Genomic DNA, 72,089 nt, shown 5'->3' with positions numbered 1-72,089 from the left:
TCCAGAGGAGAATATTAAACAGAGTCCAAACGTAATAAAACCTCCGGAAAGATTTTTTTTCTGGAACAGAAGATACGCAGGGAACTTGAGAACCAAGGCAAAGGGCTCCGGGGGAGGCCTCAAGCCCCCTAGCCGCGGCCCCCAGCAGGCTTGTGGGCCCTTCATGGCTCCTTTGCCCTACCTCTTCCGCCTATAAATTCCCTAAAAAACTGAAACCACGGGAGAGAGCCACGAAAATACTTCCGCCGCCGCAAGCTTCTGTCTACGCAAGATCCCATCTGGGGCACGTTCTGGTGCCCTGCCGGAGGGGGGATTCAGACATGGAGGGCTTCTTCATCAACACCATTGCCTCTCCAATAATGTGTGAGTAGTTCACCACAGACCTTCGGGTCCATAGCTAGTAGCTAGATGGCTTCTTATCTCTCTTGGATCTTCAATACAAAGTTCTCCATGATCTTCATGGAGATCTATCAGATGTAATCCTCTTTTGCGGTGTGTTTGTCTAGATCCGATGAATTGTGGATTTATGATCAGATTATCTATGAATCTTATTTGAGTTTCCTCTGATCTCTTATATGCATGATTTCATACCCTTGTAATTCTCTTCAAGTTGTGGGTTTCGTTTGGCCAACTTGATCTACAATTCTCGCAATGGGAGAAGTGCTTGGTTTTGGGTTCATACCGTGCGGTGACCTCACCCAGTGACAGAAGGGGTAGCGAGGCATGCGTCGTGTTGTTGCCATCAAGGGTAAAATGATGGGGGCCATATCTATTGTATGAATTTATCCCTCTACATCATGTCATCTTGCTTAAGGCGTTACTCTATTTGTTATGAACACAATACACTACATGCATGCTCGATAGCGGTCGATGTGTGGAGTAATAGTAGTAGATGCAGAAAGTATCGGTCTACTTGTCTCGGACGTGATGCCTATATGTATGATCATTGCCTTAGATATCGTAATGACTTTGCGCGGTTCTATCAATTGCTCGACAGTAATTCGTTCACCCACCGTAATATTTGCTATCATGACATAAGCCTCTAGTGAACACTATGGCCCCCAGGTCTACTTCACATCATACTTTCAGCTCTACACTTTTACTTTGTTGCACTTTCCGCCTTCAGATCTCACCTTGCAATCAATCGTGAAGGGATTGACAACCCCTCTGTAGCGTTGGGTGCAAGTTTGTTGTTTTTGCGCAGGTACTTTGGAGACTTGCCTTGATACTCCTACTGGATTGATACCTTGGTTCTCAAACTAAGGGAAATACTTACTGCTAGTGTGTTGCATCACCTTTTCCTCTTCAAGGGAAAAACTAACGCAAGCTCAAGAGGTAGCAGCCCCTTGCAGGTATTGATGTCGCTCTTCCTCGCGAGGCTTGGCCCCTCGCGAGGGACTTGTTGATGAAGTGGGTCCCCCTGGGCCGCAGGCAGGCAGGTCTGGGTACCCCCATTCCCAGAACGCCGACACAAGCTACTCACTTGAGAACCCCCATTGTTAGTAAGACAATCTATCCTAAAATAGAAAAACATATCAAGGGCAAACCTATACCTTGCACCTAGTCCACTTGAGCTAGATGATGATGATCTTGACTTCCTCAAGATGAACCACCTCTCTTAATTGCGTTCGCTTGAGGAAGACTAGTAAATTGCTCCCCCATACTCCACTATGGGTGAGCCTCTCTTCAACACATCTTCACAAGTCCATTGCCACCACGATGGACGACAAGCTTAAAGCATTATATCTTTGTGATGCTCCACGTGAACTTGCATACCGCAATCTTGACAACGATCACCCCTTGATGTCATCCTTCATGGGTTGAATGAGATCTTCCTCTTGACGCAAGCCCATGGAAAAACACCTAACCCCACATAGAACTCTCACGAAGACCATGGGTTAGTACACATAAGCATAATGGACAATGCTTACCATACCACGGGATCACTTGATCCCTCTCGGTACATCTTGTACACTTTGTGTGTTGATAGACTTGATTTACCCTTTGACTTAGCCTTGATCAACCTCGTGTCTTTATGACCATTATTTGGATAATACCTTGAATACCACCTTGGTCACAATATAAACTCCTTGAAACCAACAAATGGACTTCAAGAAGTGCTTATGGACAAATCCTTTGAATATAACTTAAGGCAGCCATTAGTCCATAGGGATTGTCATCAATTACCAAAACCACATATGGAGAAATATGCTCTAACACCCGGCCCAGTAAGGTGGATTACACCACGGGGTTATATCCCCAGCACTTGCCATCTTCCCGCCTTCGACCTTGATGTTAACTTCAGATGGATGATGGCGTCTCTCTTCAGAAGCGACCCACGTGTCGAGCTGTCGCCTGGGTCCACACGGCTCCCGCCACTCGTGGTGTCCCTAGGCGGCTCCCTCACCCTGCCACCAAGACCGATGGGGAGCGGGTGGCCTCCTCTGTCCACCCGTCGATGGACAGGCAGGAGCCTAGACGCTCCACCATTGCCTCCTCGCCCGCAAGTTGCAGCCCCTCGCCCCCGTTGTGCACGTCGCTCTTCTCATGGCGCAGGGGCTACCACGTTGTTGCCCCCAGGGACGATCGCGATGCCCGACTCAAGTGCATCATCGAGCTCGTCTCCACCGCATGCTCGTGTTGGAGGAGGCCCCATGCTCAACGCTGGCAGTTGCTCCTACCCACTCTCGTGGAAGCCCCAGCTCGCACTCGCGGATGCCCTATGCTCAGCGCTGGCGGTTGCTCCTACCCACTATCATGGAAGCCCCAGCTTGCGTTGGCCGATGCCCCACGCTCAACGCTGGCGGTGTACTTTGTTGAGGGCCCCCGGGCGTCACATCCTCAAACTGAGTATGCCTCAGGAGGGGATCATGCTCGTGATGTTCCATGTGCCTGTCACGTGAGTGGGGGTTGGGGATGATGCATGTTCTTGGGTCAGTCCCAGCAACGCTGCAAAATCCAATAGAGTGAGCTTTGGCTTGCGGGCATGCTCCTGTGTACTTCACCTCACTAGGTCCTTGGTGCTCTTACCTCCTCGTGCAACACCCACAGACAAGGCCCCAAGCGCGCCGTGCTATATTACTTGCAAAAAGTTCGCAGTTTCCCTCGTGCAGGATGTTGAAGGCCTCTGGAGCCCCTACTCAGGAGGCCTTGATAACCCACAAGTATAGGGGATCAGGACAGTCTTCACGTGTAGTATTTCACCCTAATTTATTGATTCAACACAAGGGGAGCCAACGAACATTTATAGGCCTTGGCAATTGAGTTGTCAATTCAACCGCACCTGGGATATCTCTGTGAAACAAAGGTTTAGTAGCATGGCAAATAGTAGTAGCAGTAACAGTAATATCAGCAACTTGGTAGCAGTAGTGATAGTGACAATAGCAATAGTAACTTAGCAAGGTTCAGTATATGTAAATCATAGGCACATGGCTAGAGCGACCGAGAACTATCTCCAATTCATCAATATAATGTAGGTATGTATTTCGTATATAGTCATACGTGCTTGCGATAACAACTTGCATGACATCTTTGTCCTACCCTCCCGTGCCAATGGGGTCCTATTGGAAACTAAGGGATATTAAGGCCTCCTTTTAATAGAGAACTAGAACAAAGCATTAACACATGATGAATACATGAACTCCTCAAATTATGTCAATCACTGGAAAGAATCCCAATTATTGTCACAATGGGGTATGCGGATCAGGACACGTAATAGGTGCATACTGCTACGGCAACAAAAGACCTTCCTTGGCAACGGTGCCAGGAATCCTTCTGCTACGGGCTACGCCTATAGGGACTTCCTTGGCAAATATGCAAAGGATTCCCCCGCGACCTTGGAGCCTTGTGTTGGTGTTCCCTTGAAGAGGAAAGGGTGATGTAACACAGCGGCGGTAAGTATTTCCCTCAGTTTGAGAACCAAGGTATCAGTCCAGTAGGAGGATCGCGTCAAGTCACAAGTACCTGCACAAACACAAAGATCTTGCACCAACGCTATGAAGGGGTTGTCAATCCCTTATAGATTGTTTGCAAAGTGAGAACTGAAAGCAAAAAGTAAACAAAGCGAAGTAAAAGTAAAAGTGGAGACGATAGTTGTGAATAGACCCGGGGGCCGTAGTGTTCACTAGTGGCTTCTCTCATGAAAGCAAGTAGACAGTGGGTGAACGAATTACTGTCGAGCAATTGATAGAACCGCGCAAAGTCATGATGTTATCTATGGCAATGATAATATCTATAGGCATCACGTCCAAAACAAGTAGACCAATACTTTCTGCATCTACTACTATTACTCCACACATCGACCGCTATCCAGCATGCATCTAGTGTATTGAGTTCATAAGAACAGAGTAACGCCTTAAGCAAGATGACATGATGTAGATGGACAATCTCAAATCTATGATGAAAGCCCATCTTGTTACCCTTGATGGCAATAACACAATGCGTGCCTTGCTGCCCCTTCTGTCACTGGGAAAGGTCACCGCACGGTATGAACCCAATACCAAGCACTTCTCCCATTGCAAGAATCGTAGATCTAGTTGGCCAAACAAAACCCAAGACTCTGAGACTTACAAGGATATAAAATCATGCATATAAGAAATCAGCAAAGACTCAAATATAAATCATAGATAATCTGATCACAAATCCACAATTCATCGGATCTCGACAAACACACCGCCAAAGAGGATTACATCGGATAGATCTCCATGAAGATCATGGAGAACTCTGTATTGAAGATCCAAGAGAGAGAAGAAGCCATCTAGCTACTAACTACAGACCCGTAGGTCTGAAGTAGACTACTCACGAGTCATTGGAGAGGCGATGATGTTGATGTAGAAGCCCTCCAGCTCCAAAGTCCCCTCCGGCACAGCACCGGGAAGGGTCTCCAGATGAGATCTCACGGAAACGGAAGCTTGCGGCGGCAGAAAAGTGGTTTCGTGGACGCCCTGATTTTTTTCTGGTATTTTAGGGAATATATAGGCGAAAGAGCTAGGGCAGGGGAGCACCAGGGAGGCCACAAGTCTGGTCGCCACAGGCCCCCCTGGCCGCGGCGTCACGGCTTGTGGGCCTCCTGCCTTGGCCCTCAAGTCCCCCGATCTTCTTCTGTTCCGGAAAAATTTATTTCGGGGATTTTATTCCGTTTGGATTCCGTTCCAAAATTAGATCTAAAAAGAGTCAAAAACACAGAAAAAACAGGAACTGGCACTTGGCACTGAATTAATAAGTTAGTCCCAAAAAAGATATAAAAGATATATAAAACATCCAAAGTTCACAAGATAACAGCATGAAACCATAAAAAATTATAGATACGTTTGAGACGTATTAAGCATCCCCAAGCTTAACTCCTGCTCGTCCTCGAGTAGGGAAGTGATAAAGAATGAATTTTTGATGCTTTCATGCTACCTAGCATAGATGTCCTTTGTAACTCCTCTTATGTGACGTGAATGTTCAGATCCATTAGATTCAAAACAATAGTTTGCTATTGACGTGGAGACAATAATACTTCAACCAAACTAGCAAGGTAATCATGAACTTTCAAAATAACAAGACCAAAAGAAAGTTATCCCTACAAAATCATATAGTCTGGCTATGCTCTATCATCCTTGCACAACGAATTTAAATCATGCACAACCTCGGTATTGGCCAAGTAATTGTTTTCACACCTTTACTTTCTCAAACTTTTTCAACTCTCACGCAATACATGAGCGTGAGCCATGGTTTTAGCACTATAACTGGAATGGAGTGTGGTGGAGGTTGCAAGACAAACAAGGAGAAGATGGTCACATTGACTAGGCATATCAATGAGCTATGGAGATGCTCATCAATAGATATCAATGTGAATGAGTAGGGATTGCCATAAAAATGATGCACTAGAGCTAAGAGTAAGTGAAATCTCTTAAAGAAAACTAGTGGGCGTGCATCCAACTTGCTTGCTCACGAAGACCTAAGGCAATTTTGAGGAAGCCTATCATTGGAATATACAAGCCAAGTTAGATAATGAAAATTTCCCACTAGCTATATGGTGGTGACAAAACGAGAGACTCTCAATCATGAAGATCATGGTGCTTAATATGAAGCACAAGTGTGGAAAGGAGATAGTAGCATTGTCCCTTCTCTCTTTTTCTCTCATTTGTTTTGGTGGGCTGTTTGGCCTCTTTTTTTGGTGGGCATCTTTGGCCTCTTTTTGTAAATGATCTTCACTGGCCTCTTTTATTTACTCACATGGGACAATAATCCATCAATGATGATCATCACACTTACAACTCAAAACTTAGAGCAATGATGACTCTATAAGGAATGCCTTCGGTAGTGTACCGTGACAATGATCTAGCATGGCATAGACATCAATGGAAACATCATGCTAGCTATCTTATGATCATGCAATGGCAATGTAGAAGCTGTGGCACATGTCATGGCAGTAGTTGCATGGCAATATATCTCGGAATGGCTTTGAAAAAGCCATGGTAGGTAGGTATGGTGGCTGTTTTGAGGGAGGCTATATGGTGGGTTTTGTGCACCGACGAAAGTTGCACAGCACTAAAGAAGATAGTGATGGTGGAAGGTGAAAGTGCATCTAAACCATGAACTAAACGTTTTTCATGAAGAACTCATATACTTGTTGCAAAAGTTTTAGTAGTAATCGAAACAAAGCATTCAACGCATACTCCTAGGGGAAGGGTTGGTAGGTATAAACCATCGCGCGATCCCGACCGCCACACAAAGGATGACAATCAATAAACTAATCATGCTCAGACTTCATCACATAGCGGTTCACCATACGTGCATGCTAAGGGAATCACTAACTTCAACACAAGTATTTCTAGATCCACAACACCTTACTAGTATAACTTCAATATTACCACTACCACAACTCAAAACTAATTGAGATGAATCAAACTTCTCTAACTACTCAATGCACATGAAGGTGGAAGTTTTCATATCCCTTTGGATAACTACCCCTTTTGAGACTACTTTCATAGCATAAGCCAACTACCAAGCCACGCACTTCCATGCTCTAAAAGATAGAAGTGAAACACAAAGAGCAAAAACAACTAGCTCAAAAGATATAAGTGAAACACATGTGAGCTGAATTGTCTAACCAAAGGATATAAGTGAAGCTCGACAAAATCACGGTGAGTGCATGTCTCTCTCTCTAGGTGTGCAGCAAGGAAGATTGTGACACAACAAAAATAAAAGACTCCTACGATACAAGACGCTCCAAGCAAAACACATAACATGTGGTGAATAAAAATATAGCCCCAAGTAACGTTACCGATGGATTGAAGACGAAAGAGGGGATGCCTTCCGGGGGCATCCCCAAGCTTAGGCTTTTACGGCATCCTTGAATCAACTTGGGGTGCCTTGGGCATCCCCAAGCTTGAGATCTTGCCACTCTTTATCTCTTTGTCCATAAGAACTTCACCCAAAACTTGAAAACTTCACAACACGAAACTTAAACAGAAACTCGTGATATCATTAGTATAAGAAAGCAAATCACCACTTCCTTAGGTACTGTAGCAAGCTTAAATTCTACTTATGTTGATGTTGGGTTACAGTATTTTCAGTCTTCCATGGCTAATACCCCCCGATACGATCCATAGTTTCATCAAAATAAGCAACCAACTCAACAAAAACAGAATCTGTTAACAGCAGACCAGTCTGTAGCAATCTGTATACTTCGTATACTTCTTGTACTTCAAAACTTCTGAAAAATTATGAAAGTCTGAAGAATTTGCGTAGCAATCAGCCGCAAAAATAATCAACTCAAAAGCTCTTACAGAAAAAAATGAAAATTATTTTTGTGAGCAGAAAGTTTCTGTCTTTTCCAGCATGACCAAATGATCATCCCCAAGACTAATCATAACGGTTTCACTTGGCACAAACGCAAAAGAAACACAAAAAACACAATCATAACAGAATTATGAAAGTGTGGAAAACACAAAGCAGAAAGAAAAAAGATAGATTCGTTGGATTGCCTCCCAACAAGCGCTATTGTTTAACGCCCTTAGCTAGGCATTGATAACTCAATGATGCTCACACAAAAGACAAGAATTGAAGCAAAACGAGAGCATCATAAAGCATGTGAAAATCACATAGCAATCTCAACATAACGAGAGGTAATTTGGTAACATGAAAGTTTCTACCAAAATATTTTCCTCTCTCATAGCAATTACATGTGGGATCATAATCAAATTCAACAATATAGCTATCACAAAGGATATTCTTTTCATGATCCACGTGCATACAAAGTTGACGCTTTTCAAAAATAGTGGGATTATCATCAACTAAAGTCATGACTTATCCAAACCCACTTTCAATATTATTGCAAATATCATTGCAACAAGTAGTGGATATAGCAAAACTAGCATCCCCAAGCTTAGGGTTTTGCATATTTTTAGCATGATTGTCACTAATAGGATTTATAGTGAAACCATTGCAATCATGCTTTTCATTCAAGAGGTCCTCTGAATCACTTCATAAATTTCTTCATCGCGATTTTAAGATTAACGCATATCAATCAAAACTCCATAAAGATAGTCAAGTGCACTCAACTCACTAGCAATTGGATCAATATAATTGGATCGCTTAAAGAGATTAGCAAGTGGATGAGGATCCATATCACTAGATTTTCAGCAAGCGAAGATGCAAGCATATTGAAGGCACATAGCACACAAGCAAAGGAAAGGCAAGTGAAAGAAAAGGGCGAACAAAAATGCAAACGAAGAAGGCAAAAAAGGCAAAAGAAAACACCAAAGGAGAAAGGCAAATGAAAACGGCTAATGTGAAGTGGGGGAGAGGAAAACGAGAGGCAACTGGCAAAAAAGGTAAATGCAGGAGATGAGTTTGTGACACTTGGATAGATCTTGACTTGATCTCTCCCCGGCAACGACGCCGGAAATACTTCTGCTACGGCAACAAAAGACCTTCCCTGACAACGGCGCCAGGAATCCTTCTGCTATGGGCTACGCCTATAGGGACTTCCTTGGCAAATATGCAAAGGATTCCCCCGCGGCCTTGGAGCCTTGCGTTGGTGTTCCCTTGAAGAGGAAAGGGTGATGTAGCACAACGATGGTAAATATTTCCCTCAGTTTGAGAACCAAGGTATCAATCCAGTAGGAGGATCGCGTCAAGCCACAAGTACCTGCACAAACACAAAGAGCTTGCACCCAACGCTATGAAGGGGTTGTCAATCCCTTATAGATTGTTTGCAAAGTGAGAACTAAAAGCAAAAAGTAAACAAAGCAAAGTAAAAGTAAAAGTGGAGACGATAGTTGTGAATAGACTCGGGGGCCGTAGTGTTCACTAGTGCCTTCTCTCATGAAAGCAAGTAGACGGTGGGTGAACGAATTACTGTCGAGCAATTGATAGAACCGCGCAAAGTCATGACGTTATCTATGGCAATGATCATATCTATACGCATCTCGTCCAAAACAAATAGACCGATACTTTGTTCATCTACTGATATTACTCCACACGTCGACCGCTATCCAGCATGCATCGAGTGTATTGAGTTCATAAGAACAGAGTAATGCCTTAAGCAAGATGACATGATGTAGATGGACAATCTCAAATCTATGATGAAAGCCCATCTTGTTACCCTTGATGGAAACAACATGATGCGTGCCTTGCTGCCCCTTCTGTCACTAGGAAAGGTCACCGCACGGTATGAACCCAAAACCAAGCACTTCTCCCATTGCAAGAATCATAGATCTAGTTGGCCAAACAAAACCCAAGACTCGGAGAGACTTACAAGGATATCAAATCATGCATATAAGAAATCAGCAAAGACTCAAGTATAAATCATAGATAATCTGATCACAAATCCACAATTCATCAGATCTCGACAAACACACCGCCAAAGAGGATTACATCAGATATATATCCATGAAGATCATGGAGAACTTTGTATTGAAGATCCAAGAGAGAGAAGAAGCCATCTAGCTACTAACTACGGACGGTAGGTCTGAAGTAGACTACTCACGATTCATTGGAGAGGCGATGATGTTGATATAGAAGCCCTCCAGCTCCAAAGTCCCCTCCGGCAGGGCACAGGGAAGGGTCTCCAGATGAGATCTCGCGGAAACGGAAGATTGCGGCGGTGGAAAAGTGGTTTCGTGGACGCCCTGATTTTTTTCTGGGATTTTAGGGGATATATAGGCGAAAGAGCTAGGGCAGGGGAGCGCCAGGGAGGCCACAAGCATGGTCGCCGCAGGCCCTGCCTGGCCGCGGCGTCAGGGCTTGTGGGCTCCCTGTGGGCCTCCTGCCTTGGCCCTCAAGTTCCCGATCTTCTTCTGTTCTGGAAAAATTTATTTCGGGGATTTTATTCCGTTTGGACTCTGTTCCAAAATCAGATCTGAAAAGAGTCAAAAACACAGAAAAATAGGAACTGGCACTTGGCACTAAATTAATAAGTTAGTCCCAAAAAAGATATAAAAGGTATATAAAACATCCAAAGTTGACAAGATAACAGCATGAAACCATCAAAAATTATAGATACATTTGAGACGTATCTCATACAACTTGCTAGATAGGATCTAAACACTTTCCATATTCAAAGAGAACATAATAAGTTTAGGTCTGAAATCATGGCACCCACGCCCTAGTGACAAGCATTAAGCATGGCAAAGTCATAGCAACCACAATCTCATAACATAATGGATATGGGAGATCAAGCCCCATCAACTTAACTCGATTACATGATCAATCTCATCCAAAACATATCACCAACCAGGTATCCCACAAAGGAATTACTCACTCCTGGTGGTGAGCGCCGTGGAATTGTTGATGGAGAAGGATTGGTGATGACGATGGCGATGAACCCCCTCTTCAGAGCAAAAAACAGGCTCGAGATCAGCGATCCGGAGGAAGAAGAGGAGGCGGCGAAGGTTGTGTCTCGTAGATCGTGATGAAAACTTCTCTTTGATTTTTTTCGAATATGTGAATTTATAGGACTGGAAATAAGGTCATCGGAGGCTCATGGGCCCCATCACACAACAAGGACCACCCACAGGGTAGGCGCGCCCTCTTACCTCGTGGGCCACATGTAGCCCTCCTCCTCTGGTGGGTGTTTGCTCCAAAATTCATTATAAATCCCAGAAAAAATTCACAAAATGTTTCGTCCAATTTCGAGAACTTTTATTTCTGCACAAAAATAACACCAAGGCACTTCTACTAAAAATAACATGAGTTCGGGTTAGTTTCATTGAAATCATGAAAATTAGGGTTCAAAAACAAGAGCAAAAGTGTTTGAAAAGTAGATATGTTGGAAACGTATCAATTCTCCCAAGCTTAACTCATTACTCGTCCTCAAGCAATTCAGTTGATAAACTGAAAGTGATAAAGAAAACTTTCCCAAACTCTTTTGTTCTCGTTGACATTATGCTTAGCTAGTGTTCAGGTTTTCAACATAAATCATAAATATCCATATCCATGATAACAATTAAACATCACATTTACTCATGGCAATACATAACCAACTAGTAAGCAATAATAAGATATCTCACATGCGAACAATTTGTCAAAACAATCACGATATAATATGATGACGTGGTATTTCGCTAGCCGTTTCCGAGACCGCAAAACATAAATGCACAACACCTGTGAGATTCAACCTTTCAGGGTAGAAGAAGTCCAGTCAAGCTCATGTTCAACATTATCTTGACTCGGTGCATAAGAATGACAATAATGCTCTCTTATGTGGTGCTTTTAGTAAGAAGATGATGACTCATGAACAAGTTAAAGGTAAATAGAAAGGCCCTTTGCTGAGGGAAGCATTGATTTGCACAGATGCCAGAGCTCAAGTTTTATAACATAGTTGAAATTGTAATTTTGAGAGATGCACTTTTCCTGTCAACGTTACGACAAAGGTTTTCAATATCTTCCATGCTAAATTCGTTACTGGCGGTTCCCAAACAGAATTGTAAAGTTTACTCTTTTCCACCATCCATACACAAACCATGGCTAGCCGAATTCACGGGTGCCCTCCAACATATAAACTTTCCCAAGGAAGTTTGTTTAATTTAATTTTGATTATGCACGACTGGGCATCCTTTTTATGAACCTATTTCGTGCAATGATGGTGAAAAAATGATCGTCTTGAGAACAACTCACTTAGCATGTAAGATATTGACCACCCTGTCTTTACATGAGCGATACGAGTGCACAAAACAGTTGTTTCTTTCAATATTAGAGGTGACACATGAAAAAATACTTGGAACGGTAGGGTAATACCGCATATAGGTAGGTATGGTGGACTCATGTGGAACAACTTGATTTTAGGAATTCAGATGCACAAGCAGCATTCCCGCTTCGTACAGGTGAAGGCTAGCAATATATTGGGAAGCGACTAGCTAGAGAGAGAAAATGGTCATAAACATGCATTGTGAATAATTAATATTGTATATTAGCATGAGTAGGATATGAATGATCTAAATTTAAACATCATAAATGCTACATTGATTTTGAATAAACTACTTGTTTGCACATGGGCCAAGTCAAGTCGTTCAAATTACTCAAAGGGAAATACCATACTACCATACCACATCATAACTCTTTTAATGTATGTTGTCACACAAGATAAACCAATATCAACTCCTAGATATTTAAGCATGGCATGAGAAACTATAATCTCTAATTGTCATCATAAACATGTTTACTCATGATATACCAAGTCAAGATCGAACGAGCTAAACATATTTAAAAAAACAGAAAACAAGAAGAGTTCATACCAACTTCCTTTGCCACGGTCACTTCATCAAATATCATCATTATTGCCTTTCACTTGCACAACCAAATGATGTGATAATAATAATAGTGGAGGTGTTCCATGGACAATTTAGAATCTACAAGGTATTTGTCCAAAGGAGAAGACATGGTAATATCGACTCTCGATTAGACCATCATTAATGAATACGAGAGCCACTCAACATTTTCATCATGGACTTCTCCTTTCGACGACTCAAAGAAAAATAAAAGAAATTTAGAGAAACATACTGAAATTTTTGGACTTTTTGATTTTTTCTCTAAGAAAGCAAACAAGCAAAGGAAAAAAACAAAAATGAGAAAAACTATTTACACAAGAAAGCTCCCAACAAGTAAATGAAATGCTTTTGAGTTTTCTATTTATACTACAACAAATTAAACGGGAAAGAAAAATAGAATATAAACAAGAAATATTTTTGGGTTTTCTTAAGCTTTTGAAACACACAACAATAAAGCAGAAAAATAAAACTAACATGGATATACAATGAATAAGGATGAACACCGACAATTTATATGAAGTGTGTGAACGTGAATGTAATGTCGGTGAGAAATATATACTCCCTCGAACTTAGGATTTTCCCTAGCTTGGTGATCACCATCGTTGGTCTAGTTTGTAGTTGAAGTGGTAGCTCGGGGAGGCGTTCCCCGTCGCCTCCTCTGCCAAGCGAGCTATCTCCATTGCAGTGTTGTACTCTTGCACCTAGCTCTCAAGAACACAGTGTATCCGTTAATTCTGAAAATCAAAGAGAGGAGGCACAGGCAAAGTGACAGAAACATGATTATATTTATTAATAAGTTATACTTATATCCTATGACACTATCCATAATGAACTCATGATGGTGCATGGCTTCAAACTCTAAATATCTCTCATGTAGTCTAAATATCTCTCACGTAGCATAGGGTCATTTATTTAATGCACGGAAAACTCAAAAAATTGGATAATCATGGCATTTTATTTTTATTCAACTTGAAAATAACATAGAGAAAACTGATAATATAGAGAGTTGTGCCTACTAAATTCATCAATCACATGTCTTTCAAAAATGATCCATTAATAAGGTTGAACAAGTCATATTTTATAGCTATTTCTGATTGACATGAAACTGGATTTTTTCCGTATGACGCTAAGTTACCTCAATAGGGATTTGCGTATCCCCAACAATAAGAGTATAATATTTCTTCTTGGTAGTAGGAAGAGGAATTTTTAAACCTCCAATAGTGACTATAGTAGTTGGCTCAATGACATTAATATTATTATCCAAAATTTGCTTCTTCGAAAAATGCATGGTATGTTGTTTTCCATTGACATGAAAAGTGACGTTGATTTTGCTGCAATAAATAACAGCCCATGCAGTGTTTAAAAAGGTCTACCTTGGCCGATGGACATGTTGTCGCCCTCAGGCATATCAAGAATACCAAACTATGTCAAGATAGTAAAATTTGCAACCACAAAAGGAACATCCTCGCAAATTCCAATAGGTAAAGTGGTGGATTTATCAGCCATTTGTAAAGATATCTTAGTAGGTGTAAGCTTATTCAAATAAAGTCTCTTATAAAGAGAGAAAGGCATAACACTAACACCAGCTCCTAAATCACATAAAGCAGTTTTAACATAATTTCTTTTAATGGAGCAAGGTATTGTGGGTGTACCTGGATCTCCCAACTTTTTAGGCACCCCACCATCAAAAGAAAAAATTAGCAAGCATAGTAGTAATTTCAGTTTCAGGTGTTTTCCTTTTGTTGGTGAAAATACCTTTCATATATTTAGCATAAGGAGGCATTTTCAAAATATCAGTCAACCGAGTGCGCAAAAAGACACGCCTAATCATTTCAGCAAAGCGCTCAAAGTCTTCCTCGTCCTTGCTTTTAGAAGGCTTATGAGGGAATGGCATGGGGTTCTGAACCCATGGCTCTCTTTCTTTCCCATGCTTTCTAGCAACAAAGTCTTTCTTCTCATAATGTTTATTTTTTAGAAGGCCGGTTATCAAGATCTTCTGCAAGTTCCATCTCGACATCATTATCATTTTCTTTATTACTATCTGGTGGACCATCTACGTGAAGAACATCATTATCATTATGGTTATCGTCATCACTTGGTGGATGTTCACTATGAGATTGTGTCTCACCATCAGAAATAGAAACATCATTATGATTCTTAGTAGGTTTCCTATAACAGGTTCACTAGAAGCATGCAAAGTCCTATCGTTTTTCTTTTTCTTTTTCTTCTGAGTAGGACTAGGTGCATCATCGTTAATAATGTGAGAATCATGTTATATTCTTTTAGGATGACCTTTAGGAAAAAGAGATTCCCCAGTCATGCGACCTCCTCTAGTCATTACTCTAACAACATTATCATTCATCTCAGCAGGCAAATCATTTTGTGATTTAGCAACTTGGTCTATTTGGGTGTGAACTATAGAAGCCTATTTACCTAGACCCTTAACATCATCAGCAATTCTGAACATCAAGTCGCTCAAACGATCTATCATCATAGCATTACATCTTAACTGATCTTTGACATAATTATTAAAATGTAATTGCTTCAGTGTAATTATCAAATTCATCCATGCACTCACTAGGAGTCTTTTGAATAGGTTTCGATGGTGGTACGGAAAGTGTCCAATCATCGGTATTTTACAATACGCTATTCAATAGTTATTCAGCTTGCCCAACAATTCTTTCCCTGAAAAGATAACCAGCAACTATCTAGGACATCCCTAGAAGCATCGGTTAGTACATTATAAAATATATCAAGTATTTCATTTTTCTTAAGGGGGTGATGAGGCAGAGCTCCAAGTAACTAGAGAAGACTCCTCAAAGTTAAATGTTTCCTGTAAGGCAACTTGTTTCTTATGAGCAGGAAAGTAGTTTTTAGAAAACTAATAAAGCATATCCTCGAGACTACGCACACAACGAGGAGCCAGAGAAAGGAACCATTTTTTAGCCTCGCCTTTTAGCGAGAAAGGAAAAAAGCTTAAGGATGTTATAGTAGCGTATCTTTTCCTCATTAGTAAATAGAGCGACAATATCATTCAATTTAGTGGGATGTCCAACAATAGTTTTAGTTTCATAAACATGGAAAGGATCATATTCTACTATAGGAATCAACTCATGGTCTATAAATAATTCATAGTCCTTATCAGTAACAAATATGTGAGAAGTAGCAAATTTAGGATCACATTTCATTTTCTCCATCATAGATTTTTCTTCCACTTTGCATAGTAGTTTCTTCACATCATCCCTATTTCCACAAGCAAGAAAGTCCCTAGCTACTTCCCCATCCATAACATAACCTTCAGGTACATAAGGCAATTCATATTTATTAGGAGAGCAAGGTGTAGTAGGTGATTCAAGATCTTCATCACTTTCGGCATTTTCAAGTTCCTTAGCTTTAGGAATATGAGCATCAAGTAATTCATTCAGTGGCATATTTTGGTTTCATCGAATATAGCAGTAGTATCATCATTAATTTCAGAAGTAGCATCATCAAGTTCAAGCTACATATCAGAACAAATATCGTGTGGTGGTGTAACAAGTTGATTCAAAATAGTAGGTGAATCAAAAGCAGAGCTAGATGGTAGTTCATTTCCTCCTCTCGTATGAGAGGGGGTGATCTTGGTGCAAGTATCTTTTATATTCTTCATAGTAGCAATTGGATATCCTCAAGTTAGCACAATTAATATAGCTATGCTCCCCAACAACGACGCGAGAGAAAAAGCTCTTGATAACCCACAAATATAGGGGATCACGACAGTCTTCCCGGGTAGTATTTCACCCTAATTTATTGATTCGAGACAGCGGGAGCCAAAAAATATTTATAGGCCTTGAAAGTTGAATTGTCAATTCAACCGCACCTGGAATATCTCTCTATAGCAAAGGTTTAGTAGCATGGCAAATAGTAGTAGTAGTAACAGTAATGGCAGCAACTTGGTAGCAGTAGTGACAGTGACAACAACAATAATAACTTAGCAAGATTCAGTATATGTAAAGTGTAGGCACATGGTATAGCGATGGAAATATATGGATGATATCAATCATGTAACAATTACACACTAGAGAGACACAGAACTAGCTCCAATTCATCAATATAATCTAGGCATGTATTCCGTATATAGTCATATGTGCTTGCGATAAGAACTTGCATGAAATCTTTTGTCCTAACCTCCTGGGCAGCGGGGCCCTATTGGAAACTAAGGGATATTAAGGCCTCATGTTAATAGAGAACTAGAACAAAACATTAACACATGATGAATACATGAAATTCACAAATTACGACAATCACTCGAAAGAAACCGAATTATTGTCACCTTCGGGTATGCGGATCAAGACACGTAATATGTGCATACAACTTGCGAGATAGGATCTAAACACTTTTCATATTCAGAGAGAACATAATAAGTTTAAGGACGAAATCATGGCACTCAGGCCCTAGTGGAAAACATTAAGGATAGCAAAGTCATAGCAACATCAATGTGAGAACATAATGGATACTAGGGATCAAGCCTTATCAACTTAACTTGATTACATGATCAATCTCATCCAAACCGTATCACCGACCAGCGAGCCTACAAAGAAATTAATCACTCCCAGTGGTGAGCATCATGAAATTGTTGATGGAGAAGGGTTGGTGATGACGACAACGACGAGAATCCCCCTCTCCGGAGCCAAAAACAGGTTCTAGATCAGCCCTCCGCACGAAGAACAATAGGTGACGGCACCTCCGTCTCCACTACCATCTCCACTCCTGCTCTAGCCTTCCTTTGAGAAGAGCACAAGTAAATAAACATAAGAGGAACATTTTCCTTTCAAAACATATCAAGGAAAAAAATCACATACTACATTTAACTAAGTTCCAAGAAAAACAATTAAAGCAGTTGTATGTGGAGTAAAGGAATCCAACTCTAAGATCTAAAAACTAACTTAGCCTATCGTCTTGTGATGTAGTACTGAGCATTGAACATACTTATTTGGTAGGATGTCTCACCGAGTCGAAGGCATGTACAAGGAGGGCATCAGCGAGGCCCTGAAGGACATCACCGAGGGGCGTGCTCCATGCACGTGAGAGCATGGCGTAGGCGCGACCGAACGGCCGTGAGCATGGCGGGCTGGTCCTTGGTGGTGATGGGGGCCTCGCCCACCCAACGTCACCGCTGGAGATCTCGACCAAAATGCCCTTCTTCTTTAAGTTCGTCGTAAGTTCCATCTGATTAGTCCATTGGAAATGAAAGCAAACATTAGAAGGAAACTGTTGAGAAAAGTGGACAAAAGCATAAAATCTAAACCAAACACTAATGAATTATACTTTATATTTGACACCCGAACATATTTTGTTATAATTCATGTTCAAACACAAATACATACAAGACTGGTTGCAATCATACAAACCAACTCTCACAGGCGAAGGCTGGATGAATGACAAAACAATCCTAATTCAATTGACATAAGGATATCTTGAGTGATAAACATGTTAGCAATAATAAAGAGGAAAAAAGAGCAGGTCACCACTGTCAAGATTCCATGGGCACTTAATATCAACTATAACATGGTTAGTTGGTTACCATTCACTTGCAAGAAAACCCTGAGCAAGCATGTGATTAGCATCATGTGTCCTCGATCCGTCCCCAATAGCTCCTCCTGTACCCACATACCTACATATTACTGCATGCTCAAATTTACACCATTGTTCTAACATTAGTTAGGCATTGAACTATGATCTTTATGAACCCAAACTGAGTTGTGGGGTGATACGTCTCTATCGTATCTACTTTTCCAAACTCTTTTGCCCTTGTTTTGGACTCTAATTTGCATGATTTGAATGGAACTAACATGGACTCACGTTGTTTTCAGCAGAATTGCCTTGGTGTTGTTTTTGTGCAGAAATGAAAGTTCTCGGAACGTCCTGAAAATTTACGGAGAATATTTCTGGAAAATATGAAAAATACATGTGCAAAGATCCACCGGAGGGGATGGGCCAGTGGGCCACAAGCCCTATAGCCGCCACCCCCCTGGTGGCGGCTAGCAAGCTTGTGGGGCCCACGTGGCTCTGCCGCCCCCAAACTTAGCTCTATAAATTCACTTTCGTCCCAAAAAAATCAAGATAGAAGATTTCGTCGTGTTTGCGATGCGGAGGCGCCGCCACATCCTGTTCTTCATCTGGAGGGCAGATCTGGAGTCCGTTTTGGGCTCCGGAGAGGGGAAATAGTTGCCATCGTCATCATCAACCTTCTTCCCTCTCCAATTCCATAAAGCTCTTCATCACTCGTGAGTAATCTATTCGTAGGCTCGCTGGGCGGTGATAAGTAGGATGAGATCTATCATGTAATCGAGTTAGTTTTGACGGGGATTGATCCCTAGTATCCACTATGTTCTGAGATTGATGTTGCTACTACTTTTCCATGCTTAATGCTTGTCACTAGGGCCCGAGTGCCATGATTTCAGATCTGAAACTATTATGTTGTCACCAATATATGTGTATTTTAGATCCCATCTTGCAAGTTGTAGTTACCTACTATGTGTTATGACCCGGCAACCCCGGAGTGACAATAACCGGAACCACTCCCGGTGATGACCATAGTTTGAGGAGTTCATGTGTTCACCAAGTGCTAATGCGTTGGTTCGCTTCTTTATTAAAAGGAGAACCTTAATATCCCGTAGTTTCCTTTTGGACCCCGCTGCCACGGGAGGGATGGACAATAGATGTCATGCAAGTTCTTTTCCCTAAGCATGTATGACGACACACGGAATGCATGCCTACATCACATTGACGAATGGGAGCTATCCACATATCTCTCCGTGTTATAACTATTGCATGATGAATATCATCCAAACAAATCACCGACCCATTGCCTACGAGTTTGTCACACTGCTGTTGTAACTTGTTTTGCTCTGCTCCTGTTACTTGTTTTGCTCTGCTGCTGTTACTACTGTTGATGTTGCTCTTACTTGCTTGCTACTGCTGTCACTACTTCTGTTCCTTGCCACTGCTGCTACTCGTTACACTGCTTCTACCTGCTACAATACTGGTTCGCACGACGTTGACGGGAAAGAATATTTCCCGTCCACGGGCAACTTCTGGCGCCATTGTTACCATCGTTAGGAATAGTCTGTCGTCAACCGATCGTTTCTGACACTGTTGTTATCATACTACCTTGCTGTTGATACTTTGCTGGCAGATACTAATCTTTTAGGTGTGGTTGAATCTGACACATTCAGCTGCTAATACTTGAGAGTATCCTCTCACTTCCTGTCTGGCGAATCAACAAATTTGGGTTGAATACTCTACCCTCGAAAACTGCCTCGATCCCACGCGCTGGTGGGTCATTGCAAGACAATTTCTAATTGTTGAGCAATCGAGAATAGCATTTGTCTAGCCATTGCCAGGGATTTTCTAAACAGCATTTTTCTGGCGCCGTTGCCGGGGAGGCGATTGCTATATTCTCTGAGTCACTTGGGATTTATATCTTCTTATCACTATGAAGAATCTGAAGGATCCAAAAACCAAAGTATTGCCCTCAACTACGAGGGGAAGTAAGGAATTGTCATCTAGCTCTGCACTTGATTCACCTTCAGTTATGTGTAAGTTTGCGACATCACCTCCTGCTGGAAATCTTGATATGTCGCCTGTGCTTGATGATGCTTATGATGCTGCTATGCCTGATACTGCTAGAGATGCTATGTCTGATACTGCCTTGCCTGATGATGCTATACTTGATACTGCTAGAGATACTACTTTGCCTGATGTGCCACTAGGGGTGTTCCTTGATGCTCATATTTCTAGAGTTACTGCCAATGCTCGTGATGCTTCTGAAACTGCCGATACTATTGAGATAGAACCTGCTTTTGCTCCTGCTAGATCTAGCTCTCCTAGATATGAATTGCCTGATATACCTGTGGGTTACGTTATGGAGGGAGAGATAGCTGAGGATTTTCTTGCGTGTAAGGATGCCTATGACGCTGAGAAATTACTTCTCAAGTGGAAGGAAAAATCTCTGAAAGCTAGGATGAAATACGACCCGAAGTTTGCCACTTCACCTATCTTTATCACCGATAAGGGTTATGAATTCTCTGTCGACCCTGAGATAATCTCTCTAGTCGAATCTGATCCTTTCCACGGTTATGAGTCCGAGAAGGTCGTAGCCCATCTTACCAAACTACATGATATAGCCACCCTTTTCACGAGTGAGGAGAAGATCCGCCACTACTATATCCTTAAGTTGTTTCCTTTCTCCCTAAAGGATGACGCTAAATCCTGGTTCACTTCTCTTGCTCCTGGATGTGTGAGTAGTCTCGAGGATATGGTCTATTACTTATGTGATAAATATTTCCCTGCCCCCCATAAGACGCAAGTTGCCTTGCAGGAAATATACAACTTTGCTCAACTCAAAGAAGAGAGTCTCCCACAAGCTTGGGGGAGGCTCATCCAGCTACAGAATGCTTTGCCTGATCACCCTCTTAAGAAGAACGAGATACTTCATATCTTCTATAACGGACTTACCTATGCCTCTAGAGACCACCTAGATAGTTGTGCCGGTTGTGTTTTTAGGGAACGAACTATCGAACAAGCTGAGATCCTTCTGAATAACGTCTTGATCAACGATAATGCTAGGACTATTCCCGAACCACCTCCTAAGACAACTCCTAAGAAAAGAGGTATTCTATTCCTCAGTCCCGAAGATATGCAAGAAGCCAAGAAATCTATGCAAGAGAAAGGCATTCGATCTGAAGATGTCAAAAATCTACCTCCTATCGAAGAGATCCATGGTCTCGATAACCCGATACAAGTAGTAGAAGTGAATTCTCTGTGTAGGTTTGATGAGAGTGATATTCCTTTTGACAAACCTGCTAGCCTATGCTTTGATGAATTTGACAACTTTGTTGCCAAACAACAGAGTTTCAATGATTGTGTTAGCAGACATTTGGAACAAAGTACTCGTATGGTTAGCCATTTAAGTGCTTGTGTAAACAGAAATGTCAATGATCTGAAGCTTCTGAGTAAACATGCCTCTATGATTACTACTCAGGTAGAACAAGTACTTAAAACTCAGAATGACTTGCTCAATGAATTAAATGACAACTCTGTCAGAGTCATTACTAGAGGAGGCAAAATGACTCAGGAACCTTTGTATCCTGAAGGCCATCCTAAGAGAATTGATCAAGATTCTCAAGGAATTAATGCTAATACATCGAGTCATCCTAAGGAGAAGAAGAAGGATGATAGAAACCTACATGCCAGGTCACCAAATACTGTCACACCTGAAGAACCTAATGATATTTCTGCGTCTGATGCAGAAACACAATCTGGTGATGAACATGAACCTGGTGACAATATGGACAGCGATGTTCATAATAATGCTCAACCTAGCAATGATAAGGATGTGGAGATTGAACCTACGGTTAATCCTGATAACCCACAACCTAAGATATATGATAAGAATGACTTCACTGCTAGGAAGCATGGTAAAGAAAGGGAGCCATGGGTTCAGAGACCTATGCCCTTTCCTCCTAAGCCATCCAAGAAAAAGGATGATGAGGATTTTGAGCGCTTCGTTGAGATGATAAGACTCGTCTTTCTGCAGATGCGGTTAACTGATATGCTCAAAATGTTTCCATATGCCAAGTACATGAAAGATATCGTGACCAATAAACGGAAGATACCAGATCTTGAGATCTCCACCATGCTTGCCAATTACACTTTCAAAGGTGGAACTCCTAAGAAACTTGGTGATCCCAGAGTGCCCACTATACCTTGCTCCATTAAAGGAAACTACGTAAGAACTGCCTTAGGTGACCTCGAAGCCGTTGTTAGTGTTATGCCGCTCTCTCTTTATCGTAGACTTGAACTGGATAAGTTGACACCCACTGAAATTTCTCTGCAAATGGCCGACAAATCAACTCATTTCCCTATCGGCATTTGCGAGGATGTGCCTGTTGTGGTTGCTAACACCACTATCTTAACAGACTTTGTTATCTTGGATATTCCCGAGGACGATGCCATGGCTGTCATCCTCAGAAGACCCTTTTTAAACACGGCAGGGGCTGTTATAGATTGCAACAAAGGCAATGTCACTTTCCATGTCAACAGTAATGAGCATACAATGCACTTTCCGAAGAAAAGATATCAAGTACATTGCATCAATGCTATCGAAAATACTTCATCGATTCTTATTGGGAGCTTTGAATGCCCTATTCCTCGTGTCAAGATGAAGTATGATTTGCCTGTTGGGGAGATACATATCCCCATTGAGGTGACTTAGTGGCTATTTGACAATTCTCCATTTCCTCTTGTGATTCGAAAAGGTTTTGTCATGAGGATTTGATCAACCCCATTGACGGATTTCTTTCGATGGACATGAAATGGATGAATCAAAGAGTCACATACCTATGTTTTAAGCTTTCACTTTCTGTTGCTTAGAAGAAAAATGATAGATATAGTTTAGTTTTTCCTGTTTTCTGTTTTAGCGTCTGACGTCAGCTCTGCTTCCCCGGCAGTGGCGCTAGAAAAGTGCTGAGGACCAGCCATACCTTGTAGCAACTACTCCTACTAGTGCCTAGAGACCGTATCACACGCTAAAACTACTTGGAACCAGCTAAAATCAACATTTATAGCTCAAGAACAGGGTCACCAACGTAGGAAGAATTCGCGAAGGATAAAGCACTAGAGCAAAAACTAATTGGACCAATGGAGGAGTCACTTACCAAGGAGTAATTTCCCCAAAACAGTTCGGAGAATGGTGCTTTGAGCAAGGAGATCGAAAATCACAGCCAAATGAGCAAGAACACGGGTTTGAGCTCCGAAACAATTTTTTTTGGAGGTGGAAGAAGAGGCTGAGAGCTGGAATGAGTGGAGGGGGTGCCTGTGGGCTCCACAAGATTGCACCCCGCCACCAGGGGGTAGGTGGCGGTGGGGGGGGGGGGCTTGTGGCCCACTAGTCAGGCCCCCTGGCCAGCTCTCAGGCCCAGAAATTTTCAAAAATTCCAGAAAAAATCATACTAAATTTTCAGGACCATCGGAGAACTTTTATTTTCGAGGTATTTTTCTCCGGGACGCTAAAACAGAAAAAAGGAAAAACTAAACTAATTCTATCATTTTTCTTCTAAGCAACAGAAAATGAAGACTCAAAACAGAGGTATGTGACTCTTTGATTCATCTGCTTGATTGTCATCGAAAGAAATCCATCAATGGGATTGATCAAGTCCTTATGACAAAACCTTCTTGAATCGCAAGAGAGAACGGAGAATTTTAGAATAGCCACTAAGTCACCTCAATGGGGATATGTATCTCCCCAACAAGCAAATCATACTTCATCTTGACACGAGGAATAGGGCATTCAAAGCTCCCAATAAGAATCGATGAAGTCTTTTCGATAGCATTGATGCAATGTACTGGATATCGTTTCTTCGGAAAGTGCACTGTGTGCTCATTACCGTTGACGTGGAAAGTGACATTGCCTTTGTTGCAATCTATAACAGCCCCTGCAGTGTTTAAAAAGGGTCTTCCGAGGATGATAGCCATGGCATCGTCCTCAGGAATATCCAAGATAACAAAGTCTGTTACGATAGTGGTATTAGCAACCACAACAGGCACATCCTCGCAAATGCCGATAGGGAAAGCAATTGATTTGTCGGCCATTTGCAGAGAAATTTCAGTGGGTGTCAACTTATCCAACTCAAGTCTACGATAAAGAGAGAGCGGCATAACACTAACATCGGCTCCAAGGTCACATAAGGAAGTTCTTACGTAGTTTCCTTTAATGGAGCAAGGTATAGTAGGCACTCCGGGATCACCAAGTTTCTTACGAGTTCCACCTTTGAAAGTGTAGTTGGCAAGCATGTTGGAGATCTCAAGATCTGGTATCTTTTGTTTATTAGTCACGATATCTTTCATGTACTTGGCATACGGAGACATCTTGAGCGTATCAGTTAACCGCATCTGCAGAAAGACGGGTCTTATCATCTCAACGAAGCGCTCAAAATCCTCATCATCCTTTTTCTTGGATGGCTTAGGAGGAAAGGGCATAGGTCTCAGAACCCATGGCTCCCTTTCTTTACCATGCTTCCTAGCAGTGAAGTCATTCTTGTCGTATCTCTTAGGTTGTGGATTATCAGGATTAACCGTAGGTTCAATCTCCACATCCTCATCATGGCTAGGTTGAGCATTATTATGAACATCACTGTCCACATTGTCACCAGGTTCATGTTCATCACCTGATTGTGTTTCTGCATCAGACGCAGAAATACCATTAGGTTCTTCAGGTGTGATAGTATTTGGTGAACTGGCATGTAGGTTTCTATCATCCTTCTTCTTCTCCTTAGGATGACTAGGTGTATAAGCATTGATTCCTTGAGAATCTTGATCAATTCTCTTAGGATGACCTTCAGGATACAAAGGTTCCTGAGTCATTTTGCCTCCTCTAGTAATGACTCTCACGGAGTTGTCATTTAATTCATTGAGCATGTCATTCTGAGCTTTAAGTACTTGTTCTACCTGAGTAGTAATCATAGATGCATGTTTACTCACAAGCTTCAGAGCATTGACATTTCTGTCTACACAAGCACTTAAATGGCTAAGCATACGAGTACTTTGTTCCAAATGTCTGCTAACATAATCATTGAAACTCTGTTGTTTGGCAACATAGTTGTCAAATTCATCAAAGCATAGGCTAGCAGGTTTATCAAAAGGAATATCACTCTCGTCAAACCTACACAGAGAATTCACTTCTACTACCTATATCGGGTTATCGAGACCATGGATCTCTTCGATAGGTGGTAGATTTTTGACATCTTCTGATCTAATGCCTTTCTCTTGCATAGATTTCTTGGCTTCTTGCATATCTTCGGGACTGAGGAATAGAATACCTCTTTTCTTAGGAGTTGGCTTAGGAGGTGGTTCGGGAATAGTCCAAGCATTATCGTTGATCAAGAGGTTATTCAGTAGAGTCTCAGCTTGTTCTACAGTTCGTTCCCTAAAAACACAACCGGCACAACTATCTAGGTGGTCTCTAGAGGCATCGGTAAGTCCGTTATAGAGGATATCAAGTATCTCGTTCTTCTTAAGAGGGTGATCAGGCAAAGCATTATGTAGCTGGACGAGCCTCCCTCAAGCTTGTGCAAGACTCTCTTCTTGGAGTTGAGCAAAGTTGTATATTTCCTGCAAGGCAGCTTGCTTCTTATGGGCAGGGAAATATTTCTCACAGAAGTAATAGACCATCTCATGGGGACTACGCACACATCCAGGAGCAAGAGAGGTGAACCAGACTTTAGCGTCATCCTTTAGAGAGAAAGGAAACCGCTTAAGGATATAGTAGTGGCGGATCTTCTCCTCATTAGTGAAAAGGTTGGCTATTCCGGATAGTTTGGCAAGATGGGCTATGACTGTCTCGGACTCATAACTGTGAAAAGGATCAGATTTGACTAAAGATATTATCTCAGGGTCGACAGAGAATTCATAATCCTTATCGGTGACAAAGATAGGCGAAGTGGCAAACTTCGGGTCATTTTTGATCCTAGCTTCCCGAGATTTTTCCTTCCACTTGAGATGTAATTTCTCAGCATCATAGGCATCCTTACACTTAAGAAAATCCTCAGCAATCTCTCCCTCCATAACGTAACCCTCAGGTATATCAGGAAATTCATATCTAGGAGAGCTAGGTCTAACAGGAGCAAAAGCAGGTTCTATCTCAATAGCATCGGCGGTATCAGAAGCATCACGAGCATTGGTAGTAACCCTAGCAATATGAGCATCAAGGAACACTCCTAGTGGAACATCAGGCAAAGGAGTATCTCTAGCAGTATCAAGCATAGCATCATCAGGCAAAGCAGTATCAAGCATAGCATCTCTAGAAGTATCAGGCATAGTATCAAGCATAGCATCTCTAGCACTATCAGGCATAGTATCAAGCATAGTATCATCAGGCATAGTATCAAGCATAGCATCTCTAGCAGTAGTATCACAAGCAGCATCAAGCACAGGTGACATATCAAGATTTCTAGCACGAGGTGATGTCGCAAACTTACTCATAACTGAAGGTGAATCAAGTGCACAGCTAGATGGCAATTCCTTACCTCCCCTCGTAGTTGAGGGCAAGACTTTGGTCTTCGGATCCTTCAGATTCTTCATAGTGATCAGCAGATATAAATCCCAAGTGACTCAGAGAATATAGCAATACCTCCCCAGCAACGGCGCTAGAAAAATGCTGACGTCAGTTGTGCTTCCCCGACAATGGCGCCAGAAAAGTGTTGATCCTGCAATCTCTAGTGTTAGCTAGACGAATGCTTATGACAACGAACCTTCTCCTGCAACGGCACCAGAAGAATGCTGCTAGCACTCCCCGGCAATGGAAATAGAAGAATGTTGTTGATGGCCCACAAGCGCGTGGGTTCGCAGCAGTTTTCGAGGGTAGAGTATTCGACCCAAATTTGTAGATCGCCTAAAGGAGGTGAGAGAATACTCTCGAGTATTAGCAGCTGAATTTGTCGGATTCAACCACACCTGAAAGATTAGTATCTGCAAGCACAGTAGTAACAACAAAGTAGTATGATAACAACGGTGTCAGAAACGATCTGTTGACGGCAGACTATTCCTAACAATTGTATCAATGGCGCCTCCATTGCCGCGTTGACGGAAGTTGTCAATTCCCGTCAACGGTCAGCAAATCAACAGTGTAGCAGGTAGCAGCAGTGTAACGAGCAATAGCAGTGGCAAGGAACATCAGTAGTGACAGCAGTAGCAAGTAGCAACAGTAGCAAGCGATAGTAGTAACAGCAGAGCAAGACAAGTAGAAGCAGTAGCAATAGTAGTAGCAGCAGAGCAAGACAAGTAACAGCAGTAGCAACAGTAGTAGCAGCAGAGCAAGACAAGTAACAGCAGTAGCAACAGTAGTAGCAGCAGAGCAAGACAAGTAACAACAGTAGCAACAGTAGGACAAACTCGTAGGCAATGGGTCGGTGATTTGTTTGGATGATATTCATCATGCAACAGCTATAACACGGAGAGATAAGTGTCTAGCTCCCGTTCGTCAATGTGATGTAGGCATGCATTCCGTGTGTCTTCATACGTGCTTAGGGAAAAGAACTTGCATGACATCTATTGTCCATCCCTCCCATGGCAGCGGGGTCCAAAAGGAAACTACGGGATATTAAGGTTCTCCTTTTAATAAAGAACCGGACCAACGCATTAGCACTTGGTGAACACATGAACTCCTCAAACTATGGTCATCACCGGGAGTGGTTCCGGTTATTGTCACTCTGGGGTTGCTGGATCATAACACATAGTAGGTAACTACAACTTGCAAGATCGGATCTAAAACACACATATATTGGTGACAACATAATAATTTCAGATCTAAAATCATGGCACTCGGGCCCTAGTGACAAGCATTAAGCATGGCAAAGTAGTAGCAACATCAATCTCAGAACATAGTGGATACTAGGGATCAATCCCCATCAAAACTAACTCGATTACATGATAGATCTCATCCTACTCATCACCGCCCAGCGAGCCTACAAATAGATTACTCACGAACGACGAAGAGCTTCATGGAATTGGAGAGGGAAGAAGGTTGATGATGACGATGGCGACGATTTCCCCTCTCCGGAGCCCAAGACGGACTCCAGATCTGCCCTCCAGATGAAGAACAGGTGGTGGCGGCGCCTCCGTATCGAAAACGCGACGAAAACTTCTATTTTTATTTTTCTGGGACGAAAGGCAACTTATAGAGCTGGAGTTGGGGGCGGCAGGTGCCTGTGGGCCCCACAAGCCTGCCCACCGCCACCAGGGGGTGGTGGCGGCGCAGGGGCTTGTGGCCCACTGGCCCACCCCGTGAGGTGGAACTTGGCGCATATATTTTTGATATTTTCCAAAACTCCTCCCCGTAAATTTTCAGGACGTTTGGAGAACTTTGATTTCTGCACAAAAATAACACCAAGGCAATTTTGCTGAAAACAGCGTCGGTCCAGGTTAGTTCCATTCAAATCATGCAAATTATACTCCAAAACAAGGGCAAAAGAGTTTGGAAAAGTAGATACGTTGGAGACATATCAGCGTCTCGGAGAAAAATACCCCGAAAATAAAAGTTCTTCGATGGTCCTGAAAATCTAGTATGATTTTTTCTGGAATATTTGAAAAATACTGGGACTGAGAGCTGGCCTGGGGGCCACGCCAGTGGGCCACAAGCCCTACAGCCGCCGCCCCCTGGTGGCGGCTAGCAAGCTTGTGGGGGCCACAGGGACCCCCTCCACTCATTCCAGCTCCCATCCTCTTCTTCCACCTCTAGAAAAAATTGTTTCACAGCTCAAACCCGTGTTCTTGCTCATTTGGCTGTGATTTGCGATCTCCTTGCTCAAAGCACCATTCTCCAAACTGTTTTGAGGAAATTACTCCTTGGTAAGTGACTCCTCCATTGGTCCAATTAGTTTTTGCTCTAGTGCTTTATCCTTCGTGTATTCTTGCTACCTTGGTGACCCTATTCCTGAGCTAGAAATGTTGATTTTAGTTGGTCCCAAGTAGTTTTAGCGCGTGATACAGTCTCTAGGCACTAGTAGGAGTAATTGCTACAAGGTGTGGTTGCTTTTCATTCACTTTTCTCTTGAACTTCAAAAATTTTAGCAAAAGAAATTATGTTCAGGAGGAAGTTCCATGGTGGTTCCTCAAGTAAGAAGGGTCCCCGTCTTTCCTTTCGGGAGCCCGAACCTTATCAACTAAGGGACGCACCGGTACAACCATGTGAATGGCCTTCCGATGAGTTCATGATCGAAGCAGGCTTCAAGGATGAGTTTGATACACTTGTCTGCAATGCCGGGTTAGTAGAATTCCTCTCAGATAAATGTGAACAGTATGCTATGCTCACTGCCTCTTTCGTGCGTAGATTTAAATTTTCAGTTGGTCGTGACTCATCCATACTATTTGATCTGTATGATAAATCCTACACCATGGATTTGGAGGATTTCAATAGGATTTGCAAGATACCCGATGGGGGTAGTATTAATGATCCTGCTAAGTCTTCGGTCAGAGACTTTGTCTCCAGTATAACTGTTGGAGAAACTAGAGATATCACGCAAGCTACCATAGGAAGCATTCATTTCCCTGCCTTGCACTACTTTGCCCTCTTCATAGGTAGGTGCATTAACGGCAAGGGTGCACATTGTCACCTATGCGCATCCGACCTTAGTATCCTTAAGAGCGCAGTAATAGGTGACAGGAGCTTCAACATGGGAGCTATAATAGCAAGGAGGCTGAATAATAATGCCATTGAGGGGGATTTCTTCGGTGGAATTTATGCTACATTCTTACCAAATTTTCTTGGAGTATCCATCCGTTCAGGAGACCCCCCCCCCTCTCTGTACAGCCTACCTTGATCGTGTCGCTCTAACACGCTACCAGTTCCTTGAGAGGGATGATGGATCCCTCCAATACCGTTTGATATTTAACCGGCAACGTGTTTTCCATATTACCCTTCCTGCTCCTGCTTTCTTTGACTTTCAGGTAAAATGAAGATACTACATAACCATAGGAGAGGCAGAGGAGTATGAGAGGGAGGCGACGGCTGCTCGACTTCGTGAGGCAGCTATTCAGGCAGTGGCTCCAGCACTCCCGTATAACACCCATTATGATTTTGGGTTTCGCCAGGACCATCCTTGGGAGTAGACCAAGCTAGGCCAAAAGCCTAAGCTTGGGGGAGTACGTGTTCTCACCAACCTTACATTCATGCTTATGCTTTCACTTTGTCAGTCGGTGTTTACACTTTGCCACTGTACTATCCATGCTAGTTTATTTTTGTTTTCTTGTTTTCTTGTTTTGTGTCCTTTTGAGAAAACCCAAAAAGATTTTCCTTTCTTCTTTTGCTTGTTGGGAGTTTTCCCGTGTAAATAGTTTTCTTTTTTCTTTGGGTCAAGGTAGAAGATATTGGTTACAATGTTTAGTGGCTCTTGCACGCATACCTGTTTAGCTTTCAAAGAGCCATATTACTTTGTCTTCTCCTTTGTGTTTGCCTGCAGATTCAACTTAGTCCATTGCACGAGCACTCTTATTATTTTTCACATCGTTCGATCGTGCAAGTGAAAGGCAATAATGATGATATATGATGAAGTGTCTGAGACTGGAAAACCTGGTATGAACTCTATCTATTTTGTTTTTGTAAATATGACTAGCTTGTCATGCCTAATTCAACTTTGTTGTGAGAGAACCATGTTTGTAATGACAAATTAGAGATCATAGTTTCTCATGCCATGCTTAACTAGCTGAGAGCTTATAATGGTTTGTCTTGAATGCCAACATAGATTTTGAGATGACTATGATGTAGTATGATAGGATGGTATTCTCCTTCGAATGATTCAAGTGGCTTGACTTGGCGCATGTTCATGCATGTAGTTGAAACAAAATCATAGCCTCTATTATGTTCGTGTTCATGGTGATTTATATCTTGTTCATGCTTGCATTCAATGTTAGTCAAACTCATCGCATCTTGATGACTGTTGTCGCTCTCTAGTTGGTCGCTTCCAAGTCTTTTGCTAGCCTTCACTTGTACTAAGCGGAATACTGCTTGTGCATCCACTTCCATAAACCCAAAAGTTTTTCCATGAGAGTCCACCATACCTACCTATTTGCGGTATCTACCTGCTGTTCCAAGTAAATTTGCATGTGCCATTCTCTAAACCTTCAAGAAATCATCTGTTTTGCATGCCTGAACCGCTCATGTGGTGACAGGGGGCTATTGGTATCTTCCATGTTAGGCGTGTTATCCTCGACATGTGTTTATTCACTGTCATTCACGAAAAGGGGCCGATAATTGGAATGCCCAGTTCCACGCTTAAATCAAAAACATAACTGTAAAACAAGACTCCCCGTGGATTGATGTTAGTATGGACGGTACCCGAGGATTCGGCTAGCCGTGGAGTGTGATTGATTGGTGGTGGGGGAGTTAAAACTTCACTTTTCTGTTTGGGAACCGCCTATAGCATGAGTAGCATGGAACATATTGAGAACTCTTGGTCATTGCGTTGACAATGAAAGCATGCCACCCAAAATTATTATCTCTGTTTTCAAAGCTTGAGCTTTGGCACCTCTGCAAATCAATGCTTCCCTTTGCGAAGGGCCTGTCTATTTATTTTCCTGTTGAGTCATCCTCTTCTTATATAAGCACCAATTAGAGAGCACCTCTGTCATTTTTATGCTTTGCTTTTGATTGATATTGAGTATGACTATGACTGGATCTTCGTTGCTATGAATTACAATGTTTAGTCAGCCTGTGATCTTTGAAAGTGCTCTGCATTTATGTTTTGCGGTCTCAGAAAGAGCTAGCGAGATACCACTGTTGGAATTATGCCCTAGAGGCAATAATAAATATATAGTTATTATTATAATTCTTGTATCAAGATAATAGTTTATTATCCATGCTATAATTGTATTGAATGAAGACTCATTTACATGTGTGGATACATAGACAAAACAAGGTGTTGATCGATGATAGTCAGTTGATCGATCAATGATAGACAGTTGATCGATGATAGTCAGTGTCTTCTGATTATGAACAAGGTGTTGTTGCTTGATGACTGGATCATGTCATTGGGAGAATCACGTGATGGACTAGACCCAAACTAATAGACGTAGCATGTTGATCGTGTCATTTTGTTGCTACTGTTTTCTGCGTGTCAAGTATTTATTCCTATGACCATGAGATCATATAACTCACTGACACCGGAGGAATGCTTTGTGTGTATCAAACATCGCAACGTAACTGGGTGACTATAAAGATGCTCTACAGGTATCTCCGAAGGTGTTAGTTGAGTTAGTATGGATCAAGACTGGGATTTGTCACTCCGTGTGACGGAGAGGTATCTCGGGGCCCACTCGATAATACAACATCACACACAAGCCTTGCAAGCAATGTAACTTAGTGTAAGTTGCGGGATCTTGTATTACGGAACGAGTAAAGAGACTTGCCGGTAAACGAGATTGAAATAGGTATGCGGATACTGACGATCGAATCTCGGGCAAGTAACGTACCGAAGGACAATGGGAATGACATACGGGATTATACGAATCCTTGGCACTGAGGTTCAAACGATAAGATCTTCGTAGAATATGTAGGATCCAATATGGGCATCCAGGTCCCGCTATTGGATATTGACCGAGGAGTCTCTCGGGTCATGTCTACATAGTTCTCGAACCCGCAGGGTCTGCACACTTAAGGTTCGACGTTGTTTTATGCGTATTTGAGTTATATGGTTGGTTACCGAATGTTGTTCGAAGTCTCGGATGAGATCACGGACGTCACGAGGGTTTCCGGAATGGTCCGGAAACGAAGATTGATATATAGGATGACCTCATTTGATTACCAGAAGGTTTTCGGAGTTACCGGGAATGTACCGGGAATGACGAATGGGTTCTGGGAGTTCACCGGGGGGGGCAACCCACCCCGGGGAAGCCCATAGGCCTTGGGGGAGACACACCAGCCCTTAGTGGGCTGGTGGGACAGCCCACAAGTACTCTATGCGCCAAGAGAAGAAAAATCAAGAGGAAAAGGAAAAAAAAGGAGGAGGTGGGAAGGGAGGAGGACTCCCTCCCACCAAACCTAGTCCAACTCGGTTTGGGGGGGAGAGTCCTCCCCCTTGGCTCGGCCGACCCCCTTGAGGGTCCTTGGACCCCAAGGCAAGGCCCCCTCCCTCCCACCTATATATACGGAGGTTTTAGGGCTGATTTGAGACGACTTTTCCACGGCAGCCCGACCACATACCTCCACGGTTTTTCCTCTAGATCGCGTTTCTGCGGAGCTCGGGCAGAGCCCTGCTGAGACAAAGTCATCACCAACCTTCGGAGCGCCGTCATGCTGCCGGAGAACTCTTCTACCTCACCGTCTCTCTTGCTGGATCCAGAAGGCCGAGATCATCGTCGAGTTGTACGTGTGCTGAACGCGGAGGTGCCGTCCGTTCGGTACTAGATCGTGGGACTGATCATGGGATTGTTCGCGGGGCGGATCGAGGGACGTGAGGACGTTCCACTACATCAACCGCGTTCTCTAACGCTTCTGCTGTACGGTCTACAAGGGTATGTAGATCACCCAGCCCCTCTCGTAGATGGACATCACCATGATAGGTCTTCGTGCGCGTAGGAAAATATTTGTTTCCCATGCGACGTTCCCCAACAGTGGCATCATGAGCTAGGTTCATGCGTAGATGTCTTCTCGAGTAGAACACAAAAGTTTTTGTGGGCGGTGATGTGCGTTTTGCTGCCCTCCTTAGTCTTTTCTTGATTCCGCGGTATTGTTGGATTGAAGCGGCTTGGACCGACATTACTCGTACGCTTACGAGAGACTGGTTTCATCGTTACGAGTAACCCCCTTTGCTCAAAGATGACTGGCAAGTGACGGTTTCTCCAAATTTAGTTGAACCGGATTTGACCGAGGAGGTCCTTGGATGAAGTTAAACAGCAACTCATATATCTCCGTTGTGGTGTTTGTGTAAGTAAGATGCGATCCTACTAGATACCCTTGGTCACCACGTAAAACATGCAACAACAAAATTAGAGGACGTCTAACTTGTTTTTGCAGGGTATGATTGTGATGTGATATGGCCAGCGATGTGATGTGATATATTGGATGTATGAGATGATCATGTTGTAATAGAAATATCGACTTGCACGTGGATGGTACGACAACCGGCAGGAGCCATAGGGTTGTCTTTATACTAACGTTTGTGCTTGCAGATGCGTTTACTATTTTGCTAGGATGTAGCTTTAGTAGTAATAGCATAAGTAGCACGACAACCCCGATGGCAACACGTTGATGGATGATCATGGTGTGGCGCCGGTGACAAGAAGATCGTGCCGGTGCTTTGGTGATGGAGATGAAGAAGCACGTGATGATGGCCATATCATGTCACTTATGAATTGCATGTGATGTTAATCCTTTTATGCACCTTATTTTGCTTAGAACGATGGTAGCATTATGAGGTGATCTATCACTAAAATTTCAAGACAAAATTGTGTTCTCCCCGACTGTGCACCGTTGCTACAGTTCGTCGTTTCGAGACACCACGTGATGATCGGGTGTGATAGACTCAACGTTCACATACAACGGGTGCAAAACAGTTGCGCACGCGGAACACTCGGGTTAAGCTTGACGAGCCTAGCATGTGCAGACATGGCCTCGGAACACATGAGACCGAAAGGTCGATTGTGAATCATATAGTTGATATGATTAGCATAGGGATGCTTACCACTGAAACTATACCCAACTCACGTGATGATCGGACTTGGGATAGTGTAAGTGGATCATGAACCACTCAAATGACTAGAGAGATGTACTTTTTGAGTGGGAGTTTAGCATATAATTTGATTAAGTTGAACTCTAATTATCTTGAACATAGTCTAAGTCCACTTTGAATATATTTGTGTTGTAGATCATGGCTCACGCGACAGTCATCCTGAATTTTAATACGTTCCTAGAGAAAGCTAAGTTGAAAGATGATGGAAGCAACTTTGTAGACTGGGCTCGTAATCTTAAGCTAATCTTACAAGCTGGGAAGAAGGATTATGTCCTTAATGCTGCGCTAGGAGATGAACCACCCGCTACGGCTGATCAGGATGTTAAGAATGCTTGGTTAGCACGTAAGGAGGACTACTCAATAGTTCAATGTGCAGTCTTGTATGGCTTAGAACCGGGACTTCAACATCGCTTTGAGCGTCATGGAGCATTTGAGATGTTCCAGGAGTTGGAGTTTATCTTTCATAAGAACGCCCGGATTGAGAGGTATGAGACCTCCGATAAATTCTATGCTTGCAAGATGGAGGAAAACTCGTCTGTCAGTGAACATGTGCTCAAAATGTCTGGGTACTCAAACCGTCTAGCTGAACTGGGGATTGAACTCCCGCAAGAAGCTATCACTGACAGAATCCTTCAATCACTGCCGCCAAGCTACAAAGGCTTTGTGTTGAACTACAACATGCAAGGGATGAACAAGTCTCCCGGCGAGTTGTTTGCGATGTTGAAAGTCGCAGAGTCTGAACTCCGTAAAGAGCATCAAGTGTTGATGGTGAATAAGACCACTAGTTTCAAGAGAAACGGCAAAGGCAAGAAGGGCAATTCGAAGAAGAGCGGCAAGCCTATTGCCAATCCGCCGAAGAAACCCAAAGCTGGACCTAAGCCTGAAACGGAGTGTTTCTATTGCAAGGGTATGGGTCACTGGAAGCGCAATTGCCCCAAGTATCTGGCAGATAAGAAGGCAGGCAAAGAAAAATCAGGTATATTTGATATACATGTTATTGATGTGTACTTAACCGGCTCTCGTAGTAGTGCCTGGGTATTCGATACCGGTTCTGTTGCTCATATTTGCAACTCGAAACAGGAACTGCGGAATAGACGAAGGCTGGCGAAAGACGAAGTGACGATGCGCGTAGGAAACGGTTCCAAGGTTGATGCAATCGCCGTCAGCACAGTGTCACTTCAGCTACCATCGGGATTAGTGATGAACTTAAATCATTGTTATTTAGTGCCTGCGTTGAGCATGAACATTATATCTGGATCTTGTTTATTGCGAGACGGTTACTCTTTTAAGTCTGAGAATAATGGTTGTTCTATTTCTATGAGTAACATCTTTTATGGTCATGCACCGAATGTGAGAGGATTGTTCATATTGAATCTTGATAGCGATACGCATATACATAACATTGAGACCAAAAGAGTTAGAGTAAATAATGATAGCGCCATATTTTTGTGGCACTGCCGCTTGGGTCATATTGGTGTAAAGCACATGAAGAAACTCCATGCTGATGGACTTTTGGAGTCACTTGACTTTGATTCACTTGACACGTGCGAACCATGCCTCATGGGCAAGATGACTAAGACTCCGTTCTCCGGAACAATGGAGCGTGCAAGTGACTTATTGGAAATCATACATACCGATGTGTGTGGTCCAATGAGCGTGGAAGCACGCGGCGGATATCGTTATTTTCTCACCTTCACTGACGATTTAAGTAGGTATGGTTATGTCTACTTGATGAAGCACAAGTCTGAAACATTTGAAAAGTTCAAGCAATTTCAGAGTGAAGTGGAAAATCATCGTAACAAGAAGATCAAGTTCCTACGGTCTGATCGTGGGGGTGAATATCTGAGTTTCGAATTTGGTGATCACTTAAGAAAATGTGGAATTGTTTCACAGTTGACACCGCCTGGAACACCACAGCATAATGGTGTGTCCGAACGTCGTAATCATACTTTGTTAGAGATGGTGCGATCTATGATGTCTCTTACTGATTTGCCGTTATCATTTTGGGGTTATGCATTAGAAACAGCTGCATTCACTTTAAATAGGGCACCATCAAAATCCGTTGAGACGACACCATACGAACTGTGGTATGGCAAAAGGCCACAGTTGTCGTTTCTTAAAGTTTGGGGATGTGATGCTTATGTCAAAAAGCTTCAGCCTGAAAAGCTGGAACCCAAAACGGAAAAGTGCGTCTTCATAGGTTACCCAAAAGAGACAGTTGGGTACACCTTCTATCTCAAATCCGAGGGCAAAGTGTTTGTTGCTAAGAACGGAGCTTTTCTCAAGAAGGAGTTTCTCTCGAGAGAATTGAGTGGGAGGAAGATAGAACTTGACGAGGTTGTCGAACCTTTCATCCCTCTGGATGGTGGCGCAGGGCAAGGGGAAACCTCTGTCGTTGCAACGCCGGTTGAGGAGGAAGTTAATGATTATGATCATGAAACTCCAGTTCAAGTTTCTGTTGAACCACGCAGGTCGACGAGATCACGTGCTGCTCCAGAGTGGTACGGTAATCCCGTCTTATCAATCATGTTGTTAGACAACAATGAACCTGCAAATTATGATGAAGCAATGGTGGGGCCCAGATTCCAACAAATGGCTAGAAGCCATGAAATCCGAGATAGGATCCATGTATGAGAACAAAGTGTGGACTTTGGAGATACTACCTGAGGGCCGCAAGGCTATTCAGAACAAATGGATCTTTAAGAAGAAGACGGACGCTGACGGTATTGTGACCGTTTATAAAGCACAACTTGTGGCAAAGGGTTTTTCACAAGTTCCAGGAGTTGACTACGATGAGACTTTCTCACCCGTAGCAATGCTTAAGTCCGTCAGAATCATGTTAGCAATAGCTGCATTTTTCGATTATGAAATCTGGCAGATGGATGTCAAAACGGCGTTCCTTAACGGTTTCCTTAAGGAAGAGTTGTATATGATGCAACCCGAAGGTTTTGTCGATCCTAAAAATGTTGACAAGGTGTGCAAGCTCCAGCGATCCATTTATGGACTGGTGCAAGCATCTCGGAGTTGGAACAAACGTTTTGATGAGGTGATCAAAGCATTTGGGTTTATACAAGTGGTTGGAGAATCTTGTATTTACAAGAAAGTGAGTGGGAGCTCTGTGGCGTTTCTGATATTATATGTGGATGACATATTACTGATTGGAATCAACGTAGAGCTTTTGGAGAGCATAAAAGGTTACTTGAATAAAAGTTTCTCTATGAAGGACCTAGGAGAAGCTGCTTACATTCTAGGCATTAAGATCTATAGGGATAGATCGAAACGCCTGATAGGACTTTCACAAAGCACATACCTTGATAAAGTTTTGAAAAGGTTCAAAATGGAACAGTCCAAGAAAGGGTTCTTGCTAGTTTTACAAGGTACAAGATTGAGTAAGACTCAGTGCCCAGCAACTGATGAAGATAGAGAGCATATGCGCTCCGTCCCCTATGCTTCAGCCATAGGTTCTATCATGTATGCGATGCTGTGCACTAGACCGGATGTTAGCCTGGCCATAAGCATGGCAGGTAGGTTCCAGAGTAATCCAGGAGTGGATCACTGGACAGCGGTCAAGAATATCCTGAAGTACCTGAAAAGGACTAAGGAGATGTTTCTCGTATATGGAGGTGACGAAGAGCTCGCCGTAAAAGGTTACGTCGATGCAAGCTTTGACACAGATCCGGACGACTCTAAGTCACAGACCGGATACGTATTTATTCTTAATGGGGGTGCAGTAAGCTGGTGCAGTTCCAAGCAAAGCGTCGTAGCAGATTCTACATGTGAAGCAGAGTACATGGCTGCCTCGGAGGCGGCTAAGGAGGGTGTCTGGATGAAGCAGTTCATGACGGATCTTGGAGTAGTGCCAAGCGCACTGAATCCAATAACCTTGTTCTGTGACAACACTGGTGCCATTGCCTTAGCAAAGGAGCCACGGTTTCACAAGAAGACCAGACACATCAAACGACGCTTCAAACCTCATCCGCGACTACGTCGAGCAAGAGGATGTAAATATATGCAAAGTGCACACGGATCTGAATGTAGCAGACTCGCTGACTAAACCTCTTCCACGGCCAAAACATGATCGACACCAGAACTGTATGGGTGTTAGATTTATTACAATGTAATTCACATGGTGATGTGAGGGCTAGATTATTGACTCTAGTGCAAGTGGGAGACTGTTGGAATTATGCCCTAGAGGCAATAATAAATATATAGTTATTATTATAATTCCTGTATCAAGATAATAGTTTATTATCCATGCTATAATTGTATTGAATGAAGACTCATTTACATGTGTGGATACATAGACAAAACACCGTCCCTAGCATGCCTCTAGTTGGCTAGCCAGTTGATCGATGATAGTCAGTGTCTTCTGATTATGAACAAGGTGTTGTTGCTTGATAACTGGATCACGTCATTGGGAGAATCACGTGATGGACTAGACCCAAACTAATAGACGTAGCATGTTGATCGTGTCATTTTGTTGCTACTGTTTTCTGCGTGTCAAGTATTTATTCCTATGACCATGAGATCATATAACTCACTGACACAGGAGGAGTGCTTTGTGTGTATCAAACGTCGCAACGTAACTGGGTGACTATAAAGATGCTCTACAGGTATCTCCGAAGGTGTTAGTTGAGTTAGTATGGATCAAGACTGGGATTTGTCACTCCGTGTGACGGAGAGGTATCTCGGGGCCCACTCGGTAATACAACATCACACACAAGCCTTGCAAGCAATGTAACTTAGTGTAAGTTGCGGGATCTTGTATTATGGAATGAGTAAAGAGACTTGCCGGTAAACGAGATTGAAATAGGTATGCGGATACTGACGATCGAATCTCGGGCAAGTAACGTACCGAAGGACAAAGGGAATGACATACGGGATTATACGAATCCTTGGCAGTGAGGTTCAAACGATAAGATCCTCGTAGAATATGTAGAATCCAATATGGGCATCCAGGTCCCGCTATTGGATATTGACCGAGGAGTCTCTCGGGTCATGTCTACATAGTTCTCGAACCCGCAGGGTCTGCACACTTAAGGTTCGACGTTGTTTTATGCGTATTTGAGTTATATGGTTGGTTACCGAATGTTGTTCGAAGTCCCGGATGAGATCACGGATGTCACGAGGGTTTCCGGAATGGTCCGGAAACGAAGATTGATATATAGGATGACCTCATTTGATTACCGGAAGGTTTTCGGAGTTACCGGGAATGTACCGGGAATGACGAATGGGTTCCGGGAGTTCACACAGGGGGGGGGCAACCCACCCCGGGGAAGCCCATAGGCCTTGGGGGAGACACACCAGCCCTTAGTGGGCTGGTGGGACAGCCCACAAGTACTCTATGCGCCAAGAGAAGAAAAATCAAGAGGAAAAGGAAAAAAAAGGAGGAGGTGGGAAGGGAGGAGGACTCCCTCCCACCAAACCTAGTCCAACTCGGTATGGGGGGGGGGAAGTCCTCCCCCTTGGCTCGGCCGACCCCCTTGAGTGTCCTTGGACCCCAAGGCAAGGCCCCCTCCCTCCCACCTATATATACGGAGGTTTTAGGGCTGATTTGAGACGACTTTTCCACGGCAGCCCGACCACATACCTCCACGGTTTTTCCTCTAGATCGCGTTTCTGCGGAGCTCGGGCGGAGCCCTGCTGAGACAAAGTCATCACCAACCTCCGGAGCGCCGTCACGCTGCCGGAGAACTCTTCTACCTCTCCGTCTCTCTTGCTGGATCAAGAAGGCCGAGATCATCGTCGAGCTGTACGTGTGCTGAACGCGGAGGTGCCGTCCGTTCGGTACTAGATCGTGGGACTGATCGCGGGATTGTTCGCGAGGCGGATCGAGGGACGTGAGGACGTTCCACTACATCAACCGTGTTATCTAACGCTTCTGTTGTACGGTCTACAAGGGTATGTAGATCACTCATCCCCTCTCGTAGATGGACATCACCATGATAGGTCTTCGTGCGCGTAGGAAAATTTTTGTTTCCCATGCGACGTTCCCCAACAACCACCTATTCATATTTCTTCATGCTTGTTTTTATTGAATTGTCGGTATCTGAAACTCATTATTATTTGCTCCCTAGCTGATTATGCTATTGATATTAGTTTACCGTGAGACCTTTGTGTCACTTGCTTATGTGGTTAACTTGTTATCTTGCTGAAATTCTCGTTATGAGTTAGACATAGTTGCAACAACAAGATCTAACAGAGTTTGCCAAAGTTTTTCTTTCTCTTTCAGTTTATCAACTGAGTTGCTTGAGGACAAGCAAGGTTTTAAGCTTGGGGGAGTTGATACGTCTCCATCGTATCTACTTTTCCAAACTTTTTGCCCCTGTTTTGGACTCTAATTTGCATGATTTGAATGGAACTAACCTGGACTAACGTTGTTTTCAGCAGAATTGCCTTGGTGTTGTTTCTGTGTAGAAATGAAAGTTCTCGGAACGTCCTGAAAATTTACGGAGAATATTTCTGAAAAATATGAAAAATATGTGCGCAAAGATCCACCGGAGGGGATGGGCCAGTGGGCCACAAGCCCTGTAGCCGCCACCCCCCCCCCCCCCGGTGGCGGCTAGCAAGCTTGTGGGGCCCACGTGGCTCTGCCGCCCCCAAACTCAGCTCTATAAATTCACTTTCGTCCCAAAAAAAATCAAGAGAGAAGATTTCGTCACGTTTGCGATACGGAGGCGCCACCACATACTGTTCTTCATCTGGAGGGCAGATCTGGATTCCGTTTTGGACTCCGGGGAGGGGAAATTGTCGCCATCGTCATCATCAACCTTCTTCCCTCTCCAATTCCATGAAGCTCTTCATCGTTCGTGAGTAATCTATTCGTAGGCTCGCTGGGCGATGATGAGTAGGATGAGATCTATCATGTAATCGAGTTAGTTTTGATGGGGATTGATCCCTAGTATCCACTATGTTGTGAGATTGATGTTGCTACTACTTTTCCATGCTTAATGCTTGTCAATAGGGCCCGAGTGCCATGATTTCAGATCTGAAAATTATTATGTTGTCACCAATATATGTGTGTTTTAGATCCGATCTTGCAAGTTGTAGTTACCTACTATGTGTTATGACCCGGCAACCCGGGAGTGACAATAACCGGAACCACTCCCAGTGATGACCATAGTTTGAGGAGTTCATGTGTTCACCAAGTGCTAATGCGTTGGTCCGGTTCTTTATTAAAAGGAGAACCTTAATATCTCGTAGTTTCCTTTTGGACCCCGCTGCCACGGGAGGGATGGACAATAGATGTCATGCAAGTTCTTTTCCCTAAGCACGTATGACGACACACGAAATGCATGCCTACATCACATTGACGAACGGGATCTAGCCACATATCTCTCTGTGTTATAACTGTTCCATGATGAATATCATCCAAACAAATCACCGACCCAATGCCTACGAGTTTGTCCCACTGCTGTTGTTACTTGTCTTGCTCTGCTGCTGTTACTCGTTTTGCTCTGCTGTTGTTACTACTATTGCTGCTGCTGTTACTTGCTTGCTGTGCTGTTACTTGCTACTGTTGTCACTACTGCTATTCCTTGCCACTGCTGCTACTTGTTACACTGCTGCTACCTGCTACAATACTGGTTCACACGACGTTGACGGGAAAGAATATTTCCCGTCCACGAGCAACTTCTCGCGCCATTGATACAATCGTTAGGAATAGTCTGCCGTCAACAGATCGTTTTTGACACCGTTGTTATCATACTACTTTGTTGTTGATACTTTGCTTGCAGATACTAATCTTTCAGGTGTGGTTGAATCTGACACATTAAACTACTAATACTTGAGTGTATCCTCTCACTTCCTGTCCGGCGAATCAACAAATTTGGGTTGAATACTGTACCCTCAAAAACTGCCTTGATCCCACACGCTGGTGGGTCATTGCAAAACAATTTCTAATTGTTGAGCAATCGAGAATAGCATTTGTGTAGCCATAGCCAGGGATTTGCTAAACATGGGGATATTAGAAAAGGCAGGGACGGGGATGTGCTATACCCGGGGGCGTGTAGAGGCAGCAGAGGATAACGTCCTGCTTGTGCGTTGTTCATGCTGGATCTCCTCGTCCACAACTTGCAGACGCTGGTGATCTCGCCCACCAAACCCTAGGTCAGGGCCTTGGGGTGGGCCCGGTGTGGGGGTGGGGTCGGCGTGACGGAGCTCGCCAATCCATGGGCAGCCATAGCGGTGGTCCTTTAGTTTGGGTCAGGCATCGCGATCTTATAGTCGATGGCGACGCCTCCGGGTGGATCAAATGCGTAAGCTCGCAGGGGGAGAAACAACGCAAGCGGACAGAGGAGAAGGAAGGAAGAGGTGAGGCCGGGAAGGTGGCGACTCGAGGGGGTGGAATGAAGAGAGGAACGGTTGGGGTGGGGGCGCACGTGTGGGAGGAGGCACGCAACTAGGTCTCATCCATGGGAGCAGCCGCTCTTTATACTACTATACATGAAATAATAGAAATTCCCTTGGTGGGGCGAAGAAATTACACGCGGTGGCACGAGTCAAAGTTCAACTATTCATTCTTATACGTTCCAACGGCTCAGATAAATCGAGAGCTAGATCCGACGGTCGGAATCACATGTGGAAAAAGATCTGACGATCAAGAGTCGCTAAGAGCATCTCAAGTCACCCCAACATCACCTTCCTCCATTGTTGTGCATCATGCCCCTTTGTCTTCATGAGCCCCAACCCGCGCATGCCCTCCACGTTCACCGCCAGCCTCACCACCTAGTACGGCTACTCGCCGACGTACTCAAGCTCGCCTACGACGACTGTGCGCTGTGGACCCCTGCCCTTCGTACCAAGCTCATCACAGTTCAGCAACGATGATGTCGAGATGGACAAGATCATCATGGCTCACCCGTTGCCGCTTCATGCCCTGGGTTTCGCAAGCAAGAGAAAACGTTGGACAACACGGACGACATGGAGGATGTTGAGGAGGAGGTGGAAGAGGAACAACTGGCGGCGCCAACGACCAAAGGGATACAAAAGGGGAGGCAGTCCAATGCCAAGCCAGTCGAGCCTCGCGTCAAGTGGATGCCAAAGGAATATGAGTGCCTCGCCGAAGCATGGAAGATTGTCAGCATCGACCCGATCACCGACGCGAATGAGAATGCCCACACCTACTAGAAAAGGGTCAAGACAACATTCGACGAGTGCGAGATGGTCGACCCCGAGTTCTCTAGCATCCACATGGGTCGTGGCGAGAAGGCCATGGCCAACCATTGGGCGACCATTCCGCTAGCCTGCAACAAGTGGCATGGGATTCAGAAGGAGAACGGCACCAATGTCGAGCGTCAGGTATGTCCATAGCCTTCTCGCCCAGCTCTTCGCCGTGTACTTCACCGACACTTGTTCTTAATCTTTGTAAATGGTCCGCATGTTTGACATGTTTCTCCTGGACAACAATGACCTCGAGTTCAAGTTCCTTTATTCCTTCGCAAGGATCAAGTCATACGAGAAATGGACAAAGGTCCGGCTCGCTTTCGCCAAGACCAAGGATGGTGTCTACAAATCGGACGCATCTGTCTCGGCGGTGGCACAAGGTCGTCCTCATAACAACAAGAGAGCCAAGGCGGCGAGGGACTCGACGACCACTGTTGAACGGCTGCAGTCATTGATAGAACAGTGCATCGCTGACGCCACGAGCCACTCCACCAAGAGGGAGGAGAAGTCCGAAGCGAGGTGGTCGGTGTTGATGACGAAGCAGGACATCAAGGTCAACCTTCTCATGACCAACATCGCTGCAAAGAAGAGGAACACCAACTTGGCGTTCCTCATGGGAGCAGACATGGCGACGATGGACCCGCAGGTGAAGGCGTGGTACTTGGCGGAGCGCAACCTCATCTTAAACCTCATGACGGGACCGGCGGCGGCCACAACAACCACAACGCCAACACAGAGCACTGCAAGTGCGACCACAATGCCGACAACGAGCTGTCCCACCCCTACAGGAGAGGAGCTTGCCATTTGAGTTCCATGTCTATGGTTCCTACCCTTTTGATCGCCTGACTTCGGCTATGTTCGATCACCGACCCGTGGCATGATTATCGCCCACCTATGGTATGATGATTGCCGAACCTGTATCGGTTTTTTGGTAGCAGGAAAAAAACTTTGAATATATGTGCATTTGGGGCCGAAACCTGGTGGTGCGGCTGAAAACGTGTGTCTTCCCAAACCGGAAAACACCAACGCAAACGCATAAACTCCATCGCCGTGTAAGCTGGGAGCATCGCGACACTAGGGGTATGCCCATGTATTCACATGAATACCCAAGTTTTAGTTGAAAAAATATACATGTCAACTAGCCCAGCCCAACTATCCAAAAGCACTATCCAGCGCAGCCTCGAGCGATCGGGCCCTCGCTGGCTCGCTCTTGCTCGCACCCCGTTTCCCATCCCACAGCGCCGAGTTGGCACCGCAGCCAGCAGTCCCCTCCCCTCCCGCGCGCAATGCCTTGCCCGTGGCTCCCGCCCCCATGCACGAAGGCGACCCTGCCTCTGGCGGCGGCGCCCTGGCCCCGCCCCCGCTGGCTCCGCACCGGCAGCGCCCTGCATTGGAGCCACCCCGCCCCCAGCGCTGGTCAGAGGAAGCAACAGCCGTGCTGGCCGCGGTGGCGCCTCGCCCCCTGCGCTGACCGCAGCGGCACCCCCCCCCCCCCCCCCCCCGTCTACCCCTCCTCTTCGCCCCCAATGCCGCGACACACAAGCACAAGGTGCAAATTAGTAGCAATTGATGTTGCTTGCTTAAGTCTAATTTACTAGATGCAAGTAGTCTATCTATTTAACATATGCAGCCTTGTTTTCCTAACGTAGATGAAGAAGAGACTAAAGAACAGTAGCATATTTGCAATGTGGGAAAAGGCTTCGAAGGCAAGGAAAACAGATGAAGTATCCACACCGAATCAAACACTAGCTGCATCTAGTACTTGTACTTCTCCTGTTCATTTTGAGAGCAATTTGTGATTGGTGTTATGGCAAGAACCGAAGAGTAGAGGAGAAACCTCAACACCTCATGTAGAAGATGATGATTCTATTAATGAAGATGATGAACCTATGCAAGCATATTTGGAGGCACTCGAGGATGATCGTGGAAAGCGGATTCCCTTCTAAGTGTATGATGTCAATGACCAAGATAGAGTAAGGAGATATATTGAGATGGGGTCATGTCAACCAAAAAATCACAAGTTCAAGTTTACAAATAAAAGTGGAAAAGAGCATCGTTTTTGTCGTGTTTGGTTTAAAGAATTTCCACGGATTGAGTATAGTGTGGAAAAAGATAAAGCTTTCTGCTTCATTTGCTATTTGTTCAAGGATAAAACAAGATGTCCCGATGGAGATGCTTTTGGGAAGAAGGGATTTAATAACTGGAACATGAAGCTGAGATTGAAGAAACATGAAGGTGAGGTTTGTAGTGCTCATACCGAAGCATAAGGTCGAAGTTGTTGATATGGAGGGTCCTTACTTACCCGTTGGCCGGCCTAGAAGGGGTTTATGTAATGATGCAATCAATTACCAACGCTCCAAGGTTGATATGTTCGTTGGTGTCATTGATAGGCAAATTAGTGAGCTGAATGGCAGATTTGATGAGGTAAACATGGAGCTACTTTCTTGCATGGCAGCATTCTGTCCACTTCATCTATTTGTTGCTTATGATCAAGATAGGTTGTTTAGGCTTGCTACAAAGTTTTATGCTTCTGATTTAACAAGTGATGAACTCGCAAGACTTCCATGGCAACCAAACATGTATGTTACTAATGTGCGTAGAGATGAAAGGTTTCAAAACCTAAAAAATTTGTGTCAACTTTCAGTTGTGCTTGTTGAGACAAACAAGCACGAACAATATCATATTGTTTACAAGCTTCTTAAGTTGGTATTGATTATGCGAGTAGCTACTGCTAGTGTTGAAAGGGTATTCTCTCCAGTGAGCTATGTGAAGAATAAGCTAAGGAGCAAAATGGATGATGAATATTTGAACAATTGTTTGGTTACATTTAGTGAGAGAGAATTTTTTAATCAAGTGAAGGATGAAGTTGTCATCAATCTCTTCCAAAAAGGCGACCGTGGAGTTATATTGTAAGAAAGACATCATCACTTTATCAATCAAAAGGTACTTACGCATTCATGCCCTTATGGTTTGATGCATTAAAATATTACTATTATCGTTATGTTAGTGATGTTTTGTTCATATATTGCTAGTTGTGTGTTGTTTGGTTCATATACTACATTTAAAGCAAAAAAAAGTTGAGTGAATACCCGGCCTTCATTTCATGGCATTGATACTTGCTGGGAGGCTTGTGAAAGCGTGGAGTGGCATTTGAATCTTGTTTTAGAATGTGTTAAGCTGCACTGCTCAGACCGGTGAAAAAGGCCAGTATTTATTACCGCCTCTTTTGCAATGTTATCTCTTTTTTTCTCCAAGTGTCAAGAAGCTTGCAAGAAGAATGTCGAGTGGGCATTTGGTGTGCTTCAATCTCGTTTTGCTGTTGTCCGGTACCCCGTTCAGACCTGGTCGAAAGATCAACTGTGGAAAGTCATGACTTGCTGTGTCATCCTGCACAACATGATCATTGAGAGCGAACAGGAAGAGCCAATGTTTGACACTGAACCATATTACACGCAGGGTCCTCTTGTTCAAGTTGATCACGAGCTATCGACAACGTGAACTGCCTTCCTCAACATGCATCAGGAGATCCGATACCCACAGATGCATCAACAACTGCACGATGATTTGGTGGAGCATCTATGAAGGCTCGAGGGCAACGCCTAGCTCGATGTGTGATGAATTATGAGTTTTTATTTGTTGAACTATTTTGATTTGTATTGATTTGATGAACTATATTTGATTTGTATTGATTTCTGTGATAAACTATGTGATATTTTTTTATTTTTTTATGTTGAAGCACGTCAAATATGAGCTAAAAACGAAAGTGATGAAATTTGCTCTAAGCTGCACTGCTCGTATGGGTGAAAAAGGTCAGTATTTATTACCCCCGTTTTTGCAGAGTTACTTTTTTTTCCGTCCACGCAAGGATATGGTTGGATAGACTGTGTTCTAATCTTACCCCGGAATCCTCCTCCTCGATCTTTCTTGCTCTTCTGCAGTGAGGTGGCTGGGGTGGAGATGGGTGAGGCCATCCGCGGCATCCTCCTACACGGCCGTGTGGCTTCAGAAGCTCGTGCTCTCTGTCCTCGCGACCGCGTATGCGAAGGTTGTGGACGGATCTGATGCGCCGGCGACGCGGCCGGGCCGGTGTTAGGGACCTGGGCTGGGAGTGGCATAGCTAGCTCGTACGACGGACGGCGCCCCTGTCACATCTTCCGCTCGTCCTCGTCTGCGGCGTCGCCCGCCGTCTGAACGGGAGGGGAAGAATCACGGCTATTATATTAGTCCACTTCTCCATTCCTTCCTTCCGCAAGCACAAGACGGCGCTTCAGTTGGATCCCTTCCTTGTACTGGAGTACGGCATTCGCCACAGCAGACCAGCGGCCGAGCAATGGCAGCAGCCTTCTCCTTTGCCCGTGTGGCTGCTCTCTTCTTCCTGGTCGCTGCCCATCCCCATGGATGCTGCGGCTGCGGTTTTCTGCCCGATCTGTTCTGTTACCCACCTCCGCCTGCCCCCACCACCAATGTCCCCGCCACCAACGTCCCTGCATCCAATATCCCCACCTCCAACTCCAGCTCCGGCGGCGGCGGCGGCACCAACGGCGACGGTGGGGGCTGGCTCGATGCCCGGGCCACCTGGTACGGCGCTCCCAATGGCGCCGGCCCGTACGACAACGGTACGACAAAGAATGCTGCTGACTGCGGTTCTTGTTTTTTCAATAAATACGTAGCAATGAAATCACTGGCACGGATGCAGGTGGCGCTTGCGGGTTCAAGAACGTCAACTGGCCGCCTTTCTCGTCAATGACGTCGTGCGGCAACCAGCCGCTCTTCAAGGACGGCAAGGGGTGCGGCTCATGCTACCAGGTTAGCTTAGCTAGTGTCTCTCGCCGGCGTTGCAGTTGCTTGATAGGAGTACTAGGTGAGGGTGAGCAACAAGTGAAACCGGACTAGCTAGCGCGACCCCCGCGTCGCCCTCCCTGGCGGCGGCGGGGGAACCCTAGCCCGCAGCCCCGCCCTCCACCTCGCCGCCTCCCACGAAGGTGGCGGCGGGGCTGACTCCTGCCTTCAGTCCCCCTTCTCCTCGCCCGCCCGTCGGCTCCGGCCGTTCGCTGCGCCCGGCGCGGGCGCGACTCCGCCGGCCCGCTGCTGCCCCGTCCCAGCTCACCCCCTTGCCACCGGCTGCTTCCAGCGCTTGGCGTCAGCGAGGTCCTCTGCCTCACCATGCTCCTGCATCAGATCTGACGCTCCTGTGCCTGATCCTGGGATGGTGTTGGCATGGCTCCTCGGCTGGCTCAGGCTGCCTTTGGTGTGGCGCCGGGTGTCGTCCTTCCTTCTGCGGTCTGCGGCCATGGCTCCGGGGCTGTGTTTCTTTTGGTGTGTTCTCCGTGGTGCCCCCAGCGGCGCGCCGTCCTGGCATTCGGCAGGCGATTTTTTCCTCGCGGTGGGCGTCTTCCTGGTGCAGCTCCGGTCCTTGCAGCCCTGGACCTGCGTTCGTCCGGTGTCCCTGCTGATGCAGCGTCGGGATGGCGCTCCGTAGGCTACGGTCCTCCAGCTTCTTCGGATTTCCTGTGTCCTGACGGCCTTGGTCCCGGCGGCCTGGATATGCATTCTCTCCAGTTCTGGCTTGCCGGTGTCAGCTGTCATCGTCGTGTCCCCTGCGTCGGCCCTTTCCGCCCGCCACCTCCGCAACACGGGCCACCTGTTTCGGGGCAATGTGATTGCTTAGACCCAGGCCATGGAGAAATCCCTGCTCGGCTTGCCGGTGTTGGCAGTGTGACACCGATGGGTGTCGTCCCCTCCTTGGAGGCGTTACCATGGCCCCTCTCTATGCCCCTCTTTGAGTATCAGGAGAAACCCTATGTTCAATTCTTCGAATGGGACGGTGATGGAGCCACAACGTCAATATCCTTCTTGAAGGCATCGTCTTGTGTGCACGTGGCTTACCCGATGATGGATTTGTGGATGTAGGATGGTTTGTTGGTTTGGACTACCCCTCAAGTTAGGGAAGTTTAGCTGCGTTGTTTGCTCGTTTGGGCCAGCATCTCATGTCTTTCTGTTTTGGGCACCATATTCACACCATCTTGCGTTCGTGTCATGTGTGTGTTGTACCTTTCTATGTACTCGTTCTATCATTTTATCAATGAATAGATACACAATCTTTGCGTATTAATGATTTTTTTTTATTGATACTAGTACTTCAAAGTGATAGAGTCAGCCTGTGATTAGTGATCCAAACAGTCTTATATTTCCTTGTAGAATGAGTAGTAATTTGATTGATTCCATGGATCTTAAATGGTTGCGTGGAATGCAGATCAGGTGCGTGGCCCATCGTGCCTGCTCCGGCGTCCCGGAAACGGTGATCATCACGGACATGAACTACTACCCGGTCTCCCGCTATCATTTTGACCTCAGCGGCACCGCCTTCGGCGCCATGGCCAAGTACGGCCGCAACGACGAGCTCCGCCACGCTGGCATCATCGACATGCAGTTCAAGAGGTACGTAGGTCCACCATCTTATCTTACTTATTAATCTCAACATGATTAACTTTAACCGACAAGGACATAGTACATGGCATCCGTCTTTCCTTGTCCACCGTTGGCTACTTTCCTTGCTACAAGAGCAAATATAGTAATATCAACTCTGTGCTTTGCCTGCACTTTCGTCTCACTAGTTGTCAACAGAAGGAACCATTTTGCACATCCTAACTTTACGGGATTAGAGATCCATAATCTAGTGGCAGGCATGCTGCTTTTGTTTGCTTTTCTTGGTTGTTCGTGTGGTGACAGACACTGATACCAGTGGGAATGGCGTACATTGCAGGGTGCCGTGCCAGTACCCGGGGCTCACGGTGACGTTCCGCGTGCAGCACGGGTCCAACCCCAACTACCTGGCGATCCTGGTGGAGTACGAGGACGGCGACGGCGACGTGGCGCAGGTGGACATAATGGAGTCACGGCTGCCGGACAGGGCGCCGACGGGGTACTGGACGCCGATGAGGGAGTCGTGGGGATCCATCTGGCGCCTGGACAGGCTCCGCCCGCTGCAGGGGCCATTCTCGCTGCGCGTCACCGACGAGTCCGGCAGGTCGGTCGTCGCCAATCAGGTCATCCCGGCATACTGGCAGCCCAATGCCGCCTACAGGTCCTTGGTCCAGTTCGATGAGACGTTACCTCTGTCGCTTGTGACATCCGGTGCCACGACCCGTCGTCTCCTTGTTCTACCTATGCCTATGTCTATGTATTCGGCCGCACGTACGTATGTGTGGCCTTGTGTACGTTCGATACTGGCCCTGGCCGTGTGATCATCTGCGCTGCAGGACGAAGAAACAAAAGATTGAACCTGGAGTTTGTTGTCTGTGTTGCAGTGTGTGAGTAGGAAGGACAGCTCGTATTTAGATTGCCTGCATTAGGCTCGGTAGACGCAACCATCACTTATGATTGCCTGCAGTAGGATAGTTGCCTCAATACTCCCTTCGTTCCTAAATGCACGTAAATATAAGGTGTGTTAGCTTTTTAGAAAATCAAACGTTATCTATGTTCAACTTTACATCAAAATATAATATTTACAATACTAAATATATAAAATATTAAAATATACTTCATGGTGAGTTCAATAATATTGATTTGGTATTCTAGATATTGGTATTTTTGTATATAAAATTGGTCAAAGTTAGATAAGTTTCACTTTTTAGATAAATAATACAGTACATCATATATTTAGAAACGGAGGAAGTATTTTTGTCATATGTATTTTTGATACTTGAAATGCAACAACATGGGACCTACCTACAAAAGGTTCAGCACAAGGCAAATCCTATTGGGCGCTTAAGCGTCCGTTTGCAAACGGATGCCTGCAGTTCCTGCTGGGCCGGTCCAATTACCCTTTTGTCATTCGGCTTTCTAAGCCGCACAAAATAGCGCCCGTGGAGATTATTGAACCACCGACCTCCTGTTTAGCTGTAATTTGTAAAATGCGCTAACCACTCGTCCACTTCGGCGGAAGTGATAGATTACATCTTTTCCCTTGTTTATTGTTTATTCTTTTCTTTTTTTCTGTCTTTCTTCCCTTTTTCCCTTTTTGTTTTTTTCTTCCTTATATGCTGAATGTTTTTCAATTTTTTGGACTCTTTTAAAATGATGAACCTTTTCCATTTTGAGGATTTTTTTCGAAAATTGATGATTTTTTTTTAAAATTTGATGAACTTTTTTAAATCGATGAACTTTTTTAAATTTGATGAACTTTTTTCTTCGAATCGATGACCTATTTTCATTTTTCGATGAACTTTTCGAGAATTCGATAATTTTTTTCAATTTTGCATGAACTTTTTTCCTTAAACCAACGAACTTCTTTTAATGTTTGATGATTTTTTTTAAATCGATGAATTTGTGAGGTTTTTTTTGAATACATGAACCTTTTCGATTTGGTGATTTTTTTTGGATACGCGAACTTTTTTATATGCTCGTGAACTTCATTTGAAATATGTGAACGTGTTTTCAAATAATTGAAAATTTCAAACTTTACAATGCAATGTGTAATAAATATTGCTTCTATGTTTTTGTTCTTAAGAGGTTCATGTTGTAAATAGTCATTAGTAGTTAGTTGGCTTAGTGATTAGACTCGATGTGCGGAAGCGCGGAGTCGCGAGATTGAGTCCCGATGGAGGTTTATTTTTTGTTGTGTATTTTTGCACTCTGGAGTCTTGGACTACTTTTTTGTTGAAGGCACGCAATAGGAGGACAACACCACAAGACCATGCACGAGCCAACTTCGCACGCAAGCCCAACAACCGCATCACTCGGCGAGAGTGGGCGACACCTACAACGACTCATTCTTAAACCAGCGACCACAAGAGGCTGTAGGGTCCAAAGTATGTCTAGAGGGTGTGATTAGACTACTTGACCAAATAAAAAACTTAGCCTTTTTCCAATTTTAGTTGTGGGCATGTTTTGGCAATTATAGCAAGTCAATCAAATCATATACGTGCAAGTCTAAGAGTATAGTAGCGTAAAGTAAAGACATGCACATGTAAATAGAGTGTAGGGACACGAAGATCAAACGCAAAGATTGACACGAAGATTTTTGGCGTGGTTCTGATAGGTGGTGCTATCATACATCCACTTTGATGGAGACTTCAATCCACGGAGGATAACAGCCGCGCTAGTCCACAGAGAGCTCAACCCACGAAGGGTCCGCGGAGAAGCAACCTTGTATATTTCACCATGGCTTACGTCCACGAAGGACTTGCCTCACTCAGGGTAGATCTTCACGAAGTAGGCGATCCCCTTGCCCTTACAAGCTTCTTGGTTCAACTCCACAACACGAAGTAGGAGGCTGTCAATCGACACCTATCCAATCTAGGAGACACCCCCCAAAAGGTAATAGATGTGGTAGTATGATGAACTACTTGCTCTTGTGCTTCAAAAGATTGTCTCCTCAACACTCAATCACTCTCTCACAGATTTGGCTTGGGTAGAGGAGAATGATTGGGTGGAAAGCAACTTGGGGAGGCTAGAAATCAAGATTCATATGGTAGGAATGGAATGTATTGATCTGAACACATGAGTAGGTTTCTCTCTCATAGAAAAATGGATGGGGCAAGTGTTGGTTATTTATGAGTGCTTCCTTTACAAATGACACGAGGTGGAGGGGTATATATAGACATCTCAAAAAATCCAACCGTTACAACATTATTGCCTAACTCGGTGAAACTGAAGTAAAAACTTGGTGGTACTCACTAGTGCAAAATGTGGCAACTTTAGGTTTTTCGGTGAGACCTATATAAGAATTTCGGTGGGTATATTTTGGCTCCCTAGGCACTTACTAGACTCGGTGGCACCGGTTCCTAAAACTCAGAAATTTCGGTTCTTAGAAACAGGTAGACAAAGAGTTGGTCACTCATTCTCGGTCAGACCAAAATCAAACTTGGTGTCACCGAGATGCTAGGGTTTGGCATAGGATCCGTGTGAGGCAAAACTCACTAGGGCCAAATGAAAATTGTTGGTGGCATCGAATTTTGGACTTTTAGGATTTTGGACAGAATATTTGTGGGAGAATTTCATCTGTATTTTTGGTGGCTAATCTTTAAGCACTTGAGCAACTAGATCATCGAGTCACCTCATCCCCTTTTAATAGTATTAGCTTTCGTATGGACTCAAGTGTGATTTTCACAAAATATAAAATGTAGAGTCTTCAAGCTTGTTGTCAATAGATGTTACTTGCATCTAGGGATTCTCCTCACAATCCTTAGCCAATGTATCATTGAACTTTTCCTGAAATATACTAGGTAGAGTCATTAGTCTAATGGCATATATGTTTGTATTAATTACCATAACCACCTTAGGGAGAAGTTGTGCTTTCAATCTTTCCCTTTTTGGTAATTGATGATAACATATAGATCAAATCTTCGACAAAATATATAATCAATGAATAGCATCGTTGCTTTGAGAAGTATGTGATAATCAAGAGCCCCCCCTAAATTTGTGCATTATTTTAAATTTGCATTTGAATGCAAATGCACAATCGATTAGGATCATGGGTCACTCTTCCATGTCACAGACATCTTGGCGGTGCGCATAGATGATATGAATGAATTATAATGCACATAACACCAAACAATGAGTGAATGATCATCACATAGATATCTCAAGGATAGGAAATAGTAGCATCAAACATAGAGCGTATGATCAAACACGACAAAGTTTAAGACATCCAAAAGATGAACCAAATGTTTTAGAAACCAAAGAGAGCAACAAAACAACTCTCTCTCTCTCTCTCTCTCTCTCTATCTTGAAGCCCTATTGATCTATACACTTCTCCCCATTTGGCAACAAGGTACCAAAAAGTTCAAAGATATAGAATTATGCGTCGATGTGGGCTTGGTATCCTCCGATAGTTGTTGAAGGAGTCGATAGAATAGCGTCAACGAAGGCTTCAACAGATGTCCTCTGAGGTGGTGGAGTAGATACTGGAAGTGTAGGAGCTGATGCTGGGGCTGATGAAGAAGGTCTAGTCTCTGGAACTATCGTAGTTGCAGATCTGGCGTGAGTTCTGAACTGAGTGGAAGTCGGAAGAGAAGGGCCATCATCGTCATCACTGCTAGAGCTGGGAGTGGGCACTGCATCAACCTCCTTCTTCAACTGGTTAACTGTTGTAGTCAACTCAATCACCTTAATGTACAGGTCATGGAACTTGGTTTCCATGATCCTCTCGAGACTCTTCTGATTCAACATAATATTTTTGATGTTCTTCTCCATCCTTTGGATGGTCCTGATAAGATATGCCATTTGATCTCCCTTGGATCTTATCATTGGAGCACTAGTCTCTCTGGCTACCTCTGCCCGGGCCTCACCCTCTACCTCAGCCTATGAAGTTGGTGAAGGGGGGTGATTTGGTTCGATCACCACCACATTGTCCTTGAACTCTGGCTTGAGTGGCAGGTGTTGACGATCAAGGAGATACACATTCTCCCCAATCTTGGAGTTGATCAACATCTGAATGTAGGGTGCGTATCCACAAGACCTCTTTTGGCCAGCAGCAGTCCTTCTGATTGTCTCTACAATCAGGCCCATCACCCTGATACTAGTATGAGTGTCTACATGGTGCAACATGTTGATGAAATACCCCCTGATCATCTTGTCATCACCTGATTTGGGCATCAAGGTGTACCATATAATTGCGTTGGTGGTGGGTAGTCCTAATTGCAAAAATTAGACTGAGCCTAGCTTGTGGGTCTTTGGATATTGCTTAGGCAATGGGTTATACATGTTGTCCATGGAGTTGTGGTTCATTTTGGCCTCAGAATAAACATACAAATATCTCTCTTGCCCCTCTGGGGCTCCTAATATGGTACTGCGCTCCTCAATAGTGGACTGATATCTTGTGCCTTCTGTCATCCATACAGTTCTACCATCAGGATAAAAGTGAGCTGTGGAGTAGAATTGCATGATCATCTCATCGTTCCATGTTGTCATCTTTCTGCCAACAAAGTCGTCAATGTCTATGGCCCTGAAATTTTCTTGCACATGAGGGAGGTAGTCTTCATTCTGCTTGATGTAGTCCCATGTACTGATACGTCCATTTTGCATCATGCTTTCATGTTGATATTTATCGCTTTATGGACTGTTATTATACTTTGTGGTACCATACTTATGCCTTTTCTCTCTTATTTTGCAAGGTTTATTTGAAGAGGGAGAATACCGACAGCTGGAATTCTGGACTGGAATAGGAGCAAGTATGAGTCCTCTATTCTGCGCAACTCCAAATGCCCTGAAAATCAACATGGATTTTTTTGGGAATATAAAAAAAATACTGGGCGAAAGAAGTGTCAGAGGGGAGCAACCATGGGCCCACAAGCCTGGTTGCCACGGCCTGTAGTTGGCCTGCCCGTTGTTTCTGTCAAGATAGGAGATCACTGTTATCATGGTTTACGTGATATGGGTGCTAGTGTTAGTGCAATACCCCGGTCCCTATATGATGAAATCAAAGATGAGATTGCACCTGCTGAGTTAGAACCCATTGATGTCACTATTACGCTAGCTAATAGAGACACTATCTGCCCTCTGGGAATTGTGAGAGACGTAGAAGTCCTGTGTGGTATCCTACTGATTCCCTCGTCCTTGCTACTGCACAAGATAGCTTTTGTCCCATCATATTTGGTAGACCCTTTCTCAACACTGTCAATGCTCATATTGATTGCATTAAACAGACTGTCACTGTTAGTTTCGAGGGTGTGTCTCATGAATTTAACTTCTCCAAGTTTGGAAGACAACCCCATGAAAAAGAGACGTCTCGTGGGGATGAAATCATTGCTCTTGCCTCTATTGCCATACCTCCTACGGATCCTTTAGAGCAATATCTTCTTGAGCATGAAAATGATATGCATATGGATGAAAGAGATGAGATAGATAAAATTGTTTTAGAACAATATCCTATTCTCAAGAATAATCACCCTATTGAACTGCTTGGGGATCCTCCCCCACCAAAGGGTGACCCTATGTTCGAGCTAAAACAGTTACCAGATACTCTTAAGTATGCCTATCTTGATGAGAAGGAGATATATCCTGTTATTATTAGTGCTCACCTCTCGAATCACGAAGATAATAAGTTATTAAAAACTTTGAGAAAGCACCGTGCTGCTATTGGCTATACTCTTGATGATCTAAAGGGTATTAGTCCCACTCTATGTCATCACAAGATTAAAACCGATCCTGATTCTAAGCCAGTTGCTGATCATCAACGGAGATTAAATCCGAGGATGAAAGAGGTCGTGCGAAAAGAAGTATTAAAGCTTCTGGAGGCAGGAATCATTTATCCTGTTGCTCATAGTGATTGGGTAAGCCCAGTACATTGCATACCTAAGAAGGGAGGTATCACCGTCATTCCTAATGATAAGGATGAACTAATCCCACAGAGGATTATTACTAGCTATAGGATGGTGATAGACTTCCGGAAACTGAACAAGGCAACCAGGAAAGACCATTATCCTTTGCCGTTTATCGACAAATGCTAGAAAGGCTATCTAAACACACACACTTCTGCTTTCGAGACGGTTATTCAGGTTTCTTACAAATACCTGTTGCACAATCTGATCAAGAGAAAACCACTTTCACCTGCCCCTTCGGTACCTTTGCTTATAGACGTATGCCTTTTGGCTTATGCAATGCACCTGCCACCTTTCAAAGATGTATGATGGCAATATTCTCTGACTTTTGTGAAAAGATTGTTGAGGTTTTCATGGATGATTTCTCCGTTTGCGGTTCTTCCTTTGACGATTGCCTCAGCAATCTTGATCGAGTCTTACAGAGATGCAAAGATACCAACCTCGTCTTGAACTGGGAGAAGTGCCACTTCATGGTTAATGAAGGCATCGTCTTAGGACACAAAATCTCTGAGAAAGGCATTGAAGTTGATAAGGCTAAGGTAGATGCAATTGAGAAAATGCCTTGCCCCACAGATATCAGAGGTATACGAAGTTTCCTAGGTCATGCTGGTTTCTATAGAAGGTTCATTAAAGACTTCTCTAAGATTTCTAGGCCTCTTACCAACCTCTTGCAGAAGGATGTTCCTTTTGTTTTTGATGAGGATTGTGAGGAAGTTTTCGAAATACTTAAGAAGGCCTTGATAACCGCGCCTATTGTTCAACCACCTGATTGGAACTTGCCCTTTGAAATCATGTGCGACGCTAGTGATTACGCTGTTGGTGCTGTTCTAGGACAAAGAGTTGACAAGAAGTTGAATGTTATTCACTACGCTAGTAAAACTCTAGACAGTGCCCAAAGAAACTATGCCACTACGGAGAAGGAGTTTTTAGCAGTCGTGTTTGCATGTGAAAAGTTCAGATCTTATATAGTTGACTCCAAAGTCACTATTTACTCTGATCATGCTGCTATTAAGTACCTTATGGAGAAGAAGGATGCTAAGCCTAGGCTAATCAGATGGGTTCTCCTGCTACAAGAATTTGATTTGCACGTTGTTGACCGAAAGGGTGCTGATAACCCTATAGCAGATAACTTGTCTAGGCTAGAGAATGTCCTTGACGACCCACGACCAATTGATGACAGCTTCCCTGATGAGCATTTGAATGTCATACACACTTCACATAGCGCACCGTGGTATGCTGATTACGCAAACTATATTGTAGCCAAATACATACCACCCAGTTTCACCTACCAGCAAAAGAAGAAATTCTTCTTTGATTTGAGACACTACTTTTGGGATGATCCTCACCTTTATAAGGAAGGAGTAGATGGTGTTATTAGACGTTGTGTGCCTGAACATGAACAGGGACAGATCCTGCAGAAGTGTCATTCCGAGGCTTACGGAGGACACCATGCTGGAGACAGAACTGCTCATAATGTATTGCAATTAGGTTTCTATTGGCCCACTCTCTTCAAGGATGCCCGTAAGTTTGTCTTGTCTTGTGACGAATGCCAAAGAATAGGGAACATCAGCAAGCGTCAGGAAATGCCTATGAACTATTCACTTGTCATTGAACCATTCGATGTCTGGGGCTTTGATTATATGGGACCTTTCCCGAGTTCCAATGGGTATACTCACATCTTAGTTGTTGTGGATTACGTCACTAAGTGGGTAGAAGCTATCCCCACTACAAATGCTGATCACCACACCTCTATTAAGATGCTTAAAGAAGTCATTTTCCCAAGATTTGGAGTCCCTAGATATCCGATGACTGATGGCGGTTCACACTTCATTCATGGTGTTTTCCGCAATATGCTCGCTAAGTATGATGTCAACCATAGTGTTGCATCTCCTTATCATCCCCAGTCTAGTGGTCAAGTGGAGTTGAGTAATAGGGAGATCAAATTGATCTTACAAAAGACCGTCAATAGATCCTGAAAGAATTGGTCTAGCAAACTTGACGATGCACTATGGGCTTATAGGACTTCTTATAAGAATCCCATGGGCATGTCGCCGTATAAAATGGTTTACGGTAAGGCCTGTCATTTACCTCTTGAGCTGGAACACAAAGCTTATTGGGCAATCAAAGAGCTCAACTTCGATTTCAAACTTGCCGGTGAGAAGTGGTTGTTTGATATCAGCTCATTAGATGAATGGAGGGCCCATGCATATGAGAATGCCAAGTTGTTCAAGGAAAAGGTTAAGAGATGGCACAACAAAAGAATACAAAAATGAGAGTTCAATGTAGGTGATTATGTCCTGCTATACAATTCTCGCTTAAGATTCTTCGCAGGCAAGCTTCTCTCTAAATGGCAAGGTCCCTACGTTGTCGAGGAAGTATATCGTTCCGGTGCCATCAAAATCAATAACACGTAAGGTAATTTTCCTAGAGTGGTAAATGGGCAAAGAATCAAGCATTATATCTCTGGTACTCCCATAAATGTTGAGACCAACATCATCAATATCATAACTCTAGAGGAGTACATAAGGGATGTTTATCAGCCTGTTTCAGACACTGAAAACGAAGAGGTATGTGTTTCGGTAAGTAATTGGACTCAGAAACTTTTCCAACAGGAAATTTTCTCCGTTTTGGAATTTTTGGAAAATTAGAAAAATAAAAAGCAGTTCGGAGAGCGCACGAGGCGGCCACAAGCTTGGTTGCCGCGGCCTCCCCTGGTCGCGGCAACAGGGCTTGTGGGCACCTCGTGTGCCTCCCGGACTCCGTTTTCTTGCGGAGTACTCCTTCTTGTCCAGAAAAAATCATTATATATACGCCCGAGGGTTTTGATCTCCGTATCGTGCAGTTTTCCTCTGTTTTTTTTTCGAGCCAGTTTTGTGCCGCAGATCTAGGTCAAAATGTCTTCTGAGGATTCAGAGGGGGAGAGCTATGTGGCTGATTACCTTGCTAACCCCAAGGTCTATGGGGACTTGGAACCATATGGCTGGACCACCGACGATGAAGAGGACTATGATCCCAAGGGGAAGGAACAAAGGAGTTCCGATGAAGAGGAGGCTCCTCTACCTCAACCTGGGCGCACTCATGTGGAGTTCAAGAAGTCAAGCCTCCCTGAGCAAAGGAAGAAGCCTAAGACCTTGTTTATCCATTCTCGTTTCTTGCAGGAGAGTAAGGAGGAACTTTGCCATAGAGTGTTGAAGCTTGAGGAGGAAAATGACGATCTGAGGGAGCAGAACTTTATGCTCAAGTGGAAATTAGACAAGCTCAAGACTGCTTCAACAACTCCACCACCATCACCACCAAAGGAAGACAACTAAGCATTGGTATGGGCAACTCCCTTGGCTTATGCCAAGCTTGGGGGAGTTGCCCTCGTATCGTATCACCTTTATATCTTTTGCTTTTACCTTTGTTTAGTTCTTTTCTTTTCAGTTTTTACTTTCTTCTCTTAGTGGAATAAGTCTTTAGTGTTTAGTTTGAGTCTTTTGCTTTGTGTCTCCTCCGATGTATTCGAGCTTGCGAGCTATATAATAAAGAGTATCTTAGTCAAGGGCTTTTTTTGTGCCGTGATAAAAAATACGGAAAGAACGATAGCATGAAAAATCATGAGATGATCTTATGGAAAGTGATAACTTCACATATAACAAGTATGATGATTGAAACTTGTTGAGAATAGACCAACATAGACCTCAATCATTGTTGCAATTAATAAGAAGTAATAAGGAAAGAGAGGTTCACATATAAATATATCATCTTAGACACTTTCTATAATTGTGAGCACTCACCAAACTATTACATGCTTAGAAGTAGATGTTGGAAAAGGAAGACAACATAATGAATTGTGTTTGCTTGGTTCCAAACAATGTTATATGATTAGAGATCCCTTAGCATGTGACGATTGCTTCCACCTCATATTAGCCAAAACTCCCGCACCAAGTAGAGATACTACTTGTGCATCCATAAACCTTCAACCCACTTTTGCCATGAGTGTCCACCATACCTACCTATGGATTGAATAAGATCCCTCAAGTAAGTTGTCATCGGTGCAAGCAATAAAAATTTCTCTCTAATATGTATGATCTATTAGTGTGTGGAAAATAAGCTTTATACGAACTTGTGACGAGGAAGACATAAAAGCGACAGACTGCATAATAAAATTCTTTATCACAGGGGGCAATATAAAGTGACGTTCCTCCGCACTAAGAGGACACGCATCCAAGCCTCAAAAGCGCATGACAACCTTTGCTTCCCTCTGTGAAGGGCCTATCTTGTACCTTTACTTTTTGCCCTTGTAAGAGTCATGGTGTTCTTCACCAATTCCTTATTTAGCCTTTTTCTTGGTGAACATCATATGCTTGGGAAAGATCTATATTCATATATTAACTTGGAAATGAGTACTTATGCTTTATTATTGTTGACTTTACCCTTGAGGTAAATGGTTGGGAGGCAAAACTATAAGCCCCTATCTTTCTCTGTGTCCAACTGAAACTTTGATACCATGAGTACCACGTGAGTTGTAACAATTGCGGAAAACAAAAGAGATGATTGAGTATGTGGATTTGTTTTACAAGCTCTTATTTGACTCTTTCTGATGTTATGATAAATTGCAATTGCTTCAATGACTTTGGATTGTTGTTAGCTACTTCTCGGTAAGGTTTTTGTTTCATACTTTGCTTTGTGAAGGAATTGTTACTTTCCCATAAGAATCTCTATGATGTATTGATGTTCTATGTGTGATCATGATCTCCTCATGTCCGTATTATGTTTTATCGACACCTTCATCCCTAAACATGTGGACATGTTTTGGGTCTTGGTTTTCGCTTGAGGACAAGCGAGGTCTAAGCTTGGGGGAGTTGATACGTCCATTTTGCATCATGCTTTCATGTTGATATTTATCGCTTTATGGACTGTTATTATACTTTGTGGTACCATACTTATGCCTTTTTTCTCTTATTTTGCAAGGTTTATTTGAAGAGGGAGAATACCGGCAGCTGGCATTCTGGACTGGAATAGGAGCAAGTGTGAGTCCTCTATTCTTCACAACTCCAAATGCCCTGAAAATCAACGTGGATTTTTTGGGAATATATAAAAAATACTGGGTGAAAGAAGTGTCAGAGGGGAGGAACCAGGGGCCCACAAGCCTGGTTGCCGCGACCTACCCCCTGGCCGCGGCAACAGGGCTTGTGGGCACCCTGGCGGCCCACTGGCCCCCCTCTTTTGCTATATGAAGGGTTTCGTCCGAGAAAAAAATCAGGGTGGAGTTTTTTCGTGGATTCTCCGCCGCCACGAGGCGGAACTTGAGCAGATCCAATCTAGAGCTCCGGCAGGACGATCCTGCCGGGGAAACTTCCCTCCCGGAGGGGGGGGGGGGAATCAACGCCATTGTCATCACCAACACTCCTCTCATCGGAGGGGAGTCATCTCCATCAACATCTTCATCAGCACCATTTCCTCTCCAAACCCTAGTTCATCTCTTGTAACCAATCTCCGTCTCGCGACTCCGATTGGTACTTGTAAGGTTGCTAGTAGTGTTGATTACTCTTTGTAGTTGATGCTAGTTGGATTACTTGGTGGAAGAGTTGAAGTTCAGATCCTTGATGCTAATCATTACACCTCTGATCATGATTATGATTATGCTTTGTGAGTAGTTACTTTTGTTCCTGAGGACATGGGATAAGTCATGCTGATAATAGTCATGTGAATTTGGTATTCGTTCGGTATTTTGATATGCTGTATGCTGTCTTTTCCTCTAGTGGTGTTATGGGAACGTCGACTACATAAAACTTCACCATATTTGGGCCTAGAGGAAGCCATTGGGGAGTAGTAAGTAGATGATGGGTTGCTAGAGTGACAGAAGCTTAAACCCCAGTCTATGCGTTGCTTCGTAAGGGGCTGATTTGGATGCACTAGTTTAATGCTATGGTTAGACGTTGTATTAATTCTTCTTTCGTAGTTGCGGATGCTTGCGAGACGGGTTAATCATAAGTGGGATTCTTGTCCAAGTAAGGGCAGTACCCAAGCGCCGGTCCACCCACATATCAAACTATCAAAGTAACGAACGCGAATCATATGAACATGATGAAACTAGCATGACAGAAATCCCCGTGTGTCCTCGGGAGCGTTTTTCCTCTTATAAGACTTTGTTCAGGCTTGTCCCTTGCTATAAAAGGGATTGGGCCACTTTGCTGCACCGTTGCTACTACTTGTTACTTGTTACTTTTCGCTTGCTACGTTTCACCTCACTACACCATCACTTGTTACTGCTACTTTCAGTGCTTGCAGTTATTACCTTGCAGAAAACCATTTATCAGAGCCTTCTGCTCCTCGTTGGGTTCAACACTCTTACTTATCGAAAGGACTACGATTGATCCCCTATACTTGTGGGTCATCTTGTACATACCTCATGTCACTCACATCTCGACTCTTGTCCAATAGGACAAACTCATCAAAGTCTTGGTGCTCCTTAGTATGGAAGCGAGCATGAACTATAGTCCTCCTCCTGATAACATATGGATCAGCTGCTCTCCACTTCCTGAGCCCATGATCCTTCCTTTTATTCATGTTCTCTGCAATGGGGTGTTTATCATTATGTTCAAGAAGATGAGGTCTCAGCTTCCCCAATGCAGCAAGTTCCCCTTCCTCTGCAATAGCATCCCTTGATACAGAACCCTTGTTCTTCTCAGCTGCAGGTATGTTTCTTGTAGTCCTCTTTGGCTTAGAGGCTACATGGTTCTTAGCCTTGGGAGCAGATGCCTTGGCTTTGGTTGCAGGCTTGATGGGCATAGCATCTCCCATCAATTTATTGTTATTGGAAGGAGGTGGATTAGCTGGTTCCTCTTCCTCCTCTTCCTCATCATCAGCTGGATCTTCATACATAGAGGTTAGCCTTCCAACAACATGAACAACACTCTTTCTGACTCTCTTCTTTGCAGGCTTTTCAGATTTCTTGTAGGTGGTAGGAGCAATTAGAGATTTTGCTCCTCCTCTAGCAGATTCAGGACCTCTCACTGCATCTGGGCTTGCATACTCCTTTCTCGGAGTCTTCCTTTTGGAAGTTGCATCATCTGGGATGAAGTCTCCATCCTCTTCATATGAATTGAGATTCTTCCTTGCCATGATGGCTGCCTTGGGGAAGCCATGAGAACTGGGGGTGCATGGGTCTGATAGACTCCTCTCAGGACTAGTGTGTGAATCAACTTCCACACCGTGCTCTCTCTATGCATTCTGTCTATCCTCAGAACCGGACATACTGACAAGCCGACCCTATGAATAGATATAGAGGAGCAAGAAAATATGAGCATCACAAAACACACACATTTTGGAAGAATTTGAACTCAAAAACTTAGTCTTAAGTTTTTGTTAAGTGGGTTTTGGATACACCGAGTTTAAGTTTTGAGAGTCTTCGAGATAGACTATCTCTTATACACACACTTAGTTACCCTTTTCGGTTTCGCCGAAAAGAGAAACACAGTCTCACCTAGAAGTTCTCAGAAACCCTAGACTCCGAATCAGTGAAACTGATCCGTACCAACTCGGTGACTCTGAGACACATAGAGCGGAGACCTAAACCTAAAAAATCCTGGTGACGGTGACACCGATTCAGAAATTTTGGTGCCACGGAGTTTCTGAACTGTCAGGGTCAGGGAAACTCGATGAGTCTGAGATTAAGAAATCAGAGGTACCGAGGTTGAAAAACCAGATCAACCCTAGTGCTCCGGTGGGATCGAGTTTGTGGAGTTAATCACACGGAGTGGCACATGGGAGGTTTTGGAAGTCAGCTCTAGCCGAGATGGAACTCCGAGTGCTCCTCACATACAGGGTCTGAAAAGTGCTTGCTCAAATTTTGTGATGAAGCATGAATAAAATTTGAGACGAGAAAGCATAGATAGCTAGAGAGGGTTACTTAGGCATTCTTATATGTCCAATTGGCCAAAGAAAATTAAAATCCAAATAACAACAATTGGATATCCTCGAATGAGCAAAAATATGCACACCAACATGCTCACACAATAACATGTCAAATGAAACATGACAAAAATACACAACGACTCTAGTATCTACCAAACAATTTGGCAATGACGAAGTCATCTATATATGAGTATGTTGACTTAGGAGTGAAGCAATAATACTTAATCATAGGTCATATACATCATTTAAGCACAAGTGGGGTTGTCAATTTTACATAAAGCTTTCAGTGTGTTCACTTCTTTAGGAGATGCTTTGACAAGTCTTAGAATAAAGCTCCCCCTTGAGGTGACATCCCACCTAAGAGGGATAAAATAACCTTGGGTTTTGTTGTAGAAGACTTCACGTAGGTGTAGTCGTGGTGGATGCTCATTATTGATGAAGATCATCTTGAGTTGGGAGCTATCCCTGTTGTTTCATTCTCTTCTCACCTACATGGGTTAGTCCCACACAAGGAACAAATACAAGGATATCTATGGACATGGAGTGAAGTGCCGAGGCATCGATAGAAGATGTGTCTGGAGGGGGGTGAATAGACTACTTGTCAAGAAAAAATTTCTAGCCTAACTTGATTTCAAGGAAGACAGAAATATAGCAGTTATAGCAAGTCAAGTACACCCTACACATGCAGTTATAAGAGTATAACAACGGAATGTAAAACATGCAAGTGTAATGTAGAGGAGTAAGGTAGGGAGATCAAACGCATGAGGTTGACACGACGATTTTTGGCATGGTTCCCATAGGTGGCGATATCGTACGTCCATGTTAGTGGAGACTTCAACCCACAGAGGGTAACAATTGCGAGAGTCCACGGAGGGCTCCACCCACGGAGGGTCCACAAAGAAGCGGCCTTATCTATTCCACCACGGCTTCTGTCCACGGAGGACTAGCCTTATTCACGATAGATCTTCATGAAGTAGGCGATCTCCTTGCCCTTACAAATATCTTGGTTCAACTCCACAACACGAAGTAGGAGGCTCCCAAGCGACACCTAACCAATCTAGGAGGCACCACCCTCCAAAAGGTAATAGATGTGGTAGATCAATGAACTCCTTGCTCTTGTGCTTCTAAACATAGTCTCCTCAACATGAATAACTCTCTCATAGAATATGCATGAGTAGGAGAGGTTGATTTGGTGGAAAGCAGTTTGGGGAGGCCAGAGATCAAGTTTCAAATGATTGGATTGGAGTATCTTGGTCTCAACAAATTAGTAAGTGGCTCTCTATCAGAAAATGGATCTGGCAATGAAGTGTGTGTTCTAAGTGCTTCTCCCACGAATGAGAGGTGGGTTTAGTGTTATATATAGGCAGCAGCCAAAATCCAACTGTTACACACAAATGGGCAAACTCGGTGACACCAAAGTTGACAACTCGGTGGTACCGATTAGCACTAAAGGTGTAAACTTCTGAATTTCGGTGAGACCAATATATGAAACTCGGTGGTACCGAAAAGGTGACTAACGGTCAGATGGCCAAACTCGGTGGCACCGATACTCAAACTCGGAAAATCTGATTTTGTGTATCTTTGCAACAAAATGTTGGTCACACTGAATTGAGTAGCACCGACTTGGTTTCGGTTGCACCGATTTGGTGTAAATGGCTAGGGTTTCTGTGTGAGATCAAATTCGGTGGGCCCGATATGGGAATGTTGGTGACACCGAATTTGTGTATGTGGAATTTTACACTGTGGATATGTGGGAAAAATGACCGAGTGTTTTGGTGGCTAACTTTGAGCATTTGAGTAATCAATTCATTTTAATACATCATCCCCATTTAATAGTATTGGCTTTCCTATGGACCCAAAAGTGATTTCTCACAAATATAAAATGAAGAGTCTTCTAGCTTGAAGCTTGAGCCAACATTATTCCTTTCTTGCATCGAGGGGCATCTCAACACAAACCTTTAGCCATAGCTCTCCATGGACTTTTCCTGAAATATCTAGGTAAAAGTGTTAGTCCAAGAGACAATGTATGTTGTCATGAATTATCAAAATCACCAAGGGAGAATATGTGCTTTCAATCTCCCCCTTTTTGGTAATTGATGACTACATACAATCAAAGCTTCAAATAAAGATAATCATAAGGATACGACAACTTTGAAATAAACATGACTAGTACAAGCCCCCCCTAAATGTGTGCAATTCCTTTTAAAGGATAGGTGCTTTGGAATGCATGGGCACACTGAAGGTAGAAGGACAAGACAAGTCATAGGAATCCTGGCTATGTGCATCAACCATATGTAAATGAAGAAGTTCCATGTTCAAGACTCCCTCTTGCAAACAGTATGTGCAAGAAAAAAGAGGTCATCATGAACAAGGATATGATGCATATACTTACCTTGAGGATCTTCAGCGTCTTGACATAGGAGTACACTTGGGAAAACAAATGTTAGATAACACAAGAGTACCCTGGTGTAAAGATGCAAAGAGCCTCAAAAATACCAAGAACTTGAAGACATATTGAAGATAGGTTTTGATAAAGGATATGTCTCCAAGGAACAAGAACTTTTCTCCCCTAAAGATGAATATGTAAGGTTTAATCTCCCCTTGAATCATAGCATGTAGATACTGGGAGTAGGCAGGGAAAATAAGTTCAAACCAATAAAGCCATATTTATCTCTCTCCCCCTTAATGTGTAAGGTTTGATACATCTCCCTTTAGGAACAAATATGTCCCCTTAGTGTTGTTTCTCCCTCTTTTGTATAAGCTTCTTGGTGATATATCTCCCCTATAAATATGTTCATTGAATGAAAGATTTGATACTTGAATATTTCTTCCCCTTTGGCATTGATTACCAAAAAGAAGGTCAGAGGGTAAGGGCTCATTGAGAGAAAGGGATCCTGGATTCTTCTCTCTTTTTCAAGGGTTCCTTGAATTATCTCCTCCTATGTTAGAGTTCCTAGATGATTCTTCCTCATATATGTCATGGGATCACTGAGGTGTTTCTCCCCCTAAATCATACGTTCAACAGAAATTTTCAGAGCAAAAAAGTATGTCAAAAAAGTTGGAGTCACCGATGCAAAATGGTTCGGTAGAACCGAGAATGATATTCAGGCCTCTTGGGTGAAATCGGTTGGACCGAGTTTCCCAATTCGCTGAAACCGAGTTGCAATGATAGTCAAATCTTTAATAGAATAATAGGTTGGTCAGAAGATTTGTTTCAAGATTCCAGTTGTAAAAGAAGATATTAATAGAAACAAAAGTGAAAGAAAAAAAAAGGTATCAATTTTTTTGTGTGTTTTTGAGTTTTTAGAATTATAAGATATATACATACATGTAGATGAGAGTTGAATGGTTCTAAGAGCGTGAAAGGTCAAATGTGAACCATACAATGATCTCCATCTAGATGTGGGGCGGTGACAAGGTCACCTATATTAGAATATTTGACTCGAGGAGTCAAGCAAGGATGCTTGATCATAGGTCATACTCATCGTTAAGCACAAAAATGGGGTTACCATTTTTCGATTAAGCTTTTCAATGTCTTCATATCACTTGAGTTGCTTTAATCCATAAATTGGTGTAGAGCTTTATCAAGGATATGAGTACATACCTTCGAATATTGTTGATGACATGTCATGTAGGTGAACTTGTTGTGGATGCTCAAAGTTGATGAAGATCATCTTAAGTTGGGAGCTATCCATGTCGTTTTGGTTCTTTTGACCTACAATGGTTGGTCATGCAAGGAAGAGCATAATATATCCAAATGACATGAGTGAATTACTTTATCAAATGGTTGTCAAGGATATGATTTGTTGTCTTCTTCCTTCATCCTCGAAGAGGTGTTGTTGATACTTGGCCATGTCAAGATTTCTTTTGGTTGGAGTTGATGGCAATCTTGTGGTGTGTATTTCTTCCAAGTACCACCAAAAAGTTACATGCAATACAAGGGAGCATAGTTTCCAAGATATAAGAGAATCAAGTCAATGGCATCAAGGAATAGTCAGTCAAGCTCATGCCCTTGCATGCTTCCGAGTGAGTCTAGCTCAAGTTTGAAGCATCAATGATGTTCAACTCACTACTCAAATGACAGGACACTTTCTCATCAAGTGGTTTGGTAAAGATATCAGCTAGTTGTGTGTCAGTACGAACATGCTTGAGATCGATATCTCCTTTAGCAACATGATCACGAATGAAATGATGTCGCACTTGGATGTGTTTTGTTCTAAAATGTTGCACATGATTATATGCAATCTTAATAGCACTTTCATTGTCACACAACAATGGAACTTTTATAACATGAATGACATAATCCTTAAGCGTTTGAGTCATCTATAGTAATTGGGCATAACATGATCCAGCGGCAATGTATTCCGCTTCGGCAGTTGATAAGGATACCGAGTTTTGTTTCTTGGATGTCCAAGAGACAAGAGATCCCCCAAGAAATTGACATGTACCCGAGGTGGATTTTCTATCAACCTTGTATCCAGCATAGTCCGAGTCGTAATAGCCAACAAGATTAAAAGAAGATCCCTTGGGATACCATATGCCAAAGTATGGTGTATGTATAAGGTATCTCACTATCGTTTTCATAGCCAATAGATGACACTCTTTAGGAGATGCTTGATAGCGTACACACATGCAAACACTCAGCATGATGTCAATACGGGAGGCACATAGATATAAGAATGATCCAATCATTGATTGATAAAACTTTTGATCAACGGGTGTGTCCTCCTTAGTGAGGTCAAGATGTCCACTAGTAGGCATGGGGGTTCTCATACCTTTGCATTCTTCCATGTTGAACTTTCTGATCAAGTCCTTGGTGTACTTGGTTTGAGAGATAAACGTACCTTCTCTCGATTGTTTGATTTGCAATCCAATGAAGAACTTGAGTCCACTCTGTTGGGTAACGTAGCATAAATTCAAAATTTTCCTACGCATATTCAGATCTTCCTATGGCGAGATCAGCAACGAGAGAGGGGTAAGAGCATCTTGATACCTTTGAAGATCGCTAAGCGGAAGCGTTGCTAGAACGCGGTTGATGGAGTTGTACTCGCAGCGATTCCGATCTAGTGCCGAACTACGGCACCTCCGCGTTCAACACACGTGCAGCCCGGTGACGTCTCCTGCACCTTGATCCAGCAAGGAGGAGGGAGAGGTTGGGGAAGAACTCCAGCAGCACGACGGTGTGGTGTCGATGGAGAGGCGGGGTCTCCCGGCAGGGCTTCGCCAAGCACCGGCAGAGAGGAGGAGAAAGAAGGGCAGGGCTGCGCCGGGGGAGAGGGAGAAGTCTGTCTCCCAAGGGACAAAACCCCTCTCTATTTATAGGAGGAGGGGGAGGGGCTGAGCCACCCATAGGGTTCCCCCCCTAGGTGGTGCGGCAACCACTAGATGGGAAAGGAGGCGGCGACTAGGGTGGGAGGGGGTGGCGCACCACCTAGTGGGCCTAAGGCCCACCTGTGCCTAGGGTTTGCCCCCCTTCCCTCTCCCCTGCGCATTGGGCCGAGTGGGGAGGCGCACCAGCCCACCTAGGGGCTGGTTCCCTCCCCCACTTGGCCCACCTTACCTCCCGGGGTCGTTGCCCCCCTTCGGTGGACCCCCGGGGCCACCTCTGGTGGTCCCGGTGGTCCCGGTACGTTACCAGTGATGCCCGAAAACACTTCCGGTGTCCGAAACCATCCGTCCTATATATCAAGCTTTACCTCCAGACCATTCCGGAGCTCCTCGTGACGTCCGGGATCTCATCCGGGACTCCGATCAACTTTCGGTAACCTCATATAACAATTCCCTATAACCCTAGCGTCACCGAACCTTAAGTGTGTAGACCCTACGGGTTCGGGAGACAGGCAGACATGACCGAGACACCTCTCTGTCCAATAACCATCAGCGGGGTCTGGATACCCATGGTGACTCCCACTTGCTCCACGATGATCTCATCGGATGAACCACGATGTCAAGGATTCAATCAATCCCGTATACGATTCCCTTTGTATGTCGGTATAGAACTTGCCCGAGATTCGATCGTCGGTATGCCTATACCTTGTTCAATCTCGTTACCGGTAAGTCTCTTTACTCGTTCCGTAGCACGTCATCGTGTGACTAACTCCTTAGTCACATTAAGCTCATGATGATGTTCTACCGAGTGGGCCCAGAGATACCTCTCCATCACACGGAGTGACAAATCCCGATCTCGATTCGTACCAACCCAACAGACACTTTCGGAGGTACCCGTAGTGCACCTTTATAGTCACCCAGTTACGTTGTGACGTTTGATACACCCAAAGCACTCCTATGGTATCTGGGAGTTGCACAATCACACGGTCGAAGGAAAAGATACTTGACGTTAGAAAAGCTTTAGCATACGAACAATACGATCTAGTGCTATGCTTAGGATTGGGTCTTGTCCATCACATCATTCTCCTAATGATGTGATCCCGTTATCAATGACATCTAATGCCCATGATCAGGAAACCATGATCATCTATTGACTAACGAGCTAGCTAACTAGAGGCTTGCTAGGGACACTTTGTGATCTATTTATTCACACATGTATTACTGTTTCCTGTTAATACAATTATAGCATGAACAATAGACGATTATCATGAACAAGGAAATATGATAATAACCATTTTATTATTGCCTCTAGAGCATATTTCCAACAGTCTCCCACTTGCACTAGAGTCAATAATCTA

The 72,089-nt window shown here is 43.8% G+C and overlaps 1 pseudogene across 1 annotated transcript; it reads left to right on the top strand.

Annotated features, from left to right (window-relative positions):
* The first annotated feature begins 48,057 nt into the window (after positions 1 to 48,057).
* LOC123397489 lies at positions 48,058 to 51,526 on the top strand (annotated as a pseudogene). Its single transcript, XR_006609950.1, has 4 exons — positions 48,058 to 48,798; positions 48,879 to 48,988; positions 50,436 to 50,620; positions 50,946 to 51,526. The product of XR_006609950.1 is annotated as an expansin-B3-like (transcript).
* Positions 51,527 to 72,089: the final 20,563 nt, after the last annotated feature.

Source organism: Hordeum vulgare, chromosome 5H (assembly GCF_904849725.1).
Source record: "Hordeum vulgare subsp. vulgare chromosome 5H, MorexV3_pseudomolecules_assembly, whole genome shotgun sequence".
NCBI classification, from domain to species: Eukaryota; Viridiplantae; Streptophyta; class Magnoliopsida; order Poales; family Poaceae; genus Hordeum; species Hordeum vulgare.
This window is presented reverse-complemented; position numbering and strand designations above follow the sequence as displayed.